The sequence below is a fragment of the Pan troglodytes genome, chromosome 13 (genome assembly GCF_028858775.2).
Source record: "Pan troglodytes isolate AG18354 chromosome 13, NHGRI_mPanTro3-v2.0_pri, whole genome shotgun sequence".
In the NCBI taxonomy this organism is placed as follows: Eukaryota; Metazoa; Chordata; class Mammalia; order Primates; family Hominidae; genus Pan; species Pan troglodytes.
Genome location: NC_072411.2, coordinates 55,479,059 through 55,551,147, shown reverse-complemented (window position 1 = coordinate 55,551,147; position 72,089 = coordinate 55,479,059). Strand labels below are relative to the sequence as shown.

General features: G+C 38.5%; 1 protein-coding gene and 1 non-coding gene across 2 annotated transcripts; both read left to right on the top strand.

Moving 5' to 3' along the window:
* Positions 1-36,382: 36,382 nt before the first annotated feature.
* Positions 36,383-39,199, top strand: RPRM (reprimo, TP53 dependent G2 arrest mediator homolog). The gene has a single exon (XM_001141560.7). The coding sequence runs from the start codon at positions 37,967-37,969 to the stop codon at positions 38,294-38,296; it is 330 nt and encodes a 109-aa protein (XP_001141560.1). The 5' UTR covers positions 36,383-37,966; the 3' UTR covers positions 38,297-39,199.
* A 30,507-nt stretch (positions 39,200-69,706) lies between these two features.
* LOC112208485 (small nucleolar RNA SNORD56) lies at positions 69,707-69,777 on the top strand. Its single transcript, XR_002942963.2, has one exon. It is a non-coding gene; the product is annotated as a small nucleolar RNA SNORD56 (small nucleolar RNA).
* The last annotated feature ends 2,312 nt before the right edge of the window (positions 69,778-72,089 follow it).

Sequence of the window (72,089 nt, the reverse complement as noted above, 5' to 3'; positions counted from 1 at the left end):
TCATTAAGGAAACAGAAGAAACCAGACAGGAAATTCCCTCTCTTCCTACCACCTAACTTGTAATCTCCCCAGAACTCTATTTCTACTTCTCTTTTTAACCTATTACTATAAATGACATTTCTTTATTCCTATCAAAATCTAACACATCCTCTCCCATTCCTAGCTGTTGCAAAGTCTCCTAACTCCTAATTGGTCAGTTCCCTGCCTTCAAACTCTCCACCTCCTTAATCAATCCTGCCAAATTAATCATCCAGTAAGATAATTCGCTCATTCATTCTACAGGTGTTTGTTTACTGAGGACTTTGGCACTATCAGGCACTGAGAATCCATATTCCAAAAAGGATATTAGCTATATTAAACAGTTCAGGCCTACTTTTGAAGACATATTGATAAATAAATAATTAAAATACTGTGCAATAAGTACAATAATGGTAGATCAAAGTGGCATAGAATAATGAGAACTTTGCCCTCAACTACTCTAATCCAAGTCATATCATTTATTTGAATTAAATGCAACAGTTTCATAACTGGTCTTTGTCTTACAGTTGCCCCTACGGTTCTTCTTGTATGCAATAGGCAGAATGATTTCTCAAAAATAAATTTAAACATTCAGTTGCTGTCATGGCCCTTTGGTAAGATATTATCACGTCTAACAGCAGCCATAGTGGAGCTGGCACTTAATCTATCCAGTCTCTTGCCACTCTTCCAACATATATTCCAGCCAAAGAGAATCCTTTAATTCCTCACATACTTTTTTTTTCACCTTAGTGTCTTTCAACATATAGCATTCTCTTAGCAGGGAACACCTTCTGGATCATTTTTTCTGCATAACTTAACCCATGAGAGGTTATTTAGTACAGGAAGCCTTCCCTAGTTCCCGTAAACTGCACTGGGTACCACCACGAAGTGGTCCCATAGGATCATATACTTAATCGTCTAGCTATTAAATTTATTATAACTGCATGTCAATCGCCAAGCTGTCTTTCTCAGTAGAAGTTTTAAGAAGGCACGGGCTACCTTGCTCACCGATGCTGCCTTAGTTTATTTCTCAGGATTTGGTACATGGTTGTTGCTTGGCAAATATTTGTCTCCTGAATAAGTGATCAAGATTGTTCAGTGTTTGCTGATGGTGGGAGAATGGGTAAACATATTCTAGGAATTTCGCAGATAAAGCCAGAAGGTTTTCAGAGCAAAGGGACTTGAAAGTGCAAAGCACAGAAGCTTGAAATAACAGCATGTGTTCAATGAGCGGCAAAGGACTATTTGCTGCAGGAGCAGAGGGAGCTACGGCAGAGAGGTGGGGTCATCGGGCTGGGAAAAAGAGGGACCGGATCAGGGATGGTTTCTATGACCTATCAAGTGATTTACACTTTAGGATGTATCTTAAAGAAAGTCACTGAAGGGTTTAAACCCCTCTAATACTGCCAGTGGAGAAAAGACAGTGAACCAATTTGGGCTACAATATCCCTCCCTCCCCCAACATCCAAACCTGGAGATGGACCAGAAAAACAGAAAGGTTAATGGATCTTAGGGTGATTCTCAGCATCTTCCCAACCAAAACACTTAAAAACCCTTAGGGGTCTTGGGTGGGAAGCAATAAACATCTTCTGGATTTCCTGGAGAAGGACAGAGGAAACAGGATGGGGAGGAGTGGGTGGGCAGAGGGAGAACATTCTGTCTGTATGCTCTTCCCACATTGTCCCGTCCCGATTACTGACCAGGATGATTGGCCACTAAAGCAGCATTCTCAGCACAGCACCTGTTAGGCACTGCAGGATCCAACCAAGTATCCAAAAGCATGGAGGAAGCAGCCAATAGCATAAAGAACAAGCATCTGAGTGTCCCTTATCCCCACCCCTTGAAAAATCCATAGGCAATTGCAACATGAATGGTAGCACCTGGATAATGAAGAGGACTGGAGCAAGAAATCCTGGTAAGTTCCTTTGGAGCGAGGAATGATGGAGAGTGCGGAGGAGAAGAGAGGGAAGATGTGAACCCAGAAATGCCCATCCGTAAAAGGTCCTCATCTCACATCCCTCAACTCTCCTGGAGGAGCAGAAATCAGGGCCCAGGCTTTTATCCTTCCCTCAAGGTTACCATTCTTGGCAAAAAGTGACTGATAGGTTTGGCAAGACACTACAAAAGCAGAACTTTAACAAATGGAACAAAAAGAGTAAGAATATAAAATGACCAAATGCTTTCAGAGAGATGGGAAAAATATGAGCAAAACGAAGCAGGAAGATGAAGTATGAAAACAATCAATTGGCAACAGTGGGCTTGAGAAATATAGTCACCGAAATAAATAACACAATGGATGTGTTTTAAAAAATTGATAGACCTAAAGAATGATTTCAGAAGCTGGAATGTCATGGCAAGAAACTCTTCAAATAGGAATGGGTAAGAGCTAAAGAGAGGAAAGAAAGGAGATAAGATATATGAGGATGAAAATAAAAGTGTTAAGAAAGACTAAACATGATAATTTGAATAAGAAAAATGAATTCCCCAGAATTAGAGAAAAAAAATTAAAAACTTTAGATTGGAAATAATGTAATGTTTTTAATATCCCCTAGAAAATAGAGCTTGAGACAAACCTTACAGGTTAAAGATCTTTTAGAAACTACAATTCTAGGGTGGCAAGAATGAGAGGAAAAGGAAAGTAAAGAAAGGAAGCAGGGAAAGCAAGTACAGGTGGTGTGTTTCCAAGTTCTCTACGCTTCAAACACACAGAAAACCGCAGCTGGAGGCTTAGTTACATTTATTATATTCCAGACAGGCAAGTGTCTTCAGGGTTAGGAAATGAGAAGGGTTTGTCTGCCAGCTTCTGCTTTCCTGTGCCTCCTTGGTCAGTTTGCCTCCAGTTCAGCTAGATCCCAAACCCATGGACTTCCCCTGAGCTTGAGTGGTGGGAAAAGCCCTAGGTATGGGAATGGAAACAAGTATGAAAGTAAAGGAATAATGGAATTACTGAAGTGTTTTGTTCTCTAGATGAAAGATGACCAATGGAAAAATAAACACAACTAAAACTTAGGCACCAAACTAACTGTGGAAGAGGGTAGGTGGTAGTGACCTAAGGAAGTGAAAATTTGCTCAGATTATTTTCTTATTCAGGAGATAGACACAGATATTGATAAGCATTAGTGATTAATAAGAAAAAGAAAACAGCACAAGTTTGAGTCTGATAATTTGATTTGTTTAGGGGAATGAGTAAGGGAAACAAAACAAATAGGACTTGTGGAAAATCAACTTCTCTAAATAAGATGGCAAAGTTAAGTTTCCAAAGCAGCAATTTCAATAAATATGAATCTATGAAAGTAATTAAATAAGATTCAGAAGCACTCAAATGGGAAAGAGAAAAGGACGATGAATAAGTTGTCTATGAGAAATATATTTCATCTAGAAGAACACACGAGAGTCTGAAAAAAAAAAAAAACCTGGAAGTTAATTTATCCAATTATTTATTTCTATCATATGTACTCAACAGGTATTTATTTTACGCTATGGGTTAAAATTCAATACTATGCTGGGGACTCAAGCATCCAACAGATCGTCCCCTTATTTACAATTTCTTTTCTCAGAATATTTTAGAATTTTTTTAAAATTAGCAAATAACATGTGTTGAAAACAATTAATATTACAGGGACCTGATGCTACAGAAACCTAATGTATATCATATGGGGACCAAATGTTCAAATGAAATTGGAATAAACTCAGCTGGGCAGAAAACAGTTTTACTCATTCTTTGCCAGGCATCTGTTTTCCTGTCCCCTAAAGGCAAATTAAAAATGATTAATAATAATAACAACAATAATCTTTTTTACCCCTCAAAAGCAAATTAAAAATGACTAATCATCATCATTATGGCTAACATTTATTAACTGCATACTCTTAATATGTGCCGGGTGTTATCCTAAGTGTTTTAACATGTATTAACTCGTTTACTCTGCACAGTAACCCTAGGAGACAGATACTGCTATTCTCCCAATTTTATAGATAAAGAAGACAAGGCACTCAGGCATTAATGTCACAAAGCTAGTAAGCAAAGGAAGTGTGACTGGAACATAAACAGTTAGGCTCCAGAGCTCACTCTTAACCACCATGACATATTGCTGCTGTCAATGAATTTACAAATACTGCTTTCACTCTCATCCAGTGTAAAAAGTCTGTAGCCCTCACGAAGCATGGCTGTTTTTTCTTCCACGGGTATTGTTCATGGTGTCTAGAAGTGGTGTAGGTGCTCTTCATACTTCTCATTTTTGCTTTCAAACAATTGACCCTCTCTTCTCTAAAAACCCAGTTTTGAAGTCTACACCACCTGCCACATTGCTTTGTGGCAGTCAACTACAAACTCTAGGGTCATCCTCCCTTTCATTGAAGATCTGGATCTGAATAACTGTCTTTCTCTTCAGTGCTTCCCCGGCCATGGGTTTTAGTGGTTTCAATGTCCTCATAGGTAAGCCTTCCAATTCCATGAACTCCCAGTTCAGTTATCCCCAACTCCTCCATTGACCCTGACCCTATCATATCTCAGCCCCTCTCCCCATGGTTACATTGTAGGTCATACATACGCAGATTACCAATAACTGTGCCTTCTTCATAATCTTCCTTTCAAGAACTTTCCTTTTTGCCTACAACCTCTTATCTTTCCCAGACACTGGACTCCAGACTCCAGTTCCTCTTCAACCCCATTGGGATATAATTTATTTTGGCTGACCACCTATCCCTACCTCTCATTTCCTTTGTGTTTTAATTTTTTCTTACCAATGTGGGATTACATGGTTTATCAATATAAATACTTCTTTATACTCACCCATAAAACTCCTGCTTCAGTCTTGTTTATTGTACTCACTTGGCAAAACTACAACCCTGGCAAAATCAGTCATCTTGTTATCCACTTCACTTATTCTGAACTTGTACCCAACACATTTGACTGTGGCTACTGAAAAATACAGAATCACGCTAACTAGCATAAACAATTTCATCAACACTAACCACCTGTGGTCAAGAACCAATAACTTTCCCTTTTTCCTAGAGTGGTTATGTTCTTCCCTCAGACCTCTAACGCATTCCCCTGCCTGGCTTTCTATTTCACGGAGATAAAAGAAATACAAAAATAATCTGAAAAGGGGTTCCACATCTCTTGAAACCCTACTGAATCTATACCCCCATGCTCGGTTTTCTCACCTGTTACCCATCCACAGGTAACAGGAACCTGCTTGAATCACGCCTAATCTATAGGAACCTGCTTGGGTCATCCCTAATCTATAGCCAACCCCCGCCCCTTTTTTTTTTGCAGTGGACCCGAACTCTTCCACCACATTCCAGGACATCTAGAAATTTCTTCTTTCTCGTATCTCAACAATTTCTTCCTTTTTGCTGAGTCATTCCCAGGACCATACAAATGTACTTTAATAGCTCCTATCAAAAGGCATGAATAGATTTTTTAAGAATTCTCCTCCTCCAACTCCACATCCTCTTCCACCTTCCACCCCTTTCTCTGCTCCCAGATAAAGGAAATCGTCTGGACAGAGTTATTCTTTTTCTCTCTGCTTCTCTCGCTCCCTCTTGTAACTCCTAGGTCAGTCTTTCATCCTTACCTCTCCAGTGAATCTGCTCTTGTCCAACGGTGTCTGCTCCATTGCGAGATACCACAGAGTGGCCCACTCTCTCCTTCTGCTTGTACTTGCTGGGTAACTCTTTCCTTCTAGAAACATTTTCTTCAGTTGAAACCTACACCACAGCTCTCCTGTCTGCTTCCTACCTCGCCAACCACAGTCTCTGTCTCTTTTGCTGATACATCCTTATCCCTCCTACTTTTAGACCACAGCTTCTCAATTCTGGCTGCACATAAGAATCACCTGGCAAGTTTTTAAACTACAATAGAGCCCAGGCCTCAATGTATTAAATCAGAATCTCTGACTAATTAAAGCAGAATCGCTGAAGGTGAGTTGAAAGGCTTGGTCAGTTTTGTTCATGACTCCCAGGTGATTCTAATGTGCCGCCAGGCTGATAATTCCTGGCAACGTTGGTGTGTCTGCATAAAATAGCACCTCCTTAGCCTACACTCCTTGTTACCTGTGTTGGCTTTATATACGTGTTTGTTTCCAGTCTTCTCAGATAGAATACAAGCTTCTTAAGGGCAGGGTCTCTGTCTAAGCCTGGAATGGTTCCTGGCTTATCCTAGACACTCAGTAATCACATATTGAGTAAATGAGTCCAGCTCAAGATTCTGGCCGTAGCTTATGTGGAGTTATTGTAGTAATAAAATATCAAAGGGCCAGACAAGTCTTTTGGAAACAATACGTACCCCCAGAAACGTTTACCCTTGTCCCTTTTGTTAGGAACATCTCTCGGATTTGGGTGGAGAGATGAAATTGGGACAGACTAAAAATGATATTGCAATATTGTGGCTTAAAATAAATCATTGTGAGATTTGCATTCTTTGAGTCATGCTTAGGCTGGAACATTTTCTGCCTGCAATTAGATACTCTGTTTCTTTCCTAAATTTCCTGAGACCCTAAAGGGTCACAGCTCCTATAAGACAAGTCCTGGTATTGCTACCAAAATATTTCTCAAATAAGTGCAATCAAACAACATAGTGCAGTGTAAAAATGAGATAAAAATATACTTAGTAGTAAAAATAAGTCTCACTGAAAACAAATGTAGGCCCTGTATCTAAAAATTTTAAATTACGAGATTTTTCCATCACCAATTAATGAAATGAAACTAGGCTTCTTGAAAAACTTTATAATCCCCTGAGGCAAACATAAAAGGCCTTCTGCTAGAGTCAGGTCTGAGTCCCTTAGGGGCCAAAGCTTTGCATGGTCTAGCCCTGGGAGAGGAAGAAAGTAGTTGTAATTAGTGACTATTATTCACTACGCCTGGCTCAACCAAGTTCACACACATACACAGAGAGTTAAATGTTGATTGCTGGAATTTGACACCTCCTATCTATATGGAAGCAATTCAGTGACTATCTACAATAACACTTTTAACAAGAAGTTTCAGTTAATTTATTTACAACATTTCTTTAAACATTTCATCTAGGGTTTTTCTTTATGGTCTGTGCTTTTAAATATTCTAATTATTTATTAAAACAGTTTCAAGTTCTTAAATATAAGCAAAGGAATCACTATTGATGGCAGCGGTGGCCCGTCTGAAGCAGCCGCTGCGGGGACTCCAGCAGCAGCAGGGGAGGCACCGCCAGGTCTGCGCACTCCATGGAACTGGTGGAAACCAGAAACAGGTGGAAGCCCCGCCCCGTTTTCAGTTGGCAGGGCGGGAGCCCCAGCTCCCTGACGCAGCTGCAGCTGCCCAGCCATGGCTGCTGACTGAGGCATCCCTGCACTCTCAGGGACCCTGGAAGCTCCTGTTTCCCCGCAGGCTCAAAAGTACCTGCTCCCGCTGCCTGGCCTCTCCCCACACACAGCGCCCGCTATTTCCTTCTTTCTTCCTCTGTCCTCTCTTCCTGGACGGGTAATCACGTTTCTATAACCACATGACACTTCCCTCGGATGCATCCCCCAAACTGGGAAGGGTTTAATTTCCCCAAACCTTAAACTGCCTGCCAATCTCTTGGGGAAGGACAACTTCTTTGTCTGTTTCACCTTCGCAGGACTCCAGGGTGATAGGGCTAACGGCTCAGAGGAAGAGAACCCAGAAACTTGACATGCCGGCAAAAGGGTTAAAGTTCTTAGGAGATTTATAGGGGGGAAGATGGCAGATAGGAGTCAGGGCTACCATGCAGCTCCCACTTGGGAGACAGAGCAGCCTGTGGAGACTCACATCATGAGCTTTTGCTCCAAGAACTACCGCAGCAACATACCAGGAAAGCTGAGAGAATCCATAAACCCTTTGAAGGAACTGGATCACTGCTGCAGGCTCCCTGAGATGCTAAAAAACCGTGAGTCAACTTGCTTCATCAGCGGGGAGGCTGGTAGTTGGGGCAAGTTCTCAGCCCTGGTCACCAGCTGCCTGGAGGTAGACTCAGTGTTGTTGGGGGAGTACAGTAGGGGTGAGACCAGCCTTTAGGACTGTGGGCTGCATGGGTGTAGAGTCAGATCTGTGACTGCCTGCTTGCCCCCACTTCCCTGGTGACCTGTATGACTTAGCAGAGGCAGCCATACTCCACGTGGGAACATAACTCCACCGGCCTAGGAACCAACCACACCACCATCCCCCATAGCAGCTGCAGCAAGCCCCATCCAAGGATAGTCCGAGCTCAGACATGTCTATCCCTGCTCCCACCTGGTGATCTTTTTCTATCTGCCCTAGTTGCCAAAGACAAAGGACATAATCTCTTGGGAGCTCTATGGCCCTGCCCACTGCCTGAGAAACCTGAATACATAACCAGGCGACCCTAGGGCATGTTTGCTTCCTCCCTATAAGAGCTGATGTGCTCTTGGGAGTACCACCTTCTGGCTGGAGGCCAACCAACACAAAATCAGTACACTAAGCAAAAACACAACCAAGGACCCTCACAGAGTCCATTTCACTCCCCTGCTGCCTCCACTGGAGCAGGTGCTGGTGTCCATGGCTGAAAGATCTGAAGGCAGATCACATCACGGGACCCTTGCAGACACTCCCCAGTACGAACCCAGAGCCCAGTAGCTTCTTCCAGGTGGCCAGACCCAGAAGAGCAAAAACAAGTACCACAGTTTGGCTCTCTGGAAGCCCCATCCCTAAGGGAATGGGGAGACCATCACATCAAGGGAACACCATGTGGGACAAAATAATCTAAACGGCAGCTCTTCAGTCCCCTATCTTCCCTCTGACGTAGTCCACCCAAATGAGAAGGAACTAGAATAACAATTCTGGTAATATGACAAAACAAGGTTCTTTAGCACCCCCAAAGATCACACCAGCTCACCAGCAATGAATCCAAACCAAGATGAAATCTCTGAATTGCCAGAAAAAGAATTCAGAAGGTCAATTATTAAGCTAATCAAGCAGGCACCAGGGAAAAGTGAACTTCATCTTAAAGAAATAAAAAACATCACCTGGGCATGGTGGTTCAAGCCTGTAATCCCAGCACTTTGGGAGGCTGAGGCTAGTGGATCACGAGATCAGGAGATAGAGACCATCCTGGCCAATATGGTGAGATCCCATCTCTACTAAAAATACAAAACTTAGCTGTGCATCGTGGCATGGGCCTGTAGTCCTAGCTACTTGGGAGGCTGAGGCAAGAGAATTGCTTGAACTTGGGAGGCAGAGCTTGCAGTGAACTGAGATAGCGCACTGCACTCCAGCCTGGTGACAGAGTGAGACTCCACCTCCAAAAATAAAAATAAAAAAGAAGGAAAGAAAGAAGGAAAACACATGATGCAGGATACGAAATAAAAATTCTTCAGTGAAATAACGAATAAAAAACAATCACAACTTCTGGAAATCAAGAACACACTTAGAGAAATGCAAAATGCACTGGAAAGTCTCAGCAATAGAATCTAACAAGCAGAAGAAAGAACTTTAGAGCTTGAATACAAGGCTTTTGAACTAACCCATCAAATTAATCCATCAAAGACAAAGAAAAAAGAATTTTAAAAAATGAACCAAGCCTCCAAGAAGTTTGGGACTATGCTAAGCATCTAAACCTAAGAATGATTGATGTTCCCAGGGAAGAAGAGAAATCTAAAAGTCTGGAAAACATGTTTGAGGGAATAATAGAGGAAAACTTCCCTGGCCTTGCTGGTGATCTAGACATCCAAATACAGGCAGCCTGAAGAACACCTGGGAAATTCATCACAAAAAGTTCATTGCCTAGGCACATAGTCATCAGGTTATATAAAGTCAAGACAAAGGAAAGAATCTTAAGAGCTGTCAGGCAAAAGGATCAGATAACCTATAAAGGAAAACCTATAAGAGTAACAGCAGATTTCTCAGCAGAAACCCTACAAGCTAGAAGGGATTGGGGTCCTATCTTTAGCCTCCTTAAACAAAACAATTATCAGCCAAGAATTTTGTATCCAGCAAAACTAAGCTTCATAAATTAAGGAAAGATAACATCTTTTCCAGACAAACAAATGCTGAGAGAATTCATCACTACTAAGCCAGCACTACAAGAACTGCTAAAAGAGCTCTAAATATTGAAACAAATCCTGGAAACACAGCAAAATAGACCCTACTTAAACAGTAAATCTCACAGGACATATAAAACAATAACACAATGAAAAAAAGGTATTCAGGCAATAAATAGCATGACAAATAGAATAGTACCTCACATCTCAATACTAACATTGAATGTAAATGGCCTAAGTGTTCCACTTAAAAGATACAGAATGGCAGACTGGATAATAACTCACAAACCAAGTTTCTGCTGTCTTCAGGAGACTCAGTTAACACATAAAACTCACGTAAACCTAAGGTAAAGGTGTGGAAAAAGATATTCCATACAAATGGACACCAAAAGCAAGCAGGAGTAGCTATTCATATATCAAACAAACTGTAAAGCAGCAGGAATAAAAAAAGACAAAGAAGGACATTATATAATGATAAAAGGTCTAGTCTACAGGAAAATATCACAATCCTAAATATATACGCACCTAACACTGGAGCTCCGAAATTTATAAAACAATTATTACAAGACATAAGAAATGAGATCAATGCCAACACAATAATAGTGGGAGACTTCAATACTCCACTGACAGGTCATCAAGACTGAAAGTAAACTGTGAGACAATGGACTTAAACTATATCCTAGAACAAATGGACTTAACAGATATTTACAGAACATTCTACCAACAACTGCAGAATATACATTCTATTCATTAACACACGGAACATTCTCCAAGATAGACCACATGATAAGGCACAAAACAAGTCTCAGTAAATTTAAGAAAATCAAAATGATATCAAGTACTCTCTCAGACCACAATGGAATAAAATTGGAAATTAACTCCTAACAAAACCCTCAAAACCATGCATATAGAGAGAGAGAGAAATTAAGTAACCTGCTCCTGAATGATCATTGGGTCAACAATGAAACGAATTTTTAAAAATTATTTGAACTGAGCAATAATAGTGACACAACCCATCAAAACCTCAGCAATAGTGGTGCTAAGAGGAAAATTCATAGCATTAAATGCCTACATCAGAAAGTTTGAAAGAGCAAACTGGGGTCACATCTCACAGAACTAGAGAAACAAGGACATTCCAAACCCAAACCCAACAGAAGAAAAGTAATGACAAAGATCAGAGCAGAGAATTAAATGAAACTGAAACAACAACAACAATACAAAAGATAAATGTAACAAAAAGCTGGTTCTTTGAAAAGATAAATAAAATGATAGACCATTAGTGAGATTAAACAAGAAAAGAAGAGAGAAGATCCAAATAAGCTCAATTAGAAATGAAATGGGATATACTGATACCACAGAAATACAAAATATTATTCAAGGCTACTATGAACATCTTTATGGACATAAACTAGAAAACCTAAATGAGATGGATAGATTCCTGGAAATATACAACCCTCCTAGATTATACCAGGAAGATATAGAACTCTGAACAGACCAATAACCAGCAGCCAGATTGAAATGGGAACTAAAAAATTGCCAATAAAAAAGTCCAGGACCAGATTAATTTACTGCTGAATTCTATCAGACATTCAAGGAAGAATTGGTACCAATCCTACTGACACTGTTCGACAGGAGAGAGAAAGAGGGAATCCTTCCTAAACCATTCTATGAAGCCAGTATTACCCTAATACCAAAACCAGGGAAGGACATAACAAGAAAAGAAAACTACAGACCAATATCCCTGATGAACATAGATGCAAAAATCCTCAATAAAATACGAGCTAGCCAAATCCAACAGTATATCAAAAAGAATCCATCATTATCAAGTGGGTTTCATACCAGGGATGCTGGAATGGTTTAACATCTGCAAATCAATAAATGTGACACACCACATAAACAGAATTAAAAACAAAAATCATATGATCATCTCAATAGACACAGAAATAACATTTGACAAAATCCAGCATCCGTTTATGATTAAAACCCTCAGCAAAATCGGCATAGAAGGGACATACCTTAAGGTAATAAAACCCATCTATGACAAACCCATGACCATCATTATACTGAATGGGGAAAAGTTGAAAACATTCCCTTTGAGAACTGGAACAAGACAAAAATGCCCACTTTCACCACTTCTATTCAAGATAGTACTGGAGGTCCTAGGCAAAGCCATCAGACAAGAGAAAGAAATCAAGAGCATCCAAACTGGTAAAGAGAAAGTCAAACTGTTGCTGTTTGCTGATTATATGATTGTATACCTAGAAAGCTCTAAAGACTCATCCAAAAAGCTTCTAGAACTGGTAGATGAATCCAGCAAAGTTTCAGGATACAAAATTAATGCACAGAAATCAGTAGCTCTGCTATACACCAACAGCAACCAAGCTGAGAATCAAATCAAGAACTCAACCCCCTTTTAAAATAGCAAAAAATAAAATACTTAGGAATATACCTAACCAAGGAGGTGAAAGATTTCTAAGAAGAAAACTACAAAACACTGCTGAAAGAAATCACAAACAACACAAACAAACAAATGGAAACACATCCCATGCTTGTGGATGGGTACAATCAATATTGTGAAAATGACCATACTGCCAAAAGCAATCTACAAATTCAACGCAATTCCCATCAATATACCACCATTATTCCTCATGTAACTAGAAAAAAAAATCCTAGAATTCATATGCAACCAAAAAAGCCTGCATAGCTAAAGCAAGACCAAGCAAAAAGAACAAATCTGGAGGCATCACATTACCCAACTTCAAACTATACTATAAGGCCATAGTCGCCAAAACAGCATGGTACTTGTATAAAAATAGGCACATAGGCTGGGTGCAGTGGCTCACACCTGTAATCCTAGCACTTTGGGAGGCCGAGGTGGGTGGATCATTTGAGGCCAGGAGTTTGATACCAGCCTGGCCAACAGGGTGAAACCTTGTCTCTACTAAAAATACAAAAATTAGCCGGGTATGGTGGTGCACACCTGTAATCCCAGCTACTCAGGAGGTGGAGGCACAAGAATAGCTTGAACCCAGGAGGCAGAGGTTGCAGTGAGCTGAGATTGTGCCACTGCACTCCAACCTTGGCAACGGAGCAAGTCGTTGTCTCAAATAAATTAATTATTTTTTTAAAAAATAGGCACATAGACCAAATGGAACAGAATAGAGAACCCAGAAATGAAGCCAACTGATCTTTGACAAAGCAAACAAAAACATTAAGTGGGGAAAGGGCACCCTATTCAACAAATGGTGCTAGGATAATTGGCAATCCACTGCAGGAGAATGAAACTGGATCCTCATCCTCTTACATTATACAAAAATCAACTCAAGATGGGTCAAATACTTCAATATAAGAACTGAAACCATAAGGATTCTAGGAGATGACATTGAAAAGATCATTTTAGACACTGGGTTAGGCAAAGACTTCATAACCAAGAACCCCAAAGCAAATGCAACGAAAACAAAGATAAATAGATGAGAGTTAATTAAACTAAAAAGCTTCACAGCAAAAGAAATAATCAGCAGAGTTAACAGACAACCCACAGAGTGGAGGAAAATCTTCACAATCTACACATCTGACAAAGGATTAATATTCAGGATCTACAAAGAACTCAAACAAATCAGCAAGAAATTTTTAAAAATCACATCAGTGGGCTAAGGACATGAATAGACAATTCTCAAAAGAAGACATACAAATGGCCAAAAAACATGAAAAAATGCTCAACATCACTAATTATTAGGGAAATGCAAATGAAAACCACAATGTGATACCAACCTTACTCCTGCAAGAATAGCCATGATGAAAAAATCAAAAAATTGTAGATGTTGGTGTGGATGCAGTGAAAAAAGAACACTTTTACACTGTTGGTGGGAATGTAACCTAGTACAACTATGGAAAACTGTGTGGAGATTCCTTAATGAACTAAAAGTAGATCTAACATTTGATCCAACAATCCTACTACTAGGTATCTACCCAGAGAAAAAGAAGTCATTATACACAAAAGAGACTTGCACATGCAAGTTTATAGCAGCACAATTTGCAATTGCAAAAATATGGAACCAGCTCAAATGCCCATCAATCAATGAGTGGATAAAGAAAATGTGGTGTATATATCATGGAATATTATTACTCAGCCATAAAAAGGAACAAAACAATGGCATTGGCAGCTAGCTGGATGGAATTCGAAATTGTTATTCTAAGTGAAGTAACTCGTGAATGGAAAACCAAACATTGCATGTTCTCAGTCATAAGTGGGAGCTAAGTAATGAGGATGCAAAGGCTTAAGAATAATACAATGGACTTTGGAGCTTGGGGGAAGGGGTGGGAGTTGGGTGAGGGATAAAAGACTACACATTGAGTACAGTGTACACTGCTTGGGTGATGGGTACACTAAAAATAAAGAAATCACCACTAAAGAATTTATTCATGTAACCAAACACCACCTGTTCCCCCAAAAACCTATTAATATAAAAATAAATTTAAATAAATAAATAAAATGCCTCACAAAAAATAAATAATTTTTTTAAACTTTTCTTACTAGTCAGACTTCTGGTTTCTCTCTCTCTGTGCAAACTGGTTGTAGGAATGGTAAAAACTACTGTATTCTCTGCCCCTCCGTGAGTTCAAAAGCCGGAAGTATTGGCCATTTGGCGTGGCTAAGGTTGGGTAATAAGAGAATTAAAAGGACTTATTTTAAAAGGAGTGCTATGGTTAAAAGCCAGCTTAATTAAAAGCGGATAGCCAAGCTGTAGTTATATTTCAAAAGCCTTTATGTCTTTTCTCCTTGTGGATCTTGTTTTTCTTAAAAAAAGTTTTTTTCTTCTCAGTCGACTGAATTATTTTTCTCCATTTTATCTTGGCTCTCTTAATGCACATATGAGAAGCCCTAAGATAACTTCTGATGTCCAGGGACTCCTTGGGAAAAACAAAGGAGGTGGCCGGGTGCGGTGGCTCATGCCTGTAATCCCAGCATGTTGGGTGGTCGAGACAGGTGGATCACCTAAGGTCAGGAGTTTGAGACCAGCCTGGCCAACATGGTGAAACCTTGTCTCTACCAAAAATACAAAAATTAACCAGGCATGGTGGTTTGCGCCTGTAATTCTGGCTACTAGGAGGGCTGAGGTGGGAGAATCGCTTGTAACTAGGAGGTGGAGGTTGAAGTGAGCCGAGATCCCGCCACTGCGCTCCAGCCTGGGCGACAGAGAGCGACTCCATCTCAAAAAATAAAAATAAAAACAAAAACAAAACAAAAAGCAAACAACAACAACAACAACAAAAAAGGAGGTGAAACTAAACTAAACTACTGAAAGAAAACAGACTGAAAAGCTAAGTCTTCCCTCTTCATGAGTAAAAGCTTTGCCTTCTTTGCAAATTTTTGAGTCATCATTTTGGCTAAATAAATGACTTATGGTAATCTGGAATTCTATTTCATAATATCAAGTGTTTTAAACCTTTAATATATTTGATAGGCTTCCCGAAATGAAATTTCAAATTCATATTTTTTTTTTTTTTACTGGTAACTTTGGGATGCTACAGAGGGCCCCTGAAATATCCAGAAGACAGGTAAACAGGATTATTTGATGTGCTTAGTTACATGGGATTGTCAAAATAAAAATAAGGCTTAATCTTTTTCAGTTATATTTTTGTGAATAATATTAATATATGTTCCAAAATTGTATGAGATTTCTAAATTTTAATGTCTGAGTATATGTTATCAATCATAACTAGGGTTATTATGTTATTATAAACCACAGAAATAACCACATTTCTTTGTCAATCAGGTTTTTGACTGTGACTACCCTAAAACATTTTGCCATTCACAGACAATTGTTGTCTTGTTTTGATCCTCGTCTAAAGATAGTTTATAATCAGCTATAGGACTTTGACAGATGCCCATTAGTTGTTTTTAAGTTTTTGTCTGCATTTTAGACTAAGCCTGCTTATTCCTGTGACCAACCAGTGATCTCTGACTGCAGCTCAGAAGAAACAAAAGGGATACATAATGTAAAAATCTGGACCAATATTCTAATTCTGGGCAATTATCCTGCAAACGCTGCCAGGTGATGGGGTTAAATGTGGTCCTCATAACCCGCAGGTTTCTTTTTTGAAAAAGTAAGACCAAGGAGCTAACTGAAGCCAATCTCCATGCACCCAAGTCTTAGCAAGCACAACTGTAGCTACCAGTTATCTAGGTGTGTCAGCAGCCTCAGGACTTTTGAGTTGTCCTTACCCTCTTGTTTCATTTTGATCTGTCTTCTAATAACCCAGTTGTCTCTTCTTGTCTTCAGGCCATCACACTCCAAATGGTCATGCAAATGGAACCTTGGATGATGGCTCCCTTTTACTGGGAACCCTTAGATAGGCCTCTGAGAGATCTGACTGCTGTTTTCCCCAAAACATGCCCCCTGTCATTATGAAGCAATTAAGATGAGGCATCATCCCTATCTTAATGACAGTTAGATGTACCTCTTCACATGAGGGATTGATGGCAGCAGCAGCCCATCTGGAGCAGCCACTTGTGGGGATGCCAGCTGCAGTGGGGGAGGCATGGCTGGAGCTGTGCACTCCAGGGAGCTGGTGGGATCAAGGAGCAGGCAGGAGACCTGGCCCCTTCCAAGTTGGCAGTTGTGGGAGCCCTGCACTCCTGGGTTCTGCTGCAGCTGCCCAGCCGCAGCTGTGCACCCAGGCATCCCTGCACTCTCAGGGAACTGGGAAGCCCCCTAACCCCAGAGGCTCAGAAGTGCCTGCTCCCACTGCCTGGCCTCTCCCAGCTCCAGGTGGATGCTCTGATTTCAGAGCAAAGTTGAAGCCAAGCCTGGGCCCTGTCACTACCCAGCTGGATATGCATGTGCCCAAGGCAATGCTGACATGCCAGCCCCCTGCCCCCTCAGCCCCCTCTGGAATTTGGGTGCGATGAGCACAGGAGGGAGGCTGAGGTGAAGTGTAGGGTGGCTTGGCACAGGTCTGCGGGCATTCCTCGGCATGAAAAGCCTGGGCATCATGGACGACATGACTGATGGTGGCAGGAGGCAGACAGGCTCCTGGGTGGAAAGGGGCAGGTCCCCAGTGAAATCCCACCTTCAAGTCAGTGATGGCCTGAAGCATGGGGAGCAGGCTGTCAGTTCCAGGTGAAGTTAATAAACCAGAGTGAGAACTTACGGTACTTTTTCCAGACCCACCCATGTCCACTCATGAACCAATCAGCACTTCCTCCCTTCTAAGCCCATAAAAATCCCAGACTTAGCCAGACTCGAACAAACTTTGTGATGACCTGCCTGCAGAAAGGAGCCACCCATTTTGGGTCTCCTGAGAGCTGTTCTGTCACTTAGTGAAGCTCCTCTTCACCTTGCTCATCCTCCAGTTGTCTGTGTACCTCATTCTTCCTGAAAGCAAGATAAGAACCCAGGACCCGGCCAGGCGCAGTGGCTCACGCCTGTAATCTCAGCACTTTGGGAGGCCGAGGCGGGCGGATCACGAGGTAAGGAGATCAGATCGAGACCATCCTGGCTGGCACGGTGAAACCCGTCTCTACTAAAAATACCAAAGATTCGCCAGGCGTGGTGGCGGGCGCCTGTGGTCCCAGCTGCTCGGGAGGCTGAGGCAGGAGAATAGAGTGAACCCGGGAGGCGGAGCTTGCAGTGAGCGGAGATCGCGCCACTGCACTCCAGCCTGGTGACAGAGCGAGACTCCGTCTCAAAAAAAAAAAAAGAAAGAAAGAACTTAGGACCCACCAAATGGCAGGATTGAAAGAGCTGTAACACAAACAGGGCTGAAACACACCCCCCAACCCTGCTCACCACATTTCAGGCAATGAGAAGGAGAGAAGAGCTGCGGCCCTTTAGGGAGTGCAGACCTAGGGGTTCCCCGAGCCAGGGCTGTGACAACCTCTTTGGAGCTCTGCAGTTCCTGTCATCTCCAAGCTTCTGGACACCACTGCATTCCCCTTGTCCAGATGCGGGTGCCCGCAGAGGAAGCCACACATGGTACATCTGGTCCAGCCACAGCCTCACACAGAAGTGGCACCTGTACCAGCACCTGTAGCTGCCCGCCCCACCACAGCAGCCAGCATGCCTGGCTGTGCAAAGTGGCTGGACCCCGTACTCACTCGCCTACATACCCCTAGCTGCTCTGCGCCTGGCTCGCCCTTGGCAAGTATGGGATCTGGGCCAACAGCGTTAGCCAAGCACAGCCTGCCAGCCTTCGAGGGCGGAACAAGCCCACTGGGCACAAGATATATTCAGCAGAAGATGCCGCCAGCCACAGAGGTTTCCAGCTGGCAAAGTGACACCCCAAGGATCCCATGACACTATTTTTGCTTTACAATTTTAAGACAAAAGGTTTGAAAGATTTTTTTTAAAAGGTTGTATCTTTTAAGAGTCATGTGATTCCAAAATGCTGTTTCCTACACACGCTAGATGTCACTGCATGACCTGAAGTGTTGGCTCTAACTTGATCTATTTGTCTACTCTCCTTATAGGCAAGATCAGTAAGAGTACAAAATAATCTCCAGGCACATTTCCCGACAGCGGCAGGTTTGCTTGTATCTGGCCATTGTACTAATAAAAATGAATTATTCTGAACTCTCACAGCAATTCTGTACATTAACCTACAAAGCAACATTCTCATTTTTCTTTTTATTGACTCTTTCTTTTCCAAATTCTGAATGTTTGCATTGGTGAGTAAACAGATAGTCCCTAATCTAAAAGATACTGGGAGAAACATGGCCAGGTGCAGTGGCTCACGCCTGTAATCCCAGCACTTTGGGAGGCCGAGGCGGCGGATCGCCTGAGGTCAGGAGTTCGAGACCAGCCTGGCCAACATGGTGAAACCCAGTCTCTACTAAAAATACAAAAATTAGCCGGGCGTGGTGGTGGGCGCCTGTAATCCCAGCTATTCAGGAGGCTGAGGCAGGAGAATTGCTTGAACCCGGAAGGCGGAGGTTGCAGTGAGCCAAGATCATGTTACCGCATGCCAGCCTGGGAGACGGAGTGAAACTCTGTCTGAAAAAAAAAAATGTGGGAGAAACGTAAAGAAAATAAAAATTAGCTAATGAACTTAATGTGTTCCAAATCCAATACATAGTTATGGAATGCTTTCTGTGTGTCAAGCACCAATAAGCAGCAGGAGACATAAAATATGAAGGACACATAAAGAACTGTGGGAACATAGAGAAGAGGCTCATAAAGGAATTAGGCAACAGACACCAGCCCCAAAAGAAACAGCTAATCTTCATTCGAAAAAACTTATATACTTGAGGTGGTTTATTATTTGTGCTTCCTTAGGTTCGAGCAACATTTATCAACTATATTTAGTGCTCCGTGAGATGTAAATAGGTGTTTAGCAGATAAGAATTCCACAGTCAAATAAGTCTGAAAAAATTTTGACTATTAAAAAGCCAACAGGCATGTTTTAATTGCAGAATTTCTCAGAGTGTCCGCTATTTGAATGTGAATGTCATCTCAAAGAGGAATGCAGTACCTATTATGTCTTAATGAGAGATACATTCTTTTTTTTCTTTTTTCTTTTCTTTTTTTTTTTGAGACAGAGTCTTGCTCTGTCGCCCAGCCTGGAGTGCAGTGGTGCAATCTCAGTTCACTGCAACTTCCGCCTCCGGGGTTCAAGCGATTCTCCTGCCTCAACCTCCTGAGTAGCTGGGACTACAGGCGTACACCACCACACCCGGCTAATTTTTTTTTTCTTTGTATTTTTAGTAGAGATGGGGTTTCACTATGTTGGCCAGGCTGGTCTTGAACCACTGACCTCAGATGATCCACCCACCTTGGACTCCCAAAATTCCGGGATTATAGGCATGAGCCACTGTGCCCAGCCAAGAGATACATTCTTAAGAAACAGTGGTTTCCCACCTAACAGGTTTAATGAAAAGCAGTAGAAGAAATAACAGTGGCTACTTGGAATATGAAGATTTAATATTTATGGCTGTTAATATTTTATAGATTAGAAAAAAATCTGTGATCTTATTTTTACCCAATTACTGGAAATTGATCTGAAAAAAACTATTTTACAAAGTCAGGATATTTTTTAGTTTGATTTTTCCTTTTTGTAAGTAACTTTGATGTAATATCAAACAAATGTTCTATGCAGTGCAATTCAAAACTCACATCAATTATTTAGCTGAAACAAACAAAAAGAAACTTAGAAGAAATTGGATGTACACAGTAAATTTCAAGCCATGCTCCCAGATTTCCTAAGAGTTAAGTATTTATCTCCCTCTGCCATTAGTGATTCCTTAAAAAGAAAAGGTCCAGAAACCATTCTATTAGGCTAAACCGTGGTTTATGTGAACTTGTTGAGCTAAAGAAAGTGGAACAATGCTATGAAGAATATATTGCAATAACGTTTATATTAATGGGGCTTGGAGAAAATCAAACCCTAAAATATAATCTGAACATTGGCAAATGATCAATGCTGCATCTCTTCCTTCTTTGGTTCCACTCTGTCCTTCCCCACTCTTCATGCTGCTGCTAGAGACTGATTTGTTTGGACACCATCGGCAGGGCTATAACCTTTGGTTTCCTGTCAGTTCAGCCAGTAGGAACTCTGCCTGCCAAGACACTAACAAGCCCGAGAAGAGTGAGGTCTGGATATTTACTCTCCTGGCTCCTTTCCTGTAAGGTTACCTCAGGCTAACTTTTCCCTCAATGGAAGGTCATTACTCCTCTCAAGTGAGTGTTGACCAATGTGTATTACACAGAAAACAGCCATCACAAACAAGACAGAAAACAAAAGTGTCATGGTCCCGTTTGCATTCCACGATTCCCTCCCCACTGTTTCAGAAACCATTGTTCTGTGTTTTGATATGATAGATTAGTAGTTTGCATTCTGTAGAATTTTATATCTACAAAACAAAATAGTATGTTCTCTTTTCTGTATGAATTTTTTCAATCAGCATTTTGAGATTCATCCAATATGTTGTTTGCATCAGTAGGTTCCTTTGGTTTTTGTTTGCTTGTTTTGTTTTTTTGAGTACTTTTTTGAATTCATGAAACAAAATGTGTTTACACATTTATGTCTTTATTGCAATTATGGTTGTTTCCAGATCTGGGCTCCTGTGATGTAAGCTACTATTATTGTACTGGTATTCCTGGATACATTTTTCTGTGGACAAATGTTTTTATTCTCTTGCGTAAATGCCAAGGAGTGAAATGAATTAGTCTTTTTATTTTGTTGTTGTTGTTTGTTTGTTTGTTTTGAGACAGAGTCTCGTTCTGTTGCCCAGGCTGGGGTGTGCTTATAGTAGGTGAATGTCTAACATTTTAAGAAATTGCCAAACAGATTGCTAAAGGATTGTACCATTGTGTAGTCCTACCAGTGATGTATGAGAATTCTAGTTGTTCTACATCTTAACTAACACTTAGTATATTCTTTTTAGTTTTAGTCATTGTAATAAAAGGGAAAAAAAAGAAAGGCAAAATAATCAAGAAAAAGAAGTAAAATTGTGTCTATTTTCAGTAGGCAAGATTAACTAGTCTATGTAGTATTATCTCATTCTGATTTTAAATGCATTTTCCCAATTGAGATATTGTGAGTCTTCTCCATTGTATTTACTGGTCATTATTACATCTTTCTTAAGAAGTATCTGTTCAAATAGTTTGTTCATTTTTATTAGGTCTCTGGTCTTCTTATAGACTCAAAAGAGTATTATATATATTCTGGATATGTATGTTTTCTCCTACTATGTGGCTTACTTCTTTTGTTTTGCTAAAGTTTTCTTTCAAAGTGCAAAGTTGTTAAATTTTGATGAAATCTAAGTTACCATTTTTTTCTTGGATTACTTATACTTTCCTTTCATAGAAACCTTTGCCTACATTAAGGTCACAAATGTTTCTCTTCTGTTTCTTTGTTGAAATGTTATAATTTTACTTTTTTACATTTATATTAATAATCCATTTCTTGTTAGTTTTTTAGCACAGTATGAGGTAAGGGTAAATGTTCACTTTTCCTCATATATTTATCTAGTTATCCTAGCAACATCTAAAAGAAATGTTCCCTTCCCCATTGGATTGTTTTGGGGTACTTACTGAAAATCAATTGGTCATATATGTATAAGTTTATTTCTAGACCCTCTATTCTATTATATTGACCTTTATGTCTAGCCTTTTGTTGCCAAACCACATTTAAAATAGTGCATGTCCACCAAATTAATTTTCTCTCTAAATTGCCCTCAGTATTCTAGGTCATTTTGATTTCTACATATATTTTTGAGTCATCTGATAAATTTATACTTTTTTAAGGTCTGTGGAAAATTTGGATTGGAATTGTGTTGGGAAAAATACATACACACAATTGGGAAAAATTATAATTTTAACAATACTAAGAAAGGAAATGTGTAAATATGGTATATCTTTTTAGTTACATAGGCCTTTTAAATTTTTCTCAGTGATGTTCAATAGTTGTAAGTGAAGAGGTCTTGTTCATTTTTTTTGCTAAAATTATTCCTAAATGTTATTTGTTGCTGTTATACAAAAATGTATTTGTTGCTTTTATATGAGCCCCCTATCCTCTGACCTTATAAAAAGCAGATGGTGGAGCCATGCTTGTATAGCCCGTAGAACTGTAAGCCAATTATACCTCATTTTTAAATAAATTTCCTAGTCTCAGGTATTCCTCTATAGTTACGCAAAAATGAACTAATACAACAAACTACTATGATTTTTTTTTCTTGATGTGAAATCCAAGCTTGAATTACTGGGATAAACCCTACTTGGGCCAATATATTTTCCTTTTCATACATTGTTGGCTTTTTTAGCTAATATTTTATTAAGGATTTTAATATCTATATTCATAAGAATATTCATCTATAATGATTTTATTTTTGTAGTATCTTTGTCAGGTTTTCTGTTAAGATTATGCTGGCCTTATATAATGAGTTGGAGAATGTTCCCTCTTTATTATTATCCTATTTTTCTGAAAAATGCTGTGTAAGATTGGTCTTATTTCCTCTTCAAATTGTGACAGAATTAACCAGTGAAATCATGTGAAAATTTCTGAGTAAGAAGGCTTTTTGATTTAAAACGAAATTATTTTAAATAAATTTTTATTTTCGTATTGTGTTTTTTTGTTACATTTGTCAATAAATTTATCCATTTCATTTAAGTTGTAGAATTTTTGAAATAGAGGTTGTTGACAATATTCTATTATTTTCCATTAATATTTGTAAGACCTTTCATTTCTAATATTAGCAATTTTTTCTTTCTCCCTCCTTTTCTCTCTCTCTGTGAAACAGTGATCATATTTGCTTGGTGCTTATCAATTTTGTTGATATCTTCAAAGAACCAGGTTTCTGCATTAATTTTTTCTATCGTTTGCCTGCTTTCTATTTCATTATTTTCTGCTCTCAGCTTTATTATTTCCGTCTTCTATTTACTTTGCTCTTTTTTTTCTTAGCTTCTTCTGGTGGTACCTTAGCTCTTCCTTTTAGGTCCTTCTTTTGTAACATTTAAAGCTTTAAGTGTTTTCCTTAACACCACTTTTGCTATGCCCCACACATTTTAATATATTGTTTTCACATTATCATTCAGTTTGAGCATTTAATTTTCTTTTTTTCCTTTGACCCATGAATAATTTAGAAATTGTTTGTTAAATTTCTAAGTATTTGAGGTTTTCCTAGATGTTTTATTGTAAATGAATACTAATTTAACTATGCCATGATCAGACAATATACTCTATTTCAATACTTTTGGAATTAGTAAAACTAATTTTGGGACCCAACACATGTATTATATTGGTGAATGTATCACACATGCTGAAAATGAATATTCTGCAATTGCTGAGGGTAGCATTCCATAAATATCTATTGAGTCAAGACTATTGCCACTTATTTTTTAGTTTTTCTAGCTCTGTTCCTATCTGCACTTTCATGTGAACATTATTTCATTTTTCCTCCGTTGTTTTTGTTGTGCTCAAATTGTTTTCTATTCCCAGCAGTGTGGGACTTTGAAAGGAGATGTGGCTGGTTAATGCTGAGAGTTTATGTCTCAGCCTCTCTTGCTAGCTTCTTTAGTCTTTTATGTAGACCACTTGCACTCACCTGTTATTGAATTCTGCAAAGCAACAACTCTAAAGTTGTAGCTAATGTTCTTCAATAGGTTTGCTAAACTTTTGGATTAGTACCTTTTAGTTAATCAGGTGTTCTCATGTCTGTCAGATACACTGTGGCTGTCTTCTGCTTCCTCCTTTGCAGATGCTGATACTACACTGGTCTTGTAGCTGTTGGTAATTTGTCCTTACTCACTCATACTTTAGGGTTAATGAGGATGTCTTGTCACCTCCACTTGTTTTAGACGCTGTCTTCAGGTTAGGCTTTCATATCCTAATTTCCCTATGTGTTTGAATGGTTGGATTTGAGAAGACTCATAAACTATTCTACCACCCACTACCATCATTCTGCCAGAATCCTCTGAACTCCTAGTATTTTGCTAATGTTTCCTCCTTTATGTGTAGTTTGCCATTTTAGTCACTTTTACATTTAATTTTTTAAATGGAATTGGAATTTTAGTATTTTATAAACAATCAGTTTCCTTGGCTCTGTATTTAACAAAATGCTTCCTTTGATTTAAAATGCTTCATATAGAAATAAAGATAATACAGCCGGGCATTATTGCACACACCTGCAATCCCAGCTCTTTGGGAGGCCGAGGCAGGCAGATCACTTGAGGCAGGAGTTGGAGTCCAGCCTGGCCAATGGTGAAACCCTGTCTCTACTGAAAATACAAAAATTAGTTGGGCACGGTGGCTGGCACCTGTAATCCCAGCAACCAGGGAGGCTGAGGCAAGAGAATCACTTGAACCTGGGAGGTGGAGGCTGCAGTGAGCCAAGATCACGCCACTGCACTCTAGCCTGGGCAATAGAGCGAGACTCCGTCTGAAGAAATAAATAAATAAATAAATAAATAAATAAATAAATAAAGATAATATGGTTTGGGTGTGTTTCTGAGTTTTCAAATATGATCTTCTGGCATGGCTCTTCCTTCATTAATACCATACTGTTCTTGTTCTCACAGGGAGAGTAAGTCTGTGCTCACTATCTCCCTTTCTAAATGATTTCAGTTATTTTCCTAAGTATCAGAGCCCTTTAGGATTTTGAATGAAATCACATTGTAGTTATAAATCTAAATTAATGTCTTTACTATTAAGTATTTTATCCAGGAATGTGGTACGTTATTAGCTCAAATCTTCTTTTATGTTTCTTAGTAAAATTTCAAACTTTTCCTTTGTGAAGCTTCACATTTTTTCTTATATTTATTGTATATCTGTTAAATTTTTATTCTATTGTGAAATGATTTATTTCTAATATACTATAATCTGTTATTGCTGAGTTAAAGAATAATTATTGTTGTGTTTGAATGATTTTGCTTTTTTCATTTCATCTCCTAATTAGATAAATTATGTTCACATATTACATCAAATTAGTATGTCCCATATTAATAGATTTATAGTATTAAGTCATCCACTTATTCCTAAAAAAAATCATAGTTGTGGTATAAAATTATATTGATACTATCAGGTTGAGTTAATAGATATTCCTTTATAATTTTTTTTTTTTTTTTTTGAGACAGAGTCTGGCTTTCTCACCCAGGCTTGGAGTGCAGTGGCACAATCTCGGCTCATTGCAACCTCCGGGTCCTGAGTTCAAGTGATTCTCCTGCCTCAGCCTCTCAAGTAGCTGGGATTACAGGCACCCACTACCACATCTGGCTAATTTTTGTATTTTTAATAGAGATGGGGTTTCACCATATTGGCCAGCCTGGTCTTGAACTTCTGACCTCAGGTGATCTGACTGCCTGGGCCTCCCAAAGTGCTGGGATTACAGGTGTGAGCCACTGCGCTCAGCCAATTTTGTATTTACTCATAAGTGAAGCTGATTTGTGGTTTATTTTGGTATTGTCCTTGAAGGTTGAGGTTGAGGCAACATTTGTAAAATGTATAACATAGTGAAACCCTTTGTCTATTAAAAATACAAAAATTAGCCAGGAGTGGCAGTGCATGCCTGCAGTCCCAGCTACTTAGGAGGCTGAGACATGAGAATCACTTAGCCTGGGAGGCAGAGGTTGCATTGAGCCAAGATTGTGCCACTGCACTCTAGCCTGGGTGACAGAGCAAGACTTTGTCTCGAAATAAATACATAAATAATAAATAAATAAAATATTTCTCTTTTATCCATGAAAATGACTAAAAATTTCTTAAACAGGCAAAAATACCAATCATTTTTTAAAAAATATTGTCTGTATTTATCTATGAATAATCCAAAACATTAAAGTTTTTAAAAATTTTTCCAGTAAGTTAATGGAAAACATAGATAACTTTTAATACCATTAGAATATTATCCAAAGGCAGCCATCTTAACAGATATTCCTGTCACAAGAACCGAACAAATGAATTCCACACGCCAGGACACTTTGTCTTCTGGACAGAATAAGAAACACATTGGCAAGCTTACTTGCTTTGGATCAGCATCACTGAATGTTGCATTGCTGAAGCTGCCCCTGTTTTGTGTGTGTGTGTGTGTGTGTGTGTGTGTGTGTGTGTAAAACAGGGCCTTGCTTTGCCCAGGCTGGAGTGCAGGGGTGTGATTATATCTCACTGTGGCTTCAAACTCCTGGGCTCTAATAATCCTCCCACCTCAGTGAAGCTTCCTCTTTTGAGTGACATAACCTAACTACGCATGCTAAGAAATTTTACTTTGCAACAGTTTTGATATGCTATTATAAACACAATTTATTTACTCTTAAATATCTAGTTTGAGAACCAATGCTTCCTAGGAACCATTCGTATACACCTGATCTTACCTATTATGCCCTTAATTTAAAGTCCTTCTCCAAAATGGTGGGTTGCCTTGATTTTGCCCTATCTTGTATTAATCGAAACATAGGTTGGGGATTAGTAATTCCACTTGTATTTAGTAATGACTGACTACAACAATGAAATATAACCTTGGATATACGGCAACAGTGAAATATAACCTTGCGTTAGGAAAAATAAACATGCCCCACCAACTGTCTTCTTTTTCTTTAAATGTCTGAGTGCTATCCAAACAATCTTTGTACTACAGGGAGCATCAAGAGATGTTTAACATTTAAGAGTCAATTATTGAAAAGGTAGAATGAGGCTCTTAGTCTCTTTTGTGCTACTATAATGAAATACCACAGACTGGGTAATATATAAAGAACAAAAATTTATTTTTTAAAAAAGAAAGCATGCTTACATGTGCCTTTTGTTTGTATTATTGTTTTTTATAGATTTAGGAAGTATATGTGCCGTTTTATTACATGGATATGTTGTGTAGCTGTGAAGTTTGGGCTTTTAGTGTAGCCATCACCTAAATAGTGTACCTTTTATTTAATAGGTAATTAATTTCTCACCCCTCAGCCCCCGCAACTCTCCCATCCTTCTGGTCTCCGATGTCTATTATTCCACTCCCTATGTCCATGTGTACACACTATTTAGTTCCCACTTATAAGTGAGAACATGCAGTATTTGACTTTCTGCCTCTCAGTTGTTTCACTTAAATTAATGAAATTTATTTATCACAGTTCTGGAGGCCAGGAAATCCAAGATCAATATGCTTGCTATGTCCTCACACAGCAGAAGGCAGAATGGCAAGAGAGGACAAACTCCCTTCGTCGGGTTCCTTTGCAGAGGCACCTAATCCCACTAATAAGGGAGGAGCACTTATGGCCTAATCACCTTTTAAGGGCCTCACCTCTTAATTGTATCACATTAGCAACACCTGAATTTTGGAGGGGACGCAGTCCAACCATAGCAGGCTCCATTATTTTTTTCTTAGATTTTTCAATTGTCTGAGTCTTTTCATACTGGAAGTAGCTCTGGATGTATCACAGATGCATCTTACAGAATTTGGACTCAACAATGTCACTACACCAGCTCCATAGAGATTAAATTCAAGGCAGGCTCTCCAGCAATGATGTTGTGGAATGCAGTCAGACCGTCAGCTGGATTCAAGACCCACCAAAAACATCATTATCTGGGTAGGACATAGAGGTGGTTGGTGACTATTAAGGTTAAAGTGGGTCACTCAGCAGCCTGAAAAGTAATTGCTTGTTAAGCATCACAAAACCTTCATTTGGAGCAGTACACTATAGCTCTAGGTGGCTGAGGAAAAAAATAGTGTCTAAAAGAACACCCTAGCAAGGACTGAGTGTCACTGCTCAGTGTGTGCGAATGTGACATGCTGAATGCGGACACAGACTACAACAAGAAGAGCCTTCTTCACAGAGAAAGAACTGAGGCTCCCCAGGTGGAAGTGCCTTCTCTGCGCATTTCAGTCAGGTTTGCCATGGTGACAATGTCCTCTTTTAAGGTGTCCAGCACAGCTGAAGAAACTGAAACTAAAACAAGGATATTCATGTTCTGGATGCTGCTGTCAGTGAATTACAAAATGAGTTTCTAGAAATGAGAAGCCACCTCCTTCCTTTGGCTACCAGGCATCTCTGGTATGATTTATTTAACATGTAATGTATAAGACTTTATGCTGTTCCCAGAAGTTTCATTTACCTTAATATTCCTTTGGACTGCCTGCAGAGGTTCTTTTTAAAATGCAAATCTGACTTTTTTTAGTCTGCTGCTTAAAGCCCTTCAATGTGTCCCCATGGCTTTCAAGTGGAAATCCACATTCTTTAAGATGCAAAAAAACAAAGCCCTCATGATTTGGACCCTTCAAATTCCTTGATTGTTCCCAAACTTGTAATAGTCAATACTCCAAAAATACAGAACTACTTGCATGCACAAAAGTAAAATGCATGTTCTCTCATGCCTTGGTGCATTTGGCATGCTTCGCCTGGCTAGCTGCTCTCCTATTTATCCTTCATGACTCAGCTCATGTATCATGTCCTCACTACCACTCTCCCAGTGCCCCAGTCTGGACTACATGCTCTTCATACATTTCCCACAGAATTTATCGCAGGCTACCATAATTGCTTTTTTGCATGATCTGCTTCCCTAATTTCTGGAAGGCAGAGACTGTGTCCCTTAGATCTATACCCCTAGAGAATGTTATACACATAAGATGCTCTGTAAATGTTTCCTGGATAAATACACTAATTAATTGCCATAAAAATATTGGAGGGAAAAGAGAAATGGTTGGCAGATAAGGAAATTGAGCAGAGTGATGTTGGTAGGCGACTGGCCCAACGACATCCATCACATTGACTTTTAATATTTGTCAACTGCAGAATCACAGGTGTGCATACAGTAAATGTTGGACTATTGTTGCCACTATGAGCAGTGTATACACACAGAAATGCTGCTACCCCTGCTTGTTATCTGAAAATAGGTGACCTTCATTGTTTCTCTCTTGCAGAAGTTGTAAATCTTCATGAGTGCAAATATACAAGTCTAAATTGAACATGGTATTGTAGAGATTTCATTTTCCTCCTTTGCTTCTGGGATGATTTCTCCTTCATGTTTTTAAAATCAATATTGGAGTAAAATAACACACACTTGTCCTATGGAAACAGATATAATCCCACCTCTGATTAATCGAGCTGAATCTGATAAACTGGAGAAATTGCAACTTTTGTGCCTCCTTGCAGCCACCTGCTTTTCCCCATATTGAAGCTGGTGCAACTCTTGTTTCTTAGGATGGGAGGGTATACATCAGTGAAATGGAAGATTATAAGCAGTTCAGTGGCTTTTTCACTCCAAAGTCTAAATCATGCAGACTTTAAAGAGTACATGGAAAGTCAGAGTGAAATAATGACAAAAATTCTGTGGAGGCAAAAATTGTCTATGCTGCACATCTAAAAATAGGATGCTATAGGTCTATGATGTATCATTCAGAAAACTGCATGCTCAGTGGTCAGAACTTTTAAATCAAGCTTGGGGTGAGTTATTACATGCTTTCTTTGGCCCTTTATTTCAACGACATTAAAGAAATATTAACAGATGAGAGAGCACTGTGGCTACTACTCACAACGTTATTTCACATGCCTGGCATGTAAAGAAAGCCCTGACTCAGTGCAGCCAACTGGGTAACACAAGTTCAGTCTTCACTCTCCTCCCACAGAAAGAAGTCCACTGTAATCAGATGTCACAGGTAAGAGATTGAGGGAATGTATTTAAATAAAAGACGAAGAGGTGTAATTTTTACGGCTGTCCCCACAACCTCGGTTATTTTTCCTCTGATCTACCCTTATTACATAATAATTTTGAGTGCCGTAAGAATATAAATACTAAAATCAAAAGATAAAACAGACAGACACAGTCTCTACATTTTAGAAGCTTAAAGTTTACAAATTTCATTAAAAGGAAGGTGAGGCTGGGCACGGTGGCTCACACCTGTAATCCAGCACTTTGGGAGGCCGAGGCAGGTGGATCACAAGGTCAGGAGTTTGAGACCAGCTTGGCCAACATGGTGAGACCCTGTCTTTACTAAAAATACAAAAATTAGCCAGGCGTGGTGGCACATGCCTGTAATCCCAGCTACTCGGGAGGCTGAGGCAGGAGAATTGCTGGAACCTGGGAAGTGGAGGTTGCAGTAAGCTGAGATCATGCCATTGCACTCCAGCTCTGGGTGACAGAGAAAGACTCTTGGAAAAAAAAACAAAAAAACAAAAGGAAGGTGATTTATTTTCTTTTTTGTTTGTTTTTTAAGACAGGGTCTTGCTCTGTCGCCCAGGCTAGAGTGCAGTGGCACGATCACAGCTCACTGCAGCCTCAACCTCCTGGGCTCAAGCAATCCTCATACCTCAGCCTCCCAAGTAGCTGGGACTATAGGCATGCACCACCATGCCCGGTTAAAGCCTTTTTATCTTTTTATAGAGATGGGGTCTCGCTATGTTGCTGGTCTGGGACTCCTGGGCTCAAGCAGTCCTCCTGTCTTTGCCTCCCAAAGTGCTGGGATTAGAGGAGTCAGTCACTGTGCCTGGCCCAGTGATATATTTTCCTTTGTAAAGAAAAAGATACCTGAAATCCCTCGTTTAAGTTCTGAATTCAAAAATTGTGTCAGCATTATTATTTACCTATTGATGGACTGTTTGGGTGGCGGCAAACCTATCTTACACATAAATACCTTCCAGATATTCCATTGTGTTAAATGTAAAGCAAATGCAAATATCAAAAATGTTTTTTAATAAAAAGGAAGTGTGTAAATAATAATTAAATTCTGGATGAGAGTGAACTTTCTAAGTTTAAAAGCAGTGAAAGAAATCACAGATGAAAGTTATCTACATATGTAAGAATATTCCATATATCCAAGAAGAATACAGCCTAATTTAAAAGGCAAATGAGCTGGAAATCAATTTACAAATATGTCTTACGAAAAGGTTAATATATCTGATAAAAGAAGACATTATAAATCAATATGAATGATAAAATATCAATTGAGAAAGACAAAGAACCTGAACATAAAGTGTACAAAGCAGGATATACAGTCCTATAAGAAAGTTTTAGAAAATTTGTCCACTACAATACTAACATGCAACTTCAAACAAGGTACCACCTTTTCCCTGACAAACTTGCAACTATAATTTTAAAAATCATAATTCTTGGTGCTCAAGAACAGTCTTTCTGGGGTTATGCAGTAAAAACACAAGTTTATAGGAATCCCCTCAAACTGACCAAAGCAAAATCTCAGTAGATAGACCCAGGAAGCAAGTTTGGGGAACTCTAATTCAATTGACTGGCAACAGGAGGCAGAAACCAGTTACCCCCCATCCCCATCCTAGTTGATCTTAAGGCAAGCTTGGAAAACATTAAACAATGGTTTTCAATCAGGCTAGACTATTGAATCATTTGGAAGATTTTAAGAAATGCTGACATTTGGGCCCTACCTCCAGAAATTCTGATTTAATCATTGTGGGTTTGGTTTGGGTATAAAAAATTTTAAAGCATCTTTAGGTGATTTTAACATGTAGCCAAAGTTGAGAACTAATGCTCTAAAGATTATGATAAAATGGGTGTTTGCGTGCTTTACAAATAGGAGTAAAAATTGGGTACACCTTTTTTGGCAAACAATTTGGTTGCTTTTTGCTTTTTGTAAAAATAATAGTTTTTACTAAAAATTTCAATTTGTAAATTCATCCTAAAAATGTAATTTAAATATAGGAAACATTATAAGTAAAAATGTTCTTTGTGCATAATTAATTCAATAACAATATTCGAGATCCATATAACTGCTCAGTTATGGTTTAATAAATAAATTATAGTATGTTCACATAATGGAATACTATACTCACTAAAATGTGTACATAAGTTTTTAACGCCATGGGCAAATGTAGTATTAAGAAGGAAAAGCAAGGTATAAAATTGTATTTACTATATAGTCATGGCTATGTTCCAATAAGTATAGTAAAAAGGAAAAAAATAGTCTACATTACTAGGGTGAGTATCTTTGAGCTATGAGAGTAATACATTTGGGGGGATTATTTTCTACGTGTTCTGTATTTTCAAAAATGTAAATATTTATCTCAAATCTAATTTAAAATATTTAGAATATTTTATTGTGGTAAAGTACATAAAACATAAAACTTACTATTTTAACAATTTTTATATGTACAATTCAGAGGCATTAAGTAGATTCATATTTTTGTGCAACCATCACCCTATCCATTTCCAGAAACTCTTCATCATTCCAAACTCAAACTCTGTACCCATAACTACTGTTACTCCTCTCCCCAACCCCTAGTAACTATCATGCTGCTTTCTGAATTTGGCTAGTCTAGGTACCTCATTTAAAAGTGAAATCATACCATATTATTCTTTTTTATCTGGCTTATTTCATTTAGCATAATGTCTTCAAGGTTCATACATGTTGTAACATCTATAAGAATTTCAGGGCAGGGCCGGGCGTGGTGGCTCACACCTATAATCCCAGCTCTTTGGGAGGCCAAGGTGGGTGGATCACCTGAGGTCGGGAGTTCAGGACCAGCCTGACCAACATGGATAAACCCCGTCTCTACTAAAAATACAAAATTAGCTGGGCATGCTGCCTCATACCTGTAATCCCAGCTACTCAGGAAGCAGAGGCAGGAGAATTGCTTGAACCCTGGAGGCAGAGGTTGCGGTGAGCTGAGATTGCGCCATTGCACTCCAGCCTGGGCAACAGAGTAAAACTCCGTATCAAAAAAAAAAAAAAAAAAAGAATTTTATTCCTTTTTAAGACGGAATAATATTCCATTTATGTAAATACCACAGTTTGTTTATCACTTCATTTGTTGATGGACGTTTGGGTTGCTTCCACCTTTTGGCCATTGTGAACAATGCTGTTATGAACAGTAATATACATATCCCTGTTTAAGTACATGATTTCAATGTTGAGGGGTATATACCTAGAAGTGGAATTGCTGGATTATGTGGTAATTTTATGTTTAATTTTTTGAGGAACCACCATAATGTTTTTCACAATGGCTGTACCATTTTACATGCCCACCAGCAATGCACGAGGGTTCCAATTTCTCCACATCCTTAGCATTTTTTACTCACCAAGGTCAACCATTTTATATGGAAATCTTTCTAAAATGTTTCACTCACTTTCCAGACTTCTTAGAAGAAAACTATTGAATAAAATTTAATGGCATTTTTCATTTAATGACTTATGCATATTGATGTCCACCTCAGGAACTATTGCAATATATCTGTATTTGAGATCTTGCTATGTGCTAGGTACTGTTTTCCAGTTGTTTCCATAGAATAGATCAATCCTTTCAAAATTCTGTAAAGTGTTATCCCCATTTAACAGATAAGTAAATGAGGTACATAGAGGATTAAAAAAAAAAAAAAAAAAGGCTGGGTGCGTTGGCTACGCCTGTAATCCTAGCACTTTGGGAGGCCAAGGCAGGCTGATCACCTGAGGTTAGGGTTTTGAGACAAGCCTGGCCAACATGGCAAAAGCCTGTCTCTACTAAAAATATAAAAAATTAGTCAGGTGTGGTGGTGCATGTCTGTAAGCCCAGCTCCTCAGGAGGCTGAGGCAGGAGAATCGCTTGAACCTGGGAGGCGGAGGTTGCAATGAGCCCAGATCGTGCCACTGCAGTCCAGCCTGGGCAACAGAGCGAGACACCATATCAAAAAACAAAAACAAAAACAAAAAACTTGCCCAAGATTACATGGTTGTAAGTAAAGACAACAGGATTGAAAGCCATGCCTTTATGTAGTCTACTTGCCATTTAGACTGCTTGTCTCTATATTAAATGTCTCCAAACTATTACTTAATACTCTTAGAAAGTCTGTGTATGCTGTTTAACATTCTGTTTTTTCCTTCTGTTGTTACTCTTTGTGGTTGTAAAAGCACCTACCCCCTAGCCATTTCCTCCTCTTCAGAACACATGTTGATGCTGATATCCTGTCATTAAGAAAAATAGACAAAGAAGTGAGTTAAAACTGTGAAAAATCAAAGTCGTAGGTTCTGAGAAAGAATTTGGGGAGGGATAATCTAAGGGTGAAATATATGAGCTTAGGTATTTAGCTTTTACAACATTTATTTTGGTGGTTCAATAACCTATTTTGCTTATTTCTGGCTTTTTTCTTAAGTTTTGGCTATGGAATCTGCTATTATGAGTGGCTTCTGAATTTGAGTTCTTACTCTTATTCCTACTTACATTGTGTAATATAATGTAATTTATTTTTTAAAAAGCTTGCCCCAAAGCAATAAATATCCTTTCAATGTTTGATATTTCCTTTTTTAAAATATCTGCTTAATATTTTCATAATGTACAAAAAGAGAAAATCAAAAATCTTCTGGCATTGAGTGTCTGGTCCTACTTCAAGGCTATTCAAACTATAAATTACAGCAACCATCCATATCAGCATTCTGTAAAAATACCTTTACAGAATGCATTATAGGCCAAGGATATATTTTCCAGAAAGAGTAGGCAGTGTTTCTGTCCTTGTGTAACATGTATGTTATAAAATACTGAGCCTTTAACTCTCATAAAATCACACCTACCTATTTCCAATGAAGTAGAAGAGGACACGAGTTAAATAAATACAGCAGTTAGTCTTTCTCAGTATCAAAAATCTTTGCTTTAAAGTGAATTACCAGTATGCTCCCTGCATACCATATGTTCATCCATTTTTCTGGAAATTAAGTTTTTCAATGTCAACATTTCTTAAAGATTTCTTTTTTCACACTTGTGAGATTCTCCTAAGAAACAGGTGAATAAAAGGAGAAAAACTGAAATTGTTCACTGAAAATTCAAAAGGAAAAGATAAATAAAAGGGATTCTGTAAAACATAAAGATTTCTCTAGCAACACAGATCCCCTTAAGTCAATTAATGAATGAATAGTAAATATAATTTTTGTATGACTAAGTTTATAATTAATTTCCATCTATATGTTCTAAGTAATTTTATTAAACGAAATCAGAGTGGAGGGAAAATAAGGGAAACAATTCCAAGATTGTCTTGAACAAAACCAGAGAGCTGAACTAGCTGATGGGGGAAATACCTATTACCTTGTCAACAATTTTGTGACTAATTAGTCCTTAAACCTGAGAGAAAAGATCCCACCCAAAGATTTGATTAAATATAAAACCTCTCCTGACTCCAAGGTTTGATCATTTTAACACTGACCTGATGAAAACAGCAACACTGTTCCTAGCAATAAATATACTCAAATTCTGATAATGATTCAACTAACATTTTTAGCATCCTTCCATATTGGATCTTACAAATGTACTATAAACTAACTCTTGGTTTTTGTCACATAAAGAAGGGGCTCTCCATTTGCTTACACCTAACTTCTACTGAACACACAATTCTGTACAACTTGATCCCTGGAGGTGGGCCTCTGTTCTCTGACCTTTTATTTTTCTAAATTTCTATTACTTTTCTCTACCATTCATCTCAGGATGACTTTATATTGCCTTAAATTTGTTGTAATTTTTTTCCATGTATACATTACGTTTTATTATTCTTAAGGACTAACCACATTAACTAAGATAGACTGATTGTATGATGAGATTTAAGTAAATTCTTACTAATCAATTATTAATAAATTTCTTCGAAGAAGAAATTGTCGAGAGTGAGGTATTCTTCAGTTCTAATTAAATTACGGGAAACTAGAACAATAAGCCAGTGAATTGTGGAAGCCCAAGCCTGAATTTTCAGCTGTTAAACATCCCCTCAAAATAATAATAGCTATTTTAAAAAATCAAACTTATTGCAGCTGATATACCATAAACATCAAAAAATTGAAAACTCAACCAGAGGGCATTTCATTCTATTTTATGATAGTCATGAAGCAGCGCAAAAACATTTAAGGAACACTCTGAAGATGGAATAAATGATGTTTTAAGAAACAGAAATAAGAGGATTTACCAAGCAAACAGAATGAAATTAAGAGTAGAGTTGAAAATGGCAAGACAGCTACTATTTTTCAGTTTTATTTTATTTTTAATTGACAACTGTACATATTTATGAGGTACAAAGTGATATTTTGATACACATATACATGTGGAATGATCAAATCAGAGTAATTAGCGTACCCATTATCTCAAATTTTTATCATTTCTTTGTGGTGAGAACATTTAATAGAAAGTAAATGTATTCTATTGGAAGCTCAAGTTACTGGTTTCCAGCTGTTACAGCTGAAAGAAAGAGGGAGGAAGGCAGGGAGTAATGGGGAAAAGGAGGGAGGGGAAAGAAAACAGAAAAGGGGGCGCGGGAACATGCAGTATTCTTTCAGAGTTAAGAAACTTAATCTGACAGGTTTATAGAATTTCGTTGGAACCTACAGCAAAATCACAATGGCTGAAGCGTCAATCAGGCCTATAAAAACATCTGTGTTTAGTTTAAATGACTAAGGGTGAAATACATCCGCTTATGGAAAATGGGGAGGGCTCCCAGTATTTGGCCAGCGTTCTAGGTGATGGATGTTGATGAGCAATTCCCTTAAACAACTGATTTACTGCCAACGGACAAAATGCTGGAAGCACATCCAAAAACTCATCTGCAATTAAAATTACAAGCAAGTGGTCACTCTGTTCACCTCCTTTACCAGAGAGGTGACCCTGCTCCCGGCAACTACCTCCACCCAAGGGCCACAGAAGAACTCCTCCTTCCTCTAACCCGCTTTCCTTGGCCTCAAACCTCACGATAAAACCTGCCTTGCTCTGTCTCCCAATCGCTTTTGTAAAGGAAGCTGGGTGTAGACCTCTTCTTTCTCCCTCCCTTCCTTTTTTCTTTCCTTCCTTCCTTTCTTCCTTCCTTCTTCCATGCCTTTCTGTCTTTCCAAAGTCATTGCTTTGTAAGAAACATTCTCAGATCACCTCCACTCCACTAGAAATCCAACGCAGGCGAGTCGGAGTCAAGCACAGGCAGTGGGCGGGTGGCCTCAGCCGGCACCATCTGGCACCTGCGATTCATCGCCACTTTCCATTCGCCCAGAGGTCAGGGGGGCAGCAGGCAAAAGACACGCAGAGCTCGTGTGTCCCAGTTCCTCTGAAACTTTCAGCTGACCGCACCCTCCCCCGACAAACTCTTTAATCATCCATCAAGCTAGAAGAGTACAGTGACCTCTGCCTGGCCTTTGGAGTTTGCAAAAGAAGCAAGCAATAAAAAGCAAGACCAGGTTCGCCCCTTTGCTTCCTCCACCTCCCAAGAGCAGCGCGCAGCGCGGCGGTGCGGCCGGAAGGGGCCGCTGTTTGCTCAGCGCAGCCACCCCGCCGCTGCAGCCGCCGCGGCCCGCACCTCCCACGGCCGGGCTGGTCCAGCCCCGCCAAGTTCCAACAGCCCCCCCTCGAGCGAGCGCCGGGAACGAGCACCGCCAGGGCTGGAGCGGACGGGTTTAGAAGAGCCTAGCTGCTGCGCGCGTCGGAGAGGCTCCTGGGAAACTCCCACGGCCCAGGGACTTTCGAAAGCAGAGCGAGGAGCCCTCGCACGCGCTAGTCTGCGAGTGAGCGCTCAGCCCGGCACCTGTTCCTCCAGCGCCGCCGCCTTCCCACCCCTCGGACCCGCGCCGCTCGCGGCGCCCGCCCGTTCCTGCGATGAATCCGGCCCTGGGCAACCAGACCGACGTGGCGGGCCTGTTCCTGGCCAACAGCAGCGAGGCGCTGGAGCGAGCCGTGCGCTGCTGCACCCAGGCGTCCGTGGTGACCGACGACGGCTTCGCGGAGGGAGGCCCGGACGAGCGCAGCCTGTACATAATGCGCGTGGTGCAGATCGCGGTCATGTGCGTGCTCTCACTCACCGTGGTCTTCGGCATCTTCTTCCTCGGCTGCAATCTGCTCATCAAGTCCGAGGGCATGATCAACTTCCTCGTGAAGGACCGGAGGCCGTCTAAGGAGGTGGAGGCGGTGGTCGTGGGGCCCTACTGACCCGCCCTCTGCCCCCGCGGCAACCGCTCCCACGCCTGCCCACTTTGCTAGCCCGGCTGTGCCCCTCACTATCAGAGACTGGGCGAAGCAAACCTGTCGGAGTCAATTATTTCTCTCGACTTCGGCCTTTCGGAAAGAAGCGACCGGTTTCTCCCTCGCCCTCTGAAAGTCCTCATGCCTGGCAGTCGGAGGAGAGCGCCCAGACTCTGAACTCAGCATAAAGTGGCAAGAAGAGGGCGATTAGGGCGCAGAACTTTGGAAGCTGCTACTTACTTGGAATGCGGGGAGACCGACAGGGCGAAGGCCCTTCTCCACCCGCAGGTGGGCCAAGCTCTGGGGGCAGGTGGAGAGGGCGGGCAGGGGAGAGACCCAGCGGCACTGATCGCCTTGTGACCGGAAGAGAGACCTGTTAAAAGCCACGCAGCAGACTCATGGGGTCTCACAAATCCGTGTCCGGGTGCGCTCCCACTCTTCTCCTGCTCCCCCCCCCCCTGCCCTGGAGGGGAGAGGCGATAAATACCTTTGATTGTAACGTGCCGTTTTAAGAGGTTTTGTGTTTGTTTGCTTGAATACAAATGTTTGATAAGTCTTTTTCTGCCCCAGTGGCCTGTTTGCCTGCCTGAGGAGTTAAGAGTTTTGTCATTGTGGGAGAAGGGGTGGGGGGAGGGGGAGCCTGCGAATTTGAACGGGGTGAGTTGTTTCTTTTAGTGCATTTCCCACTGGGTCTTTTGGGAGGCGTCTAGCGTTCCTGCTGGCCCTGGGACAAAGACCCAGAATAGAACTCGTAGCTCGTGACTGCACGGTTTACGCCACAAAAGTGCTCTTGACATCCGTGACACCGTTTTGACTTTTTGTTTTTTTCTTATTTAACATTTCCTTAATAAATGCAACATTTAAGCGTTTTGTTCCTGGCCTCCTGGTGGTCATTCTGCGCTCCCCAGCAGCGGGGAACAGGGCGGCGGTGAGGAGTCTGGCTCCCGGCCAGGGCAATTAACCCTGGAGAGCTGCGATTCAACTTGTGGATCCCCTGGAGGGGCGAGGGTGGGGCCAGACGGAGAGGCCCTGGGATGACTGAGAAAGAGCCCAGCCTCAGGCACAGTAGCCGTCCTGGAGGCAGCATTCTTTGTTTCCTCTTATCGTGAATATTTTATATTTCATTTAGTCTCAGCTCTCAGGTAGGCGAGACGACAGGAGGGCCCCCGCGGGAAGATTACACTTCCGTGCCAGGCTCCGGCGGGAACACAGGATTACACCGCTAATGAAAGGAAGAGACGGCTTGGACAGCCTTTAGGGAGGGCGTCTCTACCCTAACCAACGTCAGCCAGGCGGCTTTGGGATGCTGCCGACGGGTGGGACCGGGGGGCGGAGGGAAGGGGAATTATAAAATGCGAGGAAAAGTAGCTGCTAAGGTACACAGTGACGTTAGTGACGTTAATGCTCCCTAGGGTAAACAGTTGTTACTAAAACATGAGATGCATTACTGTCGTTGTGATATTACTTTTTCTAGCAAAAAGACCACGTTGAAAGATTCAGCCAGTTCTTTGTAATTTAGTATGCCCCAGACCAGGCAAAGGGTTGAGAGGAGTTAGCCGAGGTCCTGAATGTGGGAGATGAGTATTACAACCCCAACTGGGAAGGATATTTGGAGTAGAACTACAGATGGCCGTTGACACATTTAAGGTTCAGAAATTCAACAGTGTTAGAAAGAAACGCCTAAAAACCGTGCCTGTGAAAATAACCCAAGGGATACAATAGCTTCGAGCATAAACTTGACAAAAGGTTTTGAGCAGTTTATTTTTATGCCTGGGACAGGATCCTAAATATTTTCAAGACTATAAAGAATCCACTAGGATGCTATATAGCAATTAAAATTTCAAACACTTCACAATGGCAGCTATAAGAGTAACTAAAATCAAATAATAATAAAGTGTTCCATTTACTCAGAAAGAAGCACAACTGGTGTAAACAATGTTAATGACTCAAAGATTGGGATCAAAAGTTTTGAGTGCCTTTAATGTCATATCCACTATTAAGTGTCCATTTCGCTCTCAAGTAAACCTTGTTAGAAATCACAACCTAGGATGTTTTTTTGAATTCTAATGGATATCAGGATTGAGAAGAGAGGATTTTGAAGTTTTGCTTGTTGTTCCTGTCTTTTAAACAGGTAAGGGTTTGTTTGCTTGTTTGTTGTTTTGGTATCTGGGCAGGGGCAGGGACAAGAGATAGTCAATAGGTAGTCAGCAGCAGTCTTGGAAAGCAATTTACTTTTGCTATCCGACAGGACAAGAAATGGCAATGTTCTATTTTGTAGACAGTTTCTGTGGCACCGAGTTAATCTGCTGCCTGCATGTTTCAAAGGGAGACACAAAGCAGAGCAATGGATTCTCTGGGACAAACCAGACACTTAAAATTTAACTCAGGCTGTGGCTGCAACATCCTCTGAGGGTCCCTTCTTCTGGAAGATTTATTAGCTCACCTGTGAATCCAGTACTCTGGTAGAATTCGATTTGGGATAAAAAAACAAATCAGCTAGAGTGTAGAAATCTTGCATTTTACTCTGCTGTGTACGGGCACATGCTTAGAGTTTCAGACACGCGGAGGCTGAAGGAGGGGTCAAACCTACAGGTCAATTTTAAATTGTATAGAACACAGGTTTTCATTTAAAACAAAAGTCCTGAAAGTCCTGAAAGTTGAGAGAGGAGCCAAGGTTGAAGACCTCTATCTTCTCTATCTTGTTCCTCTTAATATTTCTTCACATCTCTTTCCTCTTCCCTGCATCTCAAAAGCAAAATGCAGTTTCTCTTTATCTCAACTATCCACATTTATTCTCTCACCCCCAGAAATTGTGCATGAAACAAGCCAAAACCTGCAAAATGTAGTCCTTAGATACAAAAGGTATGTGAACACAGCTTTGTAATCTATGATCTATGCACTACAGGGAAATGCACAGTCTGCAATGCACATAGCCCTGGAGACTACTTCCTGCCAACAACACTTCTCTCCAGCCCTTAGATCCATTTGTTACTTAGAGAGATGCCAAGTAGTTCTGGTTTTTATAGATGAGGCAATGTGTGCAAGAAGCTTTTTACACTCTCTATTCCCTGATGGCCACAGAGCAACCACTTTCTGGGGCCACACCACTCCCTCTTTCACTCTGCCTTTGACTCTCTTTGTCCCTCATTCTAACAACTGCTTTAAATGAAACATTTTAATCCTGCTCAGAATTTATGGAGTGTGGGTCCTTTCCCAGAGACATTCTCTAAGAAAAAAAGGTTTTGAAAGCCATTGTCTGTGTTTCACCTAAGAAAACAATGTCAGCCTTAAGAGACCAGAAGTTTAGATACATAAATAATCAAACAGGCAGGTTCTACCATGCCACACTGAAGTCCACCATTTGGTCAGTAATTAGTGGGAGTCCCTGAGAGAGAGAGACAGATTCCTCTAAAAGCTTGCTTGATCTGACATGGCCCAGGGGGACTTATCTGATATTTCCTGAAGCCCTTCTGGAAATACAGCAAATGCAGGGAGAAGTTTTCATGAAACACAGCTGGTGGATTAGTGGGATCTCAGGCTGGGCAGACAGCTAGTGATACCTCTTAGCTTAATTGGGTGGCCTCTGTATAAGTAGCTTAACCAATTGTTGATAAGTGTTCTTAAGATTGTTGATACGAATCTCCCCACTCTCTCTGAAAATGTAGCAAGAGCTTGAGTGCTGGACAGCTTTAAGGAAGTGAAAGCAGAGGTCACACTACTCTGTCAAGTCTGAGATCACACTAGTTCCTGGTAGATGGTCCATGATTTCTGATTTCCAAGCCATCCTGGCTTCTCACTGGATGCAAGTCAATCCTGCTACTGTGTCTTCCTATACTAACTCTGAATTAGGAAGGGAAAGACACACTGGGCTGAGATTTTAGAAATTTTGGTTCTGGTCACTAAGCAGCTGAATGGCCTGATCCCTAAAATAAGGAAGATGGGTTCTAAAGAACCTTCCAATTCTATGATTCCATTGAATTAATTGGTTTAACATGTTCTGTCTTAAGATGTTTCATAAATCTCTTAATTACGTGTCTTAAAAATATATTTTATCTTTCCAGTCTTGATCTTTTGTGTAGATGTTTTTCTCACAAAAGACAAGTGCTCCTCTACTGGAAATAAGTTATTTACAATAATCAAAGCAAAATTTCAGACACCTAGCCAGGCCAGAGTAGATGACAGTTTTTAACCTGATCGATTATGCATGATCTCACCAGCACCTTAAATTTCCAGGTCTCTGCGTTCTCAAAGGACAAAGCCATGAAAGTAAAGCCCATTGTACTGGGGAGTAAGCAATTCTTCTAGGTACGCATTCAGACTAATATGCACTGTTGTTTATAGAAACTACTAGGGTGTTTGAAGACTCTTTAACATCCACTTTTTCTCCCTAAAGCATTTTTCCTTTTGAGTTTCTGCAATAGCACACAGCACCTGTTCCACATGCAGTTTAGAGCCTTCCTTAACCCTGGCTTATTTTACTTCTCACTTTGGGGGTTACAATGACAGGAAAGGATTCCAGGGTTCGGTTTGTTCTGTAAGACTCAAACCTAATTTGAAAGCCTGTGGAAGCAGCAAGTCTGCAGCAATCCTCCAAACAGGAATCAATAAATATTTTTTCTACCTGTCAAATCCCATGTAGACCTGTGCACAATAGCTCAAATGGGATATGTTTTAAAAGCAGCTGCCTCAGTAGTAATTGTTTCCTAATGTCTGAATTTAAATGCTCAATAGTAAGTTGTTTCCACGGCCAATCTCACTTTGTTCTCATTTCCTGATATTTTTGTGTTCTTTTAAATGTTTAAAAGACTTGAAAGTCCAGGATTAACTTTCAGAAAAATTAATTATATAATATTATTATCAGTCATGTATCATTTATGGTGATCATAGTAACATACTTTGAATATATATGTATACATCTTATTTTTTGATTATTATTATATTTGAGAAGCTTAAAATACTCCAGACAGAGCTCCTCTAAGGACTGTTGTAAGGATAACTACATGTATTTTTCCCTTTTTTTTTTTGTTATTATACTTTTAAGTTTTGGGGTACATGTGCAGAACATGTAGGTTTATTACATAGGTATACACGTACTGCCATGGTGGTTTGCTGCACCCATCAGTCCATCATCTACATTAGGTATTTCTCCTAATGCTATCCCTCCCCTAGCCCCCCACCCGCCGACAAGCCCTGGTGTGTGATGTTCCCCTCCCTATGTCCATATATTCTCATTGTTCAACTCCCACTTATGAGTGAGAACATGTGCTATTTGGTTTTCTGTTCCTGTGTTAGTTTGCTGAGAATGATGATTTCCAGCTTCATCCATGTTCCTGCATGTATTTTTAAATATTCCTCAGTCACATTGCAAACAGTGGCTTGCATCTAACCTAAATAACAATATACACTAAATGAGAATAAACAAAGCTTATTTTCATTTGTTTAACTATTTATGTATATTTTGAAGGGATAATGGATAGTTTTATTTTCTAAATATATTTAAGGGCATGCTTGCTGAAGTATTCTTGAGTGGGTAAATGCAGGTATAGAATGATCAATACTAAAAAGGTCAAGTGATCTGCAATAATGCTGGAAAAAATCCTGCCCTGCCTAATCCCATTTTAAAACTGGTTTCCATTAGATAGTAATATTTTATGACCTCATAATTCAAAGAGTTATATAGTGTTTCTCAAGCACTCATGTATAGATGGTACATTACTACTTATTACTGGAAAAAATGAGATGATTCCTTTCCATTTGAACCATAAAACACTGGCACAGACAAACACATGTAAGGGAAGGTATATACTCTACCCACAAGAGTAAGATAAGAAATTGTTCCTATTATTTCTAGAATTCATAGTAATATAAATATACACACATAATTATGCCATAGCCTACATGTTGGTATTTTTTATTACAGAGAGAGAAGGTTATAGTTTTTTTTAGTTTTTTAAATATTTGCCTTGTACCCTCACCAATTCCTCTTTCATTATGCACTCCTTCCCACACCCACATCTAAAGATATACTGCCCTGAAAGAGTCATTGATTTTTATCAGACCAAGACTCCAGATGTCTGATTGCTTTGGAAAAAGAATCCCTCTGGGATCCAGAGTGTCTCTTTTGCTTTATTTATTTTCCTACAAATTGAGCAGGATCATGTAGTTCGTATTCTAAGTAGTATTGATTAAGGCAGATGCATGCACACATATTCTCATACTCAGTGTTTCCCTTACTGTATACTCATGAAACATGTTTATTCTACTACAGACTAGAAATGAGCATCGCCCATTCCACATTCCCCAATTCTTTGTTTTACATTATTTATTTGTTTACAATAAAACAATGCATAGGAAATGTTGCAAGTAAATTGTCTCAAGATGTCCAGTAAAGAAGATTTATTTGAAGTGTTTAGAGTCTTACAATACATCTGTATCTCGAGATATATGCTTTAATCTTAATCTAAGAATCATAAAGGAAAGAAGCTGAAACCCTAAGAGAAAGAAAAGTCAAAGATTATATATTGCATAGGCTTGAAAATCTTTAAAAGCTAAGTTAAGAGAAATGAGCTGGGACCCTAAATTTGAAGAAGGTCAATGAAAACGAAAAGGACCTATCAAGTAAAGTCTCTAGAAATTTACAGGCAGATTCTAAATTCTCAAAATGGTGGCTAGAAACTTTTACATTTAGAGGGCTTAATAAAAGGATCAAAGACTGCTGAGAGGGAGGACTAAACATTGTGAGAATGTGGAAGGTTGTAAATTCCTTCTCTATTTCTCTTTTCTTCTCTGTGGAGTCTTGGAATGATTGCAAACATCCTGTCCGCTGGCTGAGTTTTCTTATATCCAAAGGAGAAAGAGGCCTTGCCAGGCCTTCTTATCTTTATCATCAATAAATATTTATTATTTAGTATCTATTATAGTCATGACTCTGCACTAGGTACTAACTTAGACCTTGGAAGTTTGGTGCAAAGAATCATGGAATTTAAAGGGGCCTTCTGTGCTAATATCCTATCTTCTGCTTAATCTGTTTGCACATGTCCTTCGGGATCTATCTGTGTGAGCCACACACTCTCCTGGTTTCTCCCCTTGAAAATGAAGTACTCTCTACCCTTCTCCATAATTAGCATGGGGCCTGAAATACTCAAACAATTTAATTTGACTTTTCCCCATGTCTTCAGGTAGCATACGCAAAGCTGGCTCCACTTTACATATTCAAACTCAAGATGAACATGAATATGGAAGGCCTGAAGAAAGTGCTCCAAATGAATATCTCGAGGCTACTTATAATTTTCTACAAATTCAGCTCAGGAACAAGTGTTTTATTCATTTCCCCCACTGTGAATTTTCAAGGACTGAATAATTAAGAAGATCAAGAGTAAAATTTCCTCCCCTACATTCCATAGATGAGCTTTCTAAGGAAATGATACATTCTTCTTTTAAGTAACATTAATGTCTCCTAATATCATCAAAGTTCAAGCTAGAATGGACTTTATTAATTAAGAATCTTTGGGTTACAATCAACAAAAATCTAGCTTAAGCTAATTTTAAATTAAAAACAATTTATTGATTCATGTAACTTGTAAGTTCCAGGATACAGGTGCATCACGCATGAAAGAAGCTGATATCTAGTGTCACTCAGACTCTTTCTCCATCTCTCAGAAAATCTCTCTCCACATGGTAAGAAAAGAAAAATACATGGATGCCCCTGGGCCCACACTCATATCTCATCAACTTAATAACCCCAGCAGAAAGAGATTTTTTTCCTGGGAGAACTCTGGCCCAGTTGGCATCTTGTGTCAATTGCTGAACAAACCGCTGTGACTGGGTGGCTGCAGGAAGAAGGGTGTACTCAGTCAATGACCAGTGACACCCTTCTGGTGAGAGGAGAGAGAACATGGGGGAGGAGAGTTGGTTCTATTCAAACCAATCTTCTGTAGCTCCTGTGAGGATACAAGGCCATGCATCCTCATAGGAGAAGGAATTCTAGTATCAAAAAAAGCAAGAGGGCTGCTGGAGGACCTATAACAATGGTCACCTAGCTCAATGGATCCAAAGCCTAGAGACAGTATGTTATTTCCTACGGTTCCACACAGCTAGTCAATGGTGGAGCTGGTAAGGGGATCTATGTCTTCTGACTCTTAATATTTCTTTTAAAGCTATTTATTCTATCAACTATTTCAGCAAGGATGAGAAAAGAAAAAAGACTTTTATAATTTTTTTCAAGGTTCTCTGTGTTGAGTTGATGTAGCTCCAAGTGCCCTGGACAATAGCTCTGAATTTCTGGGGCAGGTATTGCCACCACCTTGCACTTGGGCATTTGGATCAGTCATTTGACATCTCTCTTTGCTCATGAGAATAAAATCATCTGCCTTCCCTGGACCTAGCTAAGTTTAAATATTGATTTTATATGAAATGGTAAATTTTATGTTAAAAAGTTAAGCTCTGTGACTCTCCATGAGATGGATAAAATACTCAGCATTACCCAAACTGATTTAACAAACTTATTTTGATGGAGCCTCTCTCATGACCCATCTTGCTTGGAAATGCTGCCCAGTAAGCACATGAAATACTTTATTTACTTTTCTTGGAAACATTCCTAATTCTGTTTTTAAATTGCTCCTCATATCCTAACCCAGAGAGTTGGCTTAGCTTTCTCATGCGCATGGAAATTGAACCGTCATTGTTCATTTCTTTGGGTTTGCAGCTGCTTTGCCTGTTCCACACTTCTGATGAGGAAAATTACCTTCCTAACTGTGACTGTCTGCTTTGCAAGTATCATCTCCCGCTCTGAGACTTGCATTAGTGGACTTCTTGATTCTTATTAACAGGTGAGGGGATGGGGTTGCTGATGGTGTGGTTGGAAGAGAAAATTTCTCAACCATAAAGACTGGTGTGTAGGAGTTTGTTTCTCATGCAGCTCATCACCACAGGCAAACTTACCTCCTCTACAAATTTCCAGCTGTGAGACCTGAATCTGAGGCTGGAGGCACAGTGTTCTCAGTAAAGCATCTCTGTGTTTGCAACATACTTAATGGCCTCTAAGGCACACTTGTACACATATAAAAGAGCACTCTCATTTTTAGACAATATATCCTCTTTTTCTTGGCATGATGGTCCTCCTATATTTGGACAATTTCTTTTTCAGGAATAACTTTATGAAAACAAATAACTTCCAATGGTTAATAATATAAGCCATTCTCCTCTAGACATGATTTATTTGTGAATAATTCTTGATTGCTTTATACCCAATAGCTAATTATCCAGTTATTACTCAGCGATAGTTTTTCCATACCACTAATTTCCTCAGTCAGTGTTTGGTAGTCTCAAGATTGGACCACTGTGGCAAAATTCTTTTCACAGTGATTTATAACATTGTGTTCTTACTATGACCCAGTACACCGTGTGCTACCCTAGTGTATTTGAGGAGAGGTCTCCAAGCCTACTTGGATTTTCTTTTTAAAAATTAAATATTTAAGATTTTTGATATTTTCTCAATGAATAATGATTTATTTCAAAATGTTCTTTAAAATTCTCTAATATTTAGAATGTTTACAAGTAGAAAATTTTAGAGATGCCAAAGCAAAAACTCTGGTAAATATCAAATGTATTATTTAAACAATAACAATACATAAAGAACCAAATTATAATACTGAAAACTTGAAAATTGAAAATTGAAAAGTATTCTCCATTTCAAAGGAGAATGTGATGAAAGATTCGTTTAGATTTTCTGTAAACATTTACTTCCAAATTAAAGTAAATTCATATCTGTATGTTATACGAGATGGTGTGCCTCAGTAGTGTTGTATAGAGACTAAATTTGACTGAATTCTTTGCATTTGGTCAATGTACTTTAATTCTCCAAAATCATACTTCCATTCTACAAAGCAAACAAAGACTTCACGGACTACTGAGATAAAAAGCCATTCAAAGGATGAACCTTGGCAATTTAATGTTGAGTTCCATTTCATGCTTAATGTGCTGTGTAGAGAAAGAAAGAAAATGTAACAGTGTTCCATGATTCAATGATTTTTGAGATAAGAATATTTTCAATTTATGATTCCATGGTTCAGAAAGAGTGCGTAGATGCTGAAAGAGTGCAGTGAGACACATTTTATGACCACCAAGAGCACTGTCTTCTTAGAGTCTAGGTTACCTGGCACGTAACAGTCACTTAATAAAGATTGAGTGAAGTTACAGAGTTTTAATACTCCTGCGTTTCATTGAAATTATATGCTGGAATATTAGACTATTCTATAAACTCTTCTGACTTTCTTCTATCCTGTTTTCAATTAATAAATGAAAAGTTTGTATGTTAAGATCTTACTCCCACACTGATTCCAAAGCATGAAATCACCATACGATATGGTCTTATTTTCTGATTCTCCTCTCACTGTTTTCTTCTAATCGGATTGTATTGTTGACATGGATAATTTTCAAATTCTGTTCATGGAAACTTGGTCAGCATCAAATAAATTCTTGTTGATACTTATCATCATCCATTTAGATAAGTGATTGACTGCAGTTACTGCTAGTATTAATCATATTTGGTATTTTATGGATGTTAGTTCAAAGTTTTCAGAGTGATGTAATTCTAGAAGTTACATCATCGCATTCCCATGAAAAAGAAAATGGAGGGAATGAGGGGCTAGTAATTTTTCCAAGGTCATACAGGTAAAATGTTCTTATGCTAATCTAGATTAAAGATGTAAATCTAGATCTGAGAATATTACAAACAGCATTTTCCTCTCTGCCATTCTGCTAATTCTTTTGGTGAAGGATGGACAGTAAGGACAGTTTCAACTTTCTCACACACATGGTGCTTTGTCATTAACAACTTGGATCCACCCGTACAGCTTTGGGTAATGATTTCACATAGAGGATACACAGAAAAATTGATCATTTTGGTAGATCTAGAGTCTGCTAGTAGCAAATGGCTCTAGGAGGTGGGGATGTAGATTTTAGGAGGAAATTCAAAATGAGCCTCAACTTGTCCAATTATATAGCCCCTTACTTGGAAATGTATACAGGTTAAAACATATATATTTTCCGTTTGGACTCTAATTATAAAGGTCTCTAATGTTCACATATATCATGTTGCTTAAATCATTTTCATTAAACTCCACCAATAGTATAATTTTGACTAAAATGTTTTATTCGAATATGTTGGAGTTTATTTCATGATATCAATGAACATGCCTCATAGTTAAAAGACTTTTTTGTGGACTATCTGTGCTTGCAAAGTTATATTTTTTTATTGAGCACTTATTATAAATTTCCCCTATTCTAAGCACTTTCCATGTGCTGGATCACACACATGGGAATGAGGTAATCTCCATTCCCATTGCTGAGGAAATTGGAGTGCAGAGGGATAATATGTTTATTGACCACATTTAGATACAAAAAGACTCTGGGAGACCTGAGTACTGGTCTGATTTTAATATGCTAAAACTTAACCCAGAAAAATACAAGGTCCTGTATTTGAGTCTAAAACAACTGCCCAAGTACAGAATGAGAAAAATGTGTCTTATCAACAGACTACAAATATAAAAGATGCAGAAGTTTTGCTGAAGAAGAAGCTCTAGAAAAGTCAATGGAATTTTGAGGATGCCAAAAATAGTGAACTTAATCTGCACTGAGGGAGGCACTGAACCTCATTAGAGGAAAGCAAGGATCCAGCTCCCCTCTGTTTTTGGATTATTACAATCTTAGAATGGGTTCTGGGCCTAATACTGCATTTTTACAAACTTGTAAACAAACTCAGATATATTCAAGAAAAAAAAAAAACTAGAAAGCAAGGATTCCAACACTATGTTAGATTAAAAATGATCAAAAGAGTTGGCAGTATTAACCACTGAGGAAAACAATAAATAAGGCCTCAGGGATAATATGATAGCTGTCCACCAATATCTGAGGAACTGACACAATCAGGGGGGATTACATTTATTTAGTACAACCCGAAGTAGTAAAACTGGCAAGAGTGAGTAGAAGCAGCTATAAACAGAGGATTCAAGTCTTAACAAGCAAGATCTTTCTAATGGTTGGAGCTTTACAAATATGAAATGAAGTGCTTTGAGAGAGAACAAATTCTCTGATACTGGATGACCATGCAGAAGAGATATTGCAACAGAGATACAAAAATTAGATGGATGGTTAGACTGGATCTTTGAGTTTCAATCCTGTGATTTTTGTTTTAATTCTAGGCTCTTTCCTTTTGAACAAGAAAGAACGGGCACCGGGCAGGTGGCTATGCTGTCTGATCTAAACAAGCAGCAGCCTGCTCAGGATCTTTGGAGAAAGCCCACCCTGAGTTAGGAGATTTTGGCCGTTACTGAAGTAGCAAGACCTGTAGACTTTCTCACTCACATGTGACTTTTTCTTACATCTTCCTTATTGTGCAAAAATCATCTTTTGTTTCACCTTTGCCATATATATCATAAATTTCTGATCTCACTTTGAAACAGGCCATTCCTAATTGATTTGTCCAGAAGTTACACTCAAAATGGCTTTGCGATTATTTAACTGAAGCAGGTGCAGACATAGCCTCTCAGCTTTCTATAAATTCAAAGACTAGTCCTTACATTAAGCTCCCTACCTCTAAAGGAAAATTAAACTGGCTCAGAGGCACCTATTTATCCAAAACAAAAGGATCCTTGAGGTACAGACTCATGGATTTAACAGGATTTTGTTTCCTTACTATATGAGTAAAAGGTGATAATGGATAAATCATTCTTTCTAATCTGGCACAAGATGTAGTCCCAGCCACACTAGATAATCAAATGAAAGAAACATTTTATTGTTACTTGGGAAGAAAACTTAATACCTTTATATCACAAGGCTTGAGAACAAACACAGAATCCAAGTCTGTAATTTTAGCATTCTATTTCAGAATCTGCACAGAACTGGAAAGAACACAGACCATGCTCTGAAGGATATGAGGTTCTTGCTACTGTGCTCTTGAAACTCCAAAATCTCTTTCAACAATACTGTAGTTGCATACTGTGTCATACCTCCAAAGAAAAATAGTTGGAAATTTTTTTCTAACAAGAGTAATGTTTCAGGCTAGACTCCTCTCCAGGTGGTAGAGGCATTCTTAGTAGACACAGACATGTGGAGACATGAAGATCACCTTTCTGAATGCTGATTGATCCTGTTCATCAAATTGGAAACAGAGGAGGTAATAGACTTCACCACTGTGGAGGAGACCACTTATTAATTTTGAATCAAAATCAGTACTGTTAGAATTCATACTACTGTGTTGCCTATGTCTAATCCCTGGCATAAGAACTGTAGATATGCATCTTCCAGTATGTAACTATCTACTTCTTGTACAGTTTATATTATTCTTCGTACATCACCTGCTTTTTATTATTTTTTATTTCAATAAAGAAAATGTTACACTTGCATTGGTTAAATATCTTAATGATATATTTTATATTTCATAATAAAACAAGACCATGGAATCCTAAGACCCGAGTTGTCTGTTTCTAGGTGATATCACCCTTAAACATAACTTATTATCAAAAATGTTCTGACCTAATTTTACAACATGGTGTGACCTTACAGTCCTGTATTCCAAAGTCACTGCAATCAGCATTGTCATCTTGATATCTTGCTTAAATACTGCTCGCTATAATATAATTTTATGTCCTGTCCTCAGAGTGGCCTTTATTTTGAAATTTTGCCAAGAACAACATTGTGAGTGCTAAGAGTTTGATTAAACATAGCCCGGAAGAATGTCTTTCAAAGGATACATCTCACCCAGTTTCCATTTATAAAACACAAAGTAGCATATGCTTTGCAATGACAATAAATCATCTTCAAACTTAGACTTAAAAATAACAGACGATGTGGTCTTAAACTCTGATCAGAGAGAGAAATGCTTCCTAGAAGGAATCTTGTAGTTTATCCATGTCATACATCCCCTGGGCACCTGGAGGCACAGTGATGGGGTGGGAGAGGATCCCAAACATGTGGCTAACATACAAAACGGGTGCTCAGGACTTTCTCAGCTCTGCTGTATCTTCAGCCCTGAGACCTCAACCTAAAGGCTCATTTTTGTCCAGTTTCTGAGTCAATTTTGACTAAAGTAGAGCACATAACAGTAGCTTCCAGGTGACCAGCTAATGGGATCTGATTGATCTTCAGGTACCTGGTGTGCTTAAGGTGATGCCTGGACAATCTTTTGTCCAGAGAACCACAGCTTTTCCACCTGAAGTCCACTTGTTTGTCTAGTCTACTCATATGTCCTGGCTTCTGCAGCACACTGGGCTACCTCTGATACTGCTGAAACTTTCCTCTTCCAGGGAACTGGAATTTCATTTGGATATACACCTAATTGTTGCTTGGGAGAGTCTAGAATTGTGATACCATCACCTCCCCTCATAAAATACCACTTTGGAACGACTACTGTTTTGTCTCAACTATTACAGCACATGCTCTTGGGTATTTAGAACAGCCAGAATCAAGTTCAAGTTAATCATACCTCTATGGATCCAGAGATAAGGATGGTCACTGACTCCCCTCATCTGTAGCCATGATTACAGTTGAGTTAACTTCTCAACACTGTTCATGTTCTCTGTTCCTTTTCCATTCCTCTAATCTGCTAGAAGATCCTAGCATGCTTTTGAGCCTAGGTTTCATATGCTACATCATGCTGACTACTATGAATGGAAAGCAAAAGATAGATGGAGTTGGAGGAGGGATTGAGGGGTTCTGCAGGCTCACTTAGTGACTTTGTTTGGCTATAGGCGCAAGGCAGGGAGATACATCTATTTAGTCAACTATATATTTCTGCTTCTCCCTGTATTTACAAATCTAATTAGATCCTAGGCAACGAACAAAGTGTTCAGAGAGAGGCTACATGTTCGATTAGAGACTGAAGAGGTGACTTAAGTGCTATTTTTGTCCTGAATTTGAGAAAAACACTGAATATGGCCGCTCCCTAATACACACTTGGATTTGGGGTGGGTCGGCTAATGGAAGTTCTTAAAAACATTACTAAGATATCATCATATTTTTCTTCACTATGCAATTCTCCCACAACACCGCAGGGCAAGGTTGAATTACTTTTTAAATTATTTATCATTCTGTACTCTCTGGTTCACTCATCTTTCCCTTTACCTGGATTGAATAAAGAGTTGATTTTATGTGGAAGAAATTCCTAGAAGTGAAGAGGGTGAGGCTATAAATTACATTTTTAGAGAAATGTCTTTCCTCGGGATAAGAGTAAAAAGATAATCTTCAGTATACAAATGTTTCATTAAATCTTATGTGAGACAGGGTAGTGAATCATAAGATCTCTGCAAAATCTTTCCAGAATCTATGAAAAGATACAGCTACTGTTTATATGCCAGTGATTAGAAGTTATGGTTTCATGCAACAGTATTCTGGCTTAGCCTATTTATGAGCCAGGACCAAAGGAGATTCTCCATCACTTTCATATTTATAGACAAATCTTCATATTTTCTTATTGCAAGACAAGTCTTTTGAACAGTGACAAAGTTTCAATTCCTTTGGGAGTGGAGGCTGCATAGTATGGCTCGGCAAGTCTAATTTAGATTTCATTTCCTTTGATTCTAAACAATAGGGAAGGTGAGTGTGAAATGACTTTGGTTCCTGACACCAGTTGCATAGATTTATTTCAGTGATTGATTAAAAGATCACATGGTTTTGCTAAGCATTGCAAGGCTGCATCAATCTTCAAGAGAGATGAAACTGCCATTGATTTTGCCTTGCTGTCCTAGAAAGAAAATTCTGAAAGACTCCATCCAGCTATTAACAGGCATAAGCAGAGCTAATAGTTGCTACAATTGCCAAGAAATTAGAGTATGAAAAGAAGAGGTCCATTGGACAATATTCTCTTTTTATTTAAAAAATGCCTTCATCTATTTTACTTGATCAAATAATTTTAAATTTAAATGCAGAAAATATGAATGATTACTGTAGTTAATAACAAAAAGATATATTAGAAATATGTAAACTTCAAGAAGTAATTTAAGTTTTTTTACCTACTATTTATATGTACGGAGGGAAATATCAATTTTTATTTTGTTATTTTGAATTACAGAAGTGCATGCTGCTGTTAAAAATAAAGTTCACTGTAACATACAAGCTTCTAGGAAAAAAAAAGTAAAAATCTCTATCTATTCCATAAAAGCTCCCTATGGGATGCGCAACAGTAAAATTTGGGATTTTAAGAAAGTGAAAGGAGAAAAAGATCCAGGTGGCAGCAGATACAAATTTTACTCTACAAACTCAAATATACAAATACTGTAATTTTATTTTTCCATAACTTATAGAAGGAGCTCTCATAATATCAGAGCAGTTCTTCCCCTCCATCTCACCCACCTTCTTCCTCAGAGTTAAGTCTATAGTTGGGAGCTCACAAAATGCAAAGGCTTAGGGAGGAGCACACATGGCATCTTATTCTCGTTCTTATCTTTCCATTGTGGCATCTACTGAGGTGATTCTTGTCTAATTGTTCTGGGTTGTGGATTTGCAGAAGTCCCTTCCCTGTGGAGCCTTGGCAGGTCAGATGACTCCCAGTATTAAGTTCATGTCATTCTTGGACAGAGGAGATGTATTATGATCTTCCCTTGGGAGTACAGGAATCCTTATACCACTCCGGCACGATCCTGGGTGTCCTGACTTTTGAAATTAACCCAGACTCATCTGCCTAGACATGACATACAACTATTTCTTGTCCAGAGAGGGGCCCCAGTCCTCACATCTTTTAAATATTCAAACCCATCTTTAGTCTGTCATTACCCTACCCTGGGCTTAATCTGGCTTTGACCCAGGATGGCTGAAGGAAGGGGTTCTAAGTATCTTTCTTGCTTACTTCATTCTATCAAAATCTTACTGCTCACTCTTTAACTCTTCTTTTCTCTCTGGTGGGGAAGTGGTCAGAGTAGCATCTTCTAACTTTCATGTGTTCTCCCAAATTTCTTCTCCATTTTTTGAGTTCTTTCCTTTTTTTCCTGCATGTTAAACTTCTGAAATTCAAAACTCTAAAAACTGACTACATTTTTCCCCTCTTCTCTCTAATTTGCCAAACTTTTGGTGAGACATGAAGCAAAAGAGACAAGCTGTTTAAAGGAAGGATTAAGGCAAATAAGAAAATACAGTGAAGGATATACAATTGATAAACCAAAAACATTAAAGCAAATTATGAGTTAAATATTACTAAATATTGCAAAAAATTACAGAAAAGTGATACACCACAACTCTGTCATGTAAACAGTGAATTTTTTCTTCCTATTTTTCACCAAAAAAAGTCATGTTAAATTTATAGATGGAAATCTGCAACTTACTCTATTTCCTTTTAACAGAATATTATGGAAATTCTTCAAGTGTAATTCATACCAGTCCCCAATTTAAAAGCAGCTACCTAAAATGATGTATCTGTGGCTGAAATCAAACCAGTAGACAGTGGTATTCTTGTGCCAATTATGTACAATCCATGTCCACTCTGATTAATGCATTCTATTTAGTCAGCACCAGGGCTGCACTGTTGTTTATTTTTGTTATTGCTTACTATTTTTACTATCACCCCAGCGTGTATCTTAACTTATTAATCATATGGATACTCAAGTGGTTTCTAATTTGTTGCTCTTTAACCCCACACTGAATATCTTTGTATATATAACTCATAACTTAATAATATTACTTCTTAGGTATAAATCCAATTTTAGGTTTAGAGAAATTCTTTCACAGGTAAATAAGAAGATCGGAATAATGATGGTCTTCTTCAGTATTGTCTGTAATCACAAACAACTGAAAACTATCTAAAGGTCTAATCGTGGGTAAACAGACTGAATAAACTGAACGAATTATATAGCAGATAAAATGAGTGAATGAGGTCTCTATACATTTATCAGTATGAGTTGATCCTGAAAACATAATGTCAAGGAAAAAAGCAAATTGAATGTTGTTACATAACATACAGGTGACTAAAAATAAAATTATACTATATGGTTTTTCATGCTATAAATAACTGTTAAGAGTATTGAAATAAGTACTTCAAACACATTCAATTTGTGATACAGGGTGCTGAGCCTTAGAGAGAAGTGAGAAGAAATTCAACTTCATCTGAAATAAGTTATCATAAAAAGATCCAAAGAAATATCACAAAATAGCAACATTAGTCCAAATATACGCATATTTTATCTTATATGTATCTTACCTAAATGCATTTATTTTAATTTAAAAATCCTCATATACCATAAATTTTCTTTTGAGTACCACTTGGTTGCATTTAGTATAATTTGCTGATACCTTTCATACAGCTGTTTTGTGATTTCATTTTTAACTTAAGATTCATTGGAAAAATTAACGTATATAGTTTTCTAGTGATTAGATAACCTTTCATTATGCTCTCCTTATTTTGCTTTGTTTCTACACAATGTGGCTTTAGTGGTATCTAATTGTTTTAGCAAGTCAATGAAATTTAATTTGACCCAAACATATGCAAAACTTCTATAAATACCATGAGGGCATTAGTAAACAATGTGAGATCTCTACTTGTTGTCTTTAGTGTTGTGTGAGAACGTTCTTATGTGTATTTAAGTGTGTTCCTATATGTTTGTTTGTGTTCATGACTATATCTGAGAGTTTTAGATTTAAGCTTCATAGGATTTTGTTATTTCAGTTTCGCTTTGTATTTTTGTCAGATTTTGCTCTGTCAATATTGACCCCATGTAATTCATTGCATATGGGTTTATAATGTGAAAGGTACTGGGTGTATCTTTTGTTTGGTTGGTTGGTTGGTTTTGTTTTTTTGTATTGTTGTTGAGAGGAGGTTTTGCTATGTTGCCCAGGGTTTGAACTCCTGGGCTCAATGGATCCTCCCTCTCAACTTCTTGAGTAGCTGGGACTACAGACACACACTACTGTGCCTGGCAGATTCTTTTGTAATCAATATAAATGATTCCTTTTATTTTCTAATACAGTTTTCTCTTAGGTTTCATGCCATATGACTCTCATGTTTCTATCCTTAATTTTTTGTTGGCATTTGTCTGTTATGTTATGTTCCCTGTTTTTCTTTTCAACATATTTTATGTTTTGTCATACTATTTTTTAAACATCTAGAGAAGTTATTCCTCTCACATTTTGTCCATGAATTTCCTAATGAGTTTCATGAAACCTTACATCAATTAGTATTTTTTTAGTACCAAATCTAAACTAGTAGCATTTTATTTGTGGCACTAAGAAACAAGCATTGGAGGGAGGGAGACAGTGGAGGAAGTAAATCAGCAAAAGTGCCCAGTTTGACCCTAGATTTTAAGAGTCATATCTCCTAGAAACAGAGAAAGAACAAGTAAAGGCCAATAGTATGGAATTTATAATTTTTGTGATATTCAAAGAAGGAAGATGTTGCTCACTGAAATTGTTGGAGCAAACTTCATAGATCTTTTTAAAATAGTTACTGAATGAAAAGAAGACCATTTTTGATTTGTACAGGGGGAATAACATAAACAAAAAAATAATTCACTCATTCATTCATTTCAAGAAACATTAAATAACTACTTTTTCCAGAATTGAGATAGGCTTAGGGAATACAACAATGTACAAAAATGGCTCCCAAATATGAAGCCTAGAATCTGTCCGCAGATTATATCACCCAAGTAGATGTAAAACTAAGTTCTGGGTCTAAGAAGTGAAGTGTTGCATCATCAATAGTGGGGAAAATCTGGCTAGGAAGGCTGGGAGAGGGTTTCCCAAAGTATAAATGTTAAACTGAGGGAAAAAGAAAGAGTGGGCAGTGACCATGAAAGAGAAGTAGGAGGGAGTTTATTAGACACAAAAAATGATGTGTGCAAAGACCCAATGGCAGGGGGAACTTGGATTGTTCTGCCTCTCTTTGAAGCTCGAATGAAAAGAGAAATGGGTTTTGTGGTATGAGAAGTCATGAGAGGTTCACAGATGTCGGCTGAGGTAGGCATTTTAGATCTGGCTAAATATTTTGATCTCTGCATTAAAAATGACAAAAAAAACTACTGATTTTTTTTTTAAAAGCAAGGATTTGAGAGTGGAATAAGGGTGATTGTCTTTTTGGTTTGATCAATATTTGCATAGAAATGATCTTCCTGGCTTTCCCTCCATGGAGAATAAAGTCACAGATGAAGAGAGGCCATAGAGGATAAGAACTACAGCAGAAGTGCAAGGTTAGAACTTATAGTAGTTCTGTCTAGAATGGTAACCATTGAAACAAAAAGAGCCGTTTGTAATTGAACAATGTTTAGGAGGTAAAATCAGTAGGGTTTTAAGATAGATTGTATGGGGGATGAGGTACTCCAGGGTTTCTGGCCTCACCAACAGGATGGGGAGGGTATGGAACATGAGGTGATCATGAGGTTTGTTCTGAACACGACCAGAGTCATTGACAATGGAGTGTATATGCAGGAATGGCAATGATAACAACTTAGAAACAGCTGAAAATGCCTAATGGAGAGTTATGCAATAAAAATTAAAAGCATTAGGCGAACACAGAAAAAAACAGGAGAATTGAAATTCAGGCAGTGATGTTAGAATCACACACAACTAGGTTGAAATCCCGATGATTCTATTTACTCAGTGATTTTTTTTTAAGTACATAATTACCTTTCAGAGTCTTGGTTTTCTCATTTTAATGATGTGAAATTGTATCTACTCATAGGGTTTTTATGAGGGTTAAATGAAATAATATGGATGAAGTGTCTAGTTCAATAAGTGCTTAATAACATTTTTATTTTTAAAAGAGGAGAGAGAAGCAAACTCCCATTTTCAATTTGAGCTGCAACCTTATATATTGATCATATAATAGTCTCCATTTCTGATATTTGAGAAAATAAAGAGAACGGATGATATATCTCTAGTTAAATACTTTTATTAGCTATATCTGTTCTCTAAGTACTAGTCTGGCAGGTAGGCAGACATTTTCCTAATGCAACAGTAACTTATACATTTTGAGACAGATTTTAAAAGTATTTACCTACTTTATGAAAGTTGTCAAAATTACCTCCACATAAAACACAAGTGAATTGCTTATTTATTCTAACAATCCAGTTACACCAAAATATATGGAGCTCAGAAGGCATGAAATCTTCAGGCTGAGACCAATGGGTGCCAAGGAAACAGGCAGCCACCCGACTACTCTGTGTCAAAGGACTCAAGAAAGTCAGCACTTGCTCAAAGTAGGAGAGGAAGGCCTGAACATATAGAAACAGCCATTTTGAATCTTGACTTCCAGAAAATCAGGCACTGTGACAGCACCAGATCTGCTCTAAGCTCTCTGGTTCACATAGTTCCCTCCACTTCCTGTTTGATGCCTTACAACTGATCCTTTGCATTCACTTATATTATCCGCCTGCATTCATCCGCATGTGTAATCCAGACATTTCTTTTGCTAACACTCATAGTTAACAACCCAGGCTCTGAGGCGAGATAGCCTAGGTTCAAATCCTGGTTCTGATACTTACTATCTAACCATGACAAGTTACCTAACCTCTCTAAACTTAAGATTTTTCATTTGCATGATAGGAATATTAGTAATACTTAATTTACAAGTTGTTATGAGGATTAAAAACATATATAAAGCCCATAGAACAGAACATAGCAACAGATTGGTGCTCATGGCTAGGTACTGAGGAAGTCAATAGGTACTAGGTGTTCTTCTGAAGGTTTCAGTACACACAAATGGATATCTTAGGGATCCAACTGTTCTCAGGAAGCCACTCCAAGTAAACATCACTCCCTCCCTTGAGCTTTCCTTAACCAGGCTTTATCAATGCTCAGCCACATATTAGCACACCCAGACTTCAGCATTTCCGATTCATGTTTTTTCTTTGGAGGATAGATCAAATCTAGGTTCCATAAAAGCCTAGAAAGGGCCCATTTTGGAAGACTCTAGGAAAGGGACCAGCATTTTGATGCAATTTCAGTATCTCTGAGATGGTAGTACTGATAGGAACAGGAGCAGATACATTCTAGGCAGAAAAGGGCGGGTCCCTGGAGAAACTCCACCCTCAAGCCAAAAAGCCTGAAATCGTGGCCCAAAGTGAGAACTTATATCCCTGTTTTCCTGCTTGAATGTTGCCTTTTCCTAAACCACCAATGGCCCGCCCCCTGCCCCATCATGTGTCTATAAAAATTCCAGACTCAGCTGGTAGATGGAACTATGGCTGGGCGTCGCAGAGAAGTGGCTTGGCCTCAGAGGGACAGCTTGATGATGCAACCGGAGAAGAATTTGGCTGGAGAGGGCCGGACTTCAGGGGGCTAGTACCTTCTGATCAGTCCCATTCTCAGCTCCCCTTCCTGCTAAGAGCCATTTTAATTGGCAATAAAATGCTCCGCATTTACCATCATTCAATTCACTTGTGCTACCTCATTTTTTTTATTTTTTATTTTTGGACACTAGGCAAGAGCTCGGGAGCCACAAATGCAGACACAAAAGGCTGCCACACTGGCCCTTCGCCCTCGCTGCTTGAGGGCAGCTACCTCACGTGAAAAGGCAAAGGGTTCACTGAACTGTTAACACTTAAGCTGTCCGCGGACAGCAGAGCTAAACGAGCACCATAACGCGCCCTCTGGGGCTTCAGGAGTCGTGGGTACCCTGCCCGGATACTGCTGCGGGCCTGCACGGAGTTCACTCCAGCCGGCACTTAAGCATCCGTCTGGTTCCTGTACCCGTTCACCTATGTGCTCCCTCCCACGAAGGGTGGAAGGCAGTGGGTCCGAGTCAGTGGAGTTTGATCCTGCCGGCACCCAAGCAGCCAGCCGCTTCCAGCACTCATTCACTCGTTCCCGTACTCATTCGCTCATGTGCTCCCTTCAGGGGAGGAGTTGAGATCCGTGGGCTGAGTAAACGAGGCACCCCTGGGGCAAGTCCCACAGAGGGGTCAGGGAAATATTCTACTTCAGTACTTCCCAGCTGCCTTCTTATTTTATTCATCCCATTAAAGGATTTTACTCCTATACTTGTATTCCTTGAATTTAAATTTTATCCCTTGTTTCTTAGGTCTGAGAAGTTATCATAATATGAAGAAGTTCACTGGAATTATAAGAACAGATTTTTAAAGAACTGAATGAGAAAAAAATGCAAGCATCACCTAAAACAAAGAAAAGAAACAGAAAATCCTTCTTCCTTACCCAACCCTTCCTTCCTATCCCCAATGTAAACACTTATTCACTTTCAGGTTATATTCTTCCCCCACTCAAAAAAATCAGGTTTACTCAAATATACATGTATATACATTATAAGTTATAAATGGAACCATACTACACACCTCTTTCTGCAGAACTTTACATATAAAAATATATACATATCAATCTTTTAATGTCTGCACAGGATTATATTGTATGGAATATTATCCATGAATGATTTATATAACTAATCCTCTATTGTTACAATATTACAAAGAATGTTGGTGCGAGTACACTAATGTGTGCCTGCACATACACACACATACATACATTCATAGGTCTTGACATACTTTTCATTCAAGACATGTTGAAAACCTGAACTAAGTAGCAGTGGAGAGGAGAGATATGGAAGGTGTATGAAATTGAACATACGGTGGACCAAGGAAATCTAGGACAATTCCCAGGTTTCTTTCTTTCTTGGACAAATGTAATGTGTAATGTAACGTAATGTGAATGCATTGTAGGATCACATTCACTGAACTAAGGAATGCTGGTGTAGAAACTGGTTTTCACAGGGGAAATAATGACTTCAGTTTTTTATAGGTTGTTTCAGTTGTCCAAGGAGCATCCAAGAAGGGCTTTCTAGTAAGTAATTAGATACAACTGCCTGAAATTCAAAGAACAGGTCTCAGCTGCCAAGTTTATTCTGCAGCAGGCTGTGAAAATGGACAGTCTCAGAGTTTACTAGCCAGGTCTAGAAATTACTTAAAGTAGGATCTGGATGAGTTAGTAAAGAAGCTAAAGTTAAGACTATAAGACAGTTCTATATATATATACATAATTTCAACTTTCATTTTAGACTCAAGTTACCTGGGTATATTTTGTGATGCTGAGGTTCGGGGTACAATTGATCTTGTCACCCAAGTACTGAGCATAGTACTGAATAGTTAGGGTTTCAAGACTTGCCCTTCTCCATCCTTCCCTACTAGACCCCTCTAATAGTGTCAATTGTTGCCAGCTTTATGGTCATGATTACCCATTGTTTAGCTCCTGCTTATAAGTGAGAACATGTGGTATTTTTTAATTATTTTTCTGCATTAACTTGCTTAGGATAATGGTCTCCAGCTGCATTCATGTTACTGCAAAAGATGTGATTTCATTCTTATTTATGGATGCATAGTATTCTATGGTGTATATGTACTACATTTTCTTCATCCAATCCACTGTTGATGGGCACCTACTCTGGTTCTACGTCTTTGTTATTGTGAATAGTCCTGTGATGAACATATGAGTGCATGTGTCTTTTCGGTAGAATAATTTATTTTATTTTGGCTATACACCTAGTAATGGGATTGCTAGGTTGAATAGTAGTCCTGTTGTAAGTTCTTTGGGAAGTCTCCAAACTGCTTTCCACAGTGGCTGAACTAATTTACATTCCCTCCAACAGTGTAAAACTATTCTCTTTTCTCTGTAGCCTTACCAGCATCTGCTGTTGTTTGACTTTTTAATAATAGCAATTCTGACTGGTGTGAGATGGTAACTCACTGTGGTTTTGATTTGCATTGCTCTGAAGATTAGTGATGTAGAGCATTTTTTAATGTTTGTTGGCTGCTCATATGTCTTCTTTTGATAAATGTCTGTTCATATCTTTTGCCAATTTTTAATGGGGTTATATATTGTTTATTGTTCAATTGTTTAAGTTCCTTATGGATTCCAGATATTTGGCCTCTATGGAAAGCACAGTTTGCAAATATTTTCTCCCATTCTGTGGGCTGTCTGTTTAGTCTGTTGATAGTTTCTTTCGGTGTGCAGAAGCTCTGTAAGTTAATTAGATTCCACTTGTCAATTTTTGTTTTTGTAGCGATTGCTTTGGAGGACTTAGTCATAAATTCCTTCCCAAGGCCAACATCCAGAATTGTGTTTCCTAGGTCTTTTTTCTGGGATTCTTGTAGTTTGATGTCTTACATTTAAATCTTTAATCCATCTTGAGTTAATATTTGAATATGGTGAGAGGTAGTGGTCTAGTTTCATTCTTCTGCATATGGCTAGCCAGCTATTCCAGCACCATTTATTGAATAGGGTGTCATTTTTCCACTTATTAACTTCGATGGCTTAGATCAGATGGTTACAGCTGTGCAACTTTGTATCGGGGTTCTCTATTCTGTGCCATTTATCTATATGACTATTTTTGTGCCAGTACCATGCTATTTTGATTATTATAGCCTTATAGTATAGTTTGAGGTCAGGTATGTAATGCCTCCAGCTTTGTTGTTTTTGCTTAGGATTGCTTTGCTTATTCTGGGTCTTTTTTGGTTTCATATATATTTTAGAATAGTTTTTCTCTGGTTCTATGAAAAACAATATTGGTTGCTTAATAGGAATAGCTTGAATCTGTAGATTTCTTGGGGCAGTATGAACATCTTAACAGTATTGATTCTTGCAAACCATGGGCATGGAATGTTTTTCCATTTGTTTCTGTCATCTATGATTTCTAAGACTATCATTCTATTATGATTTAAATGATAATACTAGATAGAAGGAAACTACTTTTGTATTGAAATGCTGTATAATAATTTATTTCACTGCTGTAAAATATTTTATTTCACTTAACACTAAATTCATATGATACTCATATTCTTTTTCTTTTTTTTGAGATAGAGTCTTACTGTGTTTCCTAGGCTGGAGTGCAGTGGTGCAATCTCAGCTCACTGCAACCACCTCGTGGGTTCAAGCGATTCTTTCACCTCAGCCTCCCAAGTAGCTGGGACTACAGGCACCCTCCACCACGACCAGCTAATTTTTGTATTTTTAGTACAGACAGGATATTCTCTTATTTTTAAATTAAGAAGATACTTTTAATTCTGCAATTTGTGATTTGGTCAGAAAATCACATATAAATTTCAGGAAAATGAGCATATTCTTATGCCATATGTTTTGTTGTTTGGGCCACAGCATCAGTTGGAAGGAAGCTCTCTAAGCAGGCAAAAAGAGCATCAAGTGCTGAAAGTGTAAACACTAAGTTATAAAATTCTCATGAAAACTTGTTAACCAAAACCAAACCAATGTCAGTTACAGAAGCTGTACAAGCGATGCTGGCTGTTTAGGAGGTTGTCCTTCAGATGCTTGCCAATGCAACATTTGATTATAACCTATATGAAAGAGAATCCACATTTTTTAGTCAGGAAGCCAGGGCTTCCAAAACCAGCCTTGAAGGTAAATGAATCCTCCACTCAGTCCCAGGAATCCCCCAGCTAGCTACTTCATGAGCCTGCCAATCAAAAGCAAGTCACCTGTGTCTGCACCTACCTGCCGCCTGGGGCTAGAACTCTAATTGCAGTGAGAAGGGAAAGCAGCAGTCATTCTGACACTGCCTGGGGACACTATTTCCCATTTCTTTCACAGTAAATTTACAGTATCGAAAATGAAATTTCCTCCCAAGTTCCGTTTTAGTTCAGAACAAAAACATACAGTACACTGGAATTACTGTAAAACGCTAGTTTTGGTGGAGCACATCGGAGTGCATTATGTGGATGTGATATTTAACTCTCACTTTCTCTTTCTATACTGCATAAACTTGGGCAAATTTCTCTTGCTAAAATGGAGCAGAAAGAATTTAATGCAATTTAGTAGTTTCCAGCAGCCTCATGCACTTGGGGGAGAGCAGTATTATTTGATAATGATAATGGTGATGAAGGCATTCATACTTTGCGAATTTCTTACCAAGTTTGAGAAGAGAAAAATTCTGTACATTTACAAATTATAATAGATTTAAGCTAAGAAGGTTTTTGTGACAATAAATGATGTTACATATGGGTTGGAAGAGGTTACTGAAAACAGGCTAAAGCTAATTCCAGTATTGGGTGAGAAAAGAATCTTAATTACTAGATTAAAATGTATAAAGGAACACACAATTTACTAATGAATGCTGATGATTTTAGGTCAAAATATATTTTCTGAGGTTATAAATTAGATTATTTTTATAGTTTCAATTAAACTATTAGTATATTAATACTTATTTAATTATAATACTTTTTGATGGAGGCTGAAAATATACAGCAATTGGGAAGAAAGCACATCATGCCTCCCTGGGGTGTTTGATAAATATCAAAGTATGACAATGAATTGTGTACAGAACATGCTTTATTTGTATTTATGGTTGAACTTCATAGAAAATCTTCTCTGTGAGACATTAGATAGGTCCTAACTAAAATATTGTATCATGTTTACTTTCATCCATCTTTTGAAACATGCTATGGAAAACTGAAGGTCCTATGGAAAGAAATCAAAATAAAGAACATACTTGCACAAGTTTCCAAGTGAAAGCCCATCAGAGTTTCTTTTGGTCAACTGCAACTGGCTACTATTACATAAGCGGGACATTTTAATGGCCTGGTAAGTGTGCTACCATATTACAAGGTCAGCTTCACTCCATTATAAAATGCTTTGGAAGACTGACTGATATGTGTTCATCGGAATATAATAGACATCTGCAATCAAATTCTATCCAGAGAATTTTCTGGGCACAATTTAAAGTGTGGACCAAAAAAAAAAAAAAATTCAAACCTAGGGGTATAGGACTCAATTATCTGTGGGAATCAGAACTCATCATCCAATACATCATCTAAAGAACAATTAAAGATTTTACTGAAGCAGTCAGTGACAAAACCAGCGTCTGAGTTCACGATTTCTCTGAGCCTCCTAGTGTTAAATTTGATCATGGATCATTTTGCTTCAATCATTTTTTTTTCATTCAAACTGAAAAATATTTATAACAAAAACTAACTTGTTGAGTAAGATGAGGAGGAAAAAAGAAATATGAGTGAAAATAAAAAGTGAATGCAGCAACGTATAATATGCTGGAAGAAACTTAATTTGCAGTTTTGCCGTTTAAATGCATTATGAGTTATGAGAATAAGAGAGGAAGACTTCAGTAGAAAATGATGGTAGAATAGGCTTCACATTACTAATCTGACAAGTCAGAGTAGTTACATGAACTCTCCAACAATTATTACCTGAAAGATTCATTCTAAACCCTGAACGATGAAGCCTTGTTAAGTAAAATGCCTCTGTAGCAGTCAACTCTATCCAAGCCGTACTCTGGGTTTTTCAACCAGAAAGATTTACTACAGAAAACTGTTTTCCAGATTATATTGTTTGAATAGGTTCCCTCCAAAATTCTGGCATTGAAACTTGGTCAATGTGATGTTATTAAGAGGTATGGCCTTTAAGAGGTGATTAGGTTGTAAGGGCTTCTCCCTTCATGAATGGAATTATGACCCTTATATAAAAGCAGATGCAAGTAACATGTATCCCATTTACCCTTCCACCTTCTGTCATGTGAGGACACTATTTCTCCCCTCTGGAGGATGTAGCAACAAGGCACTATTTGAAAGCATAGAGCAGCCCTTACAAGACAACTGAATCTGCGGCCACCTTGATCTTGGACTTCCAGCCTCCAGAACTGTGAGAAAATAAATTTATCTTCTTTATAAATTACCCAGTCTTAGGTATTTTTGTTATAGCAACACAAAACAGACTAAGACAATAGATAACGCAATTGTTGAGAAACAAGTAGAGGTGAGTAGTGCAAAGATAGATTGGCAACAGCAAGAAGCCATTACCATCTCTAGGGCAGGAGAGACAATGGAAGGGAGCGCTTTCCACTGTGTGGGAGCCAGAGGCATGGGGGAAAAAACATCTTGGTCAGAAGTGGGATCTCAGGGTGCATGTCTTCTTTGAGGGACTGGAGTTATGAAAGAGAAGCACTTGCAGAGACAACACAGGATGCAGAAGGAAATGGTGAGAAGTAAGCAGACCTCCCCCTCCTCCTGTCCTCAAACTGTTGACCCCCACCTTCTGGTATTCGGTTTGGGCTTCCATAAAAAAATACCATAGACTGGGTAACTTAAAAAGCACAGAAATATTTTCTTACAGTTCTAGGGGCTACAAGTCCAAGATCAAGTTTCTGGCCAATTCAGTTTTTGGTGAGGGCTCTGTTCCTGGCTTGTAGACAGCCACCTTCTCCATATGTCCTCACATGGCCTTTCCTTGGTACATGCACAGGACAGAGAGAGACAGAGAGACAGAAAGACACACAAAGAGATAAAGAGAGACAGGGAGAAAAACAGGGAGAGAGAGACAGAAAGACAGAAAGTGCACACACGCGCTCTCTGGTGTCTCTTATAAGGATACGAATCCTACTGGATCAAGGCCCCACTCTTATGACCTCGTTTAACCTTAATTACTTCCTAGGAGGTCCCATCTCCAAATACAGTTATATTTAGGGTTAGGGCTTCAACATATGAGTTTAAGGGGACACAGACATTCAGTCCATGGCACTGCCTTTGACTGAACCTACTGTGATGCCTTTGGCTGAGACCCTGAGATAGTAAGGGGTCCTGAAAAGTGTCCTGAGATGCAGAAAAGGGGGAGAGGTAGAATAGGTTAACTTGCACATTCTCTCATGGTATTCTTTTAATCTGATTTTTAATGGAACCTGGAGAAAAAAAAAGAACAGAAGAATTGAGTGAACTTAATATAACTTGGTGAAATATGTGTTTCTTAATTACCATCATGGCAACTCAATATATGCTGGCAGATTTGATAGTTGTGATCAAATGCTAGGCTACAGAAAATGTCTAATTTATCACCAGAAATATCTCCCCCTATATCAGAAGATTTATCATAACTGGAGCATTATATAAATTTTGTTCCTAGACAACAAAGATTTGTCTGCTTGAGGAAAAAAAATAAACTGTTAGAGGAATAGAAAGAAAATACGATTCTATTCTAATAAACTAGGAAACACATAAAAATAAGTTGGCTTCAAGGTTTCCTTATTAATCCTCCATTCCACCCACTCACATTGCGGGCAGTGTTGATAAATATAGAAAAGCAACATGCTTCACTACATACAACGAAAAAATAAAGACAGTATATTACTATTGTTTGAACAAAGGATAAGTCTTTTATCCATATCAGTACCCTAAATCTGAGACATCATATGCAATCCAAACATAGATGCACAAACCTCATTTACAGTTAAAATTCTGGCTTTGCAAACATTTGTAAGGGAAATGGTAATTGCTCTGTAGGTCAATTGAGACTTTTTAGATTTAACTCAATGGATACTTTCAGGTAGCAAAAGAGGAAATGCATATGAGTAATTAAAATCATCAAAAATCAGTCCATATGAAAAATACAATGGCCCTTTAAGTGGGGTGTCCTAGAACACTGCCTTGCCATTTAAAATTTGATCACAATGAATGATCCAAGACCTCATAATATATATCAAGAGCCTTTAAAAGTCCATTTTTTAAATCAATTTATTTCATTTTTGAGAATCCAAGGAAATAAAAAAATCAGGAAAAGTTTTACATAAAGCTGTTAGTTAGGTCATAATTTATATTACAAATTAGAAACAATCTAACTTTTTGACAGTAAGAGAATGCTTGAATAAGCTATGAAACAGAGCTAGAATTTGCTATTATATAACCAATAAAACTATAATTATGAAGAGAAATTATTATATGGTAAGGCATATGCATAGGGTACTACCAGAGTAATACTACAGGAAAGACAGGAGAAAGATGTAGCAAATGTTAATAGGCTGTAAATGTAATAAATAATCGTGGTTATCTTTCAGTTTTAGGATTATAGGTGTATTTTTCCCCTTTATTTATTTGTAGTGCATATTTTCCACATTGATCATCAGAAAAAAGACAAGCCACATGAAATAATCAGTGCTCCTATCTGACACCTTGCATCTTGTTGTTTCGTGTCCCTCAGTCCTGCCTTGGTCTACAAGTTTTGGAGGCCAGAGCTATGAGAGCTTAGCTATGGATTTGGCCAGCTGCCCACTGTTCCCCAGTGCTATCCTGGCCTCTTCACCTACATTTACAATTATTATAATATTTATTGAGAACCTGTTATGTGCCAAGCATCAGTTTAGGTGCAATAATAAACTAAGAGATGTATGCCATTTTACCTTTACGCTTGCAGTTAGGTTTATATTTATTAGGGCGACAAGACTTATTTACTTGAAATAAAAATCAGGAAACAAAAGAGCACTTAATCTGAAGCCAAGATATTCTATAGGCCAGTAGCTTTTAAACCTTTCAATGTAAAGAATATGTGTGTCTATGTATATTTGGAAATAATGTCTCACGGAATATTCGTCATCACTATGTTTAATAAACTCTGATATTTTCTATTTATCCCTGTATTCCTATTCTGCATTATTACATTTAAAATACACTATTAGGATGACAATATTTTTTGTCAGCAGCAGCTTACGTAATGAGTGTTGATGCTTTGGGTCTGAGTGAAGAAAAGATAAAAGAAGAAAAAATATGCTAATCACAATCCACTAGACTGATTCCATGACCTATTACTGGGTTCGAATCCAGAGTTTGAAAAACACACCTATAGGCAAAAAATTCTGAAAAATGCTTTAAAAAATCAATGTAGTCCCTGTAAATTACTGGGAAAATCTGAGTTTGAAAGTAGTATTCAAAATAGTGACGGTATCCATGTGGGAAAGATAAACCAACAGAATTAATCTGATAGATTTGCCTGAAGTTCAGAGCTGCTGCTTGAGAAACATCCAAATAAGTAGAAGTATACTTCAGTAGTTAAGAGTGTAGTCTTTACAGTTAGACCGACATGGGTTCAAGTCCAAGCCTTCCTAGATTACTTAATTTCTCTCTATATTTCCCCAGTGTAAAATAAAGATGGCTAGTTCTACTTTTTAAGAAAATTTATAGAATTAACTCAGCCAAAATAAGTTGTGCCTGATATGTAGGAAGTACTTACTATACACTTCCTTAGTTCAAAGCTTGGTGGACTATGTTGACTCCTGAATCTTAATGATTTATTTCACCTGGTTCCAAATTCCACAATGGTATTGACCAAAACTAATGTCTGCCTCTCATCCTAAAATCTCCAACCTGGTTTATTTCTACTTTTGCCTAACTCCTACCCCTAAATCTACAATCAGTTCTGCTCTCAATAGTCCCAAGTAACAGAATTTAGCAAGTTTGAGAAGTGAGTCAGACTCTAATTCTTTTTTAATATAGACCATGCTATGTAACGTAAACTTTATATATAGAGATGGCTGTTTGTAGTGATAATGTTTTTATTTTTTAAAAGTAATAAATATAAATAACATATAAAGGAATAAAGCAAAAAAGAAAAAACTTAGAAACAAAAATCATCATCTTTCCACCACCTAATCTTTTTAATCCCACTCCTTAACAGTAATTTCAAAACAATGTTAAAAGATAGTGATGAGAATGGGCATCCTGACATTTTTCCTGAGTATAATGTATATACTCATTATTCACTATCAAGTATAATGCTGATTTGGGGGTAAGAAATATATAAGGAGAAATACCCCTGAATCTCCATGATTGATATATATGAGAAAATAGAGATTATTTTTAAATGAATTTGTATATTAAAAAATCACCATAGGACAGGCATGGTGGCTCACAGCTGTAGTCCCAGCACTTTGGGACGCCAAGGCAGGCAGATTGTTTGAGCCCAGGAGTTTGAGACCAGCCTGAGCAACACAGCAAAACCCTGTCTCTACTAAAAACACAAAAAATTACCCAGGCATTGTGCATGCACCTCTAGTCCCAGCTACCCTGGAGGCTGAGGCAGGAGGATCACCTGAGCCCGGAAGGTCAAGGCTGCATTGAACCATGATCATACCACTGCACTCCAGACTGGGTGACAGAGTGAGATTATGTCTCAAAAAAAATCATTATATTTTCCTATTTTGTTATTTTTAAAATAAATAATAAAGAATAAATTTTATCATATGTCTTTTCTGCATCTCACGGGGCAACTTATGGTTCTGCTTGTTAGACTTCTCATATGGGGAAGCATAATTATGGATATTCTAATATTCTACTTGTTTGTATCTGAAAAAGTTATTTTAATGGACAAATTTTTTAACAGACATGTTTTCATATAAGTATTTGAAAAGATATTCAGCTTGATTAGACATTTGGAATATCTAAATTATAACCACAATGAGAAATCGTACTTATGTGTTACCATGGCTAAAAGTTCAATGATTGACACTGTCGATTGCTATGGAAAATGTTGAGTAATAGGAACTCACTTCTGGTGGAAATGTAAAAATGCGATAATTTTGGAAAATAATTTGGTAGTTTTTAATAACATTAAATATACACAATCTAAATTCTTGGTATTTATTCAAGTATTATAAATTGTAAATCTATATTGACACAAGACTTGTATGTGAAACACCACAAGCTGGGAACAACTAACATGTCCTTCACCAGGTGAATGACTCAAAAGAACTTACATACTTATAATGGAATGACACTTAGCAATTAATAGAAAAAAACACTGATACATAGCAACATAAATAAATCTTAAATGCATTTTGTTAAAGGAGGCAGAAAACAAATGCTACATATTGAATGATTTCATTTATATGATATGCCAAGAAGGGCGAAATTATCTAATATTCTACTTCAAAGATTTATATTTTCTTATCTATCAATGTACATCATTGGAAATGGAGGGCATTTTTCTCTGATTTGAAAATTATCAGTCATTATGCATATAAAATAGTATTATTCCTATACTCTTTACACCCTAGTCA

Excerpts from the sequence above, each read along its gene's own strand:
- RPRM (XM_001141560.7), top strand. The coding sequence starts at position 37,967 with ATGAATCCGGCCCTGGGCAACCAGACCGACGTGGCGGGCCTGTTCCTG.